General features: G+C 41.4%; 3 protein-coding genes across 5 annotated transcripts; 2 read left to right on the forward strand and 1 right to left on the reverse strand.

Annotated features, from left to right (window-relative positions):
- Nucleotides 1-11,186: 11,186 nt before the first annotated feature.
- Nucleotides 11,187-31,917, reverse strand: LOC130167839 (vascular endothelial zinc finger 1-like). Of its 3 annotated transcripts, XM_056374338.1 has the most exons (7): nt 31,824-31,917; nt 23,903-24,651; nt 22,633-22,702; nt 21,424-21,592; nt 18,806-18,847; nt 17,326-17,391; nt 11,187-17,124 (listed from the first exon to the last, which is right to left on the reverse strand). In XM_056374338.1, exons 1-7 carry the CDS (start codon nt 31,854-31,856, stop codon nt 16,757-16,759), a joined length of 1,497 nt encoding a protein of 498 aa, XP_056230313.1. In that variant the 5' UTR covers nt 31,857-31,917; the 3' UTR covers nt 11,187-16,756. The 3 variants fall into 3 exon arrangements, with proteins under 3 accessions (XP_056230313.1, XP_056230315.1, XP_056230316.1); XM_056374340.1 differs by lacking the exon at nt 17,326-17,391; XM_056374341.1 differs by lacking the exons at nt 17,326-17,391; nt 18,806-18,847.
- A 5,304-nt stretch (nt 31,918-37,221) lies between these two features.
- On the forward strand, nt 37,222-38,754 carry LOC130168029 (gap junction delta-2 protein-like). Its single transcript, XM_056374602.1, has one exon. It carries the CDS (start codon nt 37,222-37,224, stop codon nt 38,326-38,328), a length of 1,107 nt encoding a protein of 368 aa, XP_056230577.1. The 3' UTR covers nt 38,329-38,754.
- A 12,417-nt stretch (nt 38,755-51,171) lies between these two features.
- On the forward strand, nt 51,172-57,127 carry LOC130167647 (RNA-binding protein Musashi homolog 2-like). Its single transcript, XM_056374041.1, has 5 exons — nt 51,172-51,445; nt 52,306-52,346; nt 52,614-52,695; nt 53,206-53,290; nt 56,999-57,127. The coding sequence occupies exons 1-5, from the start codon at nt 51,384-51,386 to the stop codon at nt 57,074-57,076; spliced, it is 348 nt and encodes a 115-aa protein (XP_056230016.1). The 5' UTR covers nt 51,172-51,383; the 3' UTR covers nt 57,077-57,127.
- The last annotated feature ends 14,421 nt before the right edge of the window (nt 57,128-71,548 follow it).

A 71,548-nucleotide genomic window follows, 5' to 3' on the forward strand; every position in this document is an offset into this window, starting at 1 on the left:
TATCCAGCGTCACTGTCAGGAGTAGTGAGACCTCCATGTAGCAAGAGTGAAGGTGGAGCGTGTACGACTGCAGCCCAGACTTTGGTGCCAGTATTATTAAAAATACCATTTAAATACTGATTCAATAATGTTCCAGGAACCGAGGAACCCTGTAGAACCCTAACCCTAACCCCTCTTTGTTTTCAACAGCAGAGATTTAAATTAATCTGACAGGTTAAAAAAAACACAGTTCTACACATAACAGACCAAAAACACTGTCGTGTTGTTCTTAGTAATTTCCTGTTGTGTGTAGAGGCAGCGAGAGAGAGAGCAATAAGAAACCTGCTTAGAGTCTCTGTGGTTTTTAGTTAAAGTTATTGTTTGGATGTTTTATACTTTTATCTTTTAAGGAAAGTAGAGAGAGAGGGAAGAGAGAGAGGGAAGAGAGAGAGTGGAGGAGAGAGAGGGAGGAGAGAGAGGGAGGAGAGAGAGGGAGGAGAGAGAGTGGAAGAGAGAGAGGGAGGAGAGAGAGTGGAAGAGAGAGAGGGAAGAGAGAGAGTGGAAGAGAGAGAGTGGAAGAGAGAGAGTGGAAGACAGAGAGTGGAAGAGAGAGAGTGGAAGAGAGAGAGGGAGGAGAGAGAGAGAAGAGAGAGAGGGAGGAGAGAGAGTGGAAGAGAGAGAGGGGAAGAGAGAGAGGGGAAGACAGAGAGTGGAAGAGAGAGGGAAGAGAGAGAGTGGAAGAGAGAGAGGGAAGAGAGAGAGGGAAGAGAGAGAGGGAAGAGAGAGAGGGAGGAGAGAGTGGAAGAGAGAGAGTGGAAGAGAGAGGAAGAGAGAGAGGGAGGAGAGAGAGGGGAAGAGAGAGAGTGGAAGACAGAGAGTGGAAGAGAGAGAGGGAGAGAGAGTGGAAGAGAGAGAGTGGAAGAAAGAGAGTGGAAGACAGAGAGTGGAAGAGAGAGAGGGAGGAGAGAGAGTGGAAGAGAGAGAGTGGAAGACAGAGAGTGGAAGAGAGAGAGTGGAAGAAGAGAGTGGAAGACAGAGAGTGGAAGAGAGAGAGGGAGGAGAGAGAGTGGAGAGAGAGAGTGGAAGAAAGAGAGTGGAAGAGAGAGAGTGGAAGAGAGAGAGGGAAGAGAGAGAGGGGAAGAGAGAGAGTGGAAGAGAGAGAGTGGAAGAGAGAGAGTGGAAGAGAGAGAGTGGAAGAGAGAGAGGGAAGAGAGAGAGGGAGGAGAGAGAGGGAAGAGAGAGTGGAAGAGAGAGAGAGTGGAAGAGAGAGAGGGAAGAGAGAGAGGGAAGAGAGAGAGTGGAAGAAGAGAGAGAGTGGAAGAGAGAGTAGGGGAAGAGAGAGAGGGAAGAGAGAGAGTGGAAGAGAGAGGGGAAGACAGAGTGGAAGAGAGAGAGAGAGAGTGGAAGAGAGAGAGGGAGAGAGAGAGTGGCAGAGAGAGAGTGGCAGAGAGAGAGGGGAAGAAGAGAGAGAGTGGAAGAGAGAGAGTGGCAGAGAGAGAGGGAAGAGAGAGAGTGGAAGAGAGAGAGTGGAAGAGAGAGAGGGAAGAGAGAGAGGGAAGAGAGAGAGTGGAAGAGAGAGAGAGAGTGGAAGAGAGAGAGTGGAAGAGAGAGAAGGGGAAGAGAGAGAGAGAGGGAAGAGAGAGAGTGGAAGAGAGAGGGAAGAGAGAGAGAGGGAAGAGAGAGAGTGGAAGAGAGAGAGGGAAGAGAGAGAGGGAAGAGAGAGAGTGGAAGAGAGAGAGAGGAAGAGAGAGAGTGGAAGAGAGAGAGTGGAAGAGAGAGAGGGGAAGAGAGAGAGGGGAAGAGAGAGAGTGGAAGAGAGAGGGAAGAGAGAGAGAGGGAAGAGAGAGAGTGGAAGAGAGAGAGGGAAGAGAGAGAGTGGAAGAGAGAGAGGGAAGAGAGAGAGAGGGAAGAGAGAGAGTGGAAGACACATGGAGGGTCAAGAATTAGCAGCAGCTATAAACTCATTGTCCAACACATTAGTGTCGTTCCCTCTTTAAAACTATGCTAAAATAAATCCCTGTGAAATTAAACAATAAACTAAACTAACCAGGAACCTGCTGCTCAGGACTCGTTGCACCCTCGGCCATCAGGACGCTCCTTGGTGGGTTTTTATTTCTGATTTTGAATTAAACCAAATGGAACGTGATGTTCAGTGCTGCAAACTCGGCCCTCATAGTTCTTGGGTCATTAGAAGGTTCTACCTCAGGAGCAGAACCCTTATTGAGGACAGGAAGTAGACTTAAGCTGTGTCCCAGTTCAGGGTCTCGTCCTTCAGAGGCTGCACTTAAATACCGTCACAGCGGAGCGACTACAGCGACTACACTGTCTTCTCTCTTCTTTTCCTGGACCGTGAAGGCTCCAACAGGGGGCTCCTTCGTGGTCCAACATATTCCAAGATTCATTGCGCTGGTAATTAAAATAACATGTCAGCAAACCACACTGACAGACAGCCTGAGGACCACTCTGTTAAACATCAGTATTGTGTTTCAGCTCAGTTCAACAGCTAATGCTTCAACTGTTAAAACCAAGACACTAGACTGTAACGTCGGGAACAGCCGCTGACGCAAAGAGGAAATCCTCTACGACGACTACGAAGGGCCGCGCCTTCGTAGACCACGTCCTCTGTAGGATGTGGCCCCTGAACTGGGACACAGCTTTAGATTCTGGTCCTGAGTTCCTGGAGGGTAGAAAACAGCGACATGTTCCTTCCTCCAACTCTTCGGTGAAGCGGGATGAAATGAAAACTGCAGCCTTTAACTTTCAGCTTTTCTTCCTGCTGTAATTTCCACCTGCTTTTTACTTTTCAAATATGTTTGTTTTTAAGTCAGAAAACCCAACCTGCTGAGCCTCAGACACGTGTCATAACTGGTGTGTGTGTCATGTTCGAACACCTCAGGGTGCCTGCCTCCTCTTCTGTTTGGGCAATATGTATTTGAAAGAGGAGGCACCAGAAGATTAGTAACTTAGGTGTATCACATACATCATGAAGTCCATGATGGTTGTCTGAAAGTCCACTCAGTGGCTTCACCTCCCCTCTGGACTTCTGTACTGTACTTAGTAATGTACTGCTGTGCTGTGTTTGGCGCACCAAATGTTTTTAAAGGTTTAAACTGTATATCAGTAATTATTATTATATCTTTGATTTTTAACAGAAAAGTTACTCGATTATTTTCTCATGTATTTTTTTTATAAGCATTGGGAAATGCACTACAGCATGACGACTCCCGAGCAGATGTCTCTCACTTTGTTACTGGTGGATGCCTCAAATTTCTAATGGACATTTTCATGGTTTGTTAAAGGTGCCTGATTTACTGTCCATCGCCTCAAAATGAAGACTTTACCAAAAAAACTACAGAAGAAGATGGTGGAGTTACATCACTCGACATCACTCAGCTGATAGGGTTAGTGTCCAGGTGTGTTCACACCGAATGGGAAGCCAGTTTTACAGGTGACAGGTGTGCAGGTGAAGCTCAGACATGAGAAGACGTCAAGATGACTGCAGTTCATGGAGGTAGAAAAATAAGAGAGAAATGGAGGAACACACACACACACACACACACATAATACTGGACCTTTGAGTGCTTACACAGTTTAAAGGTTAAAATCTGGCATCTTAAGATAAACTGCTACTTAAATTCATTTTCAGCATCTTAATTCACAGTGAACAAACTGAATGATCTCAGAACGCTGAGTTATGGCCCTCGTCCCTCTGTAGTGGAACTTTATTCAAACGACAGATGTGACAAAAGAAAGTTAAAGAACATGCAAAACTGTGACAAACCAGGAAAGAATAAATTATATAACATGGTTCAGTGGATCAGTACAGAATTATATTATATGCAGCCATGATTTGTATTTCTAAATGTTTTTTGTTTATGTATTTCTAAATTTATTCATTTATTTATTTCTGTATTTCAACATTTATTTATTTATTTCTGCATTAATTAATTCATGTATTCATTTATTTATTTCTGCATTTCAACATTTATCTACGTATTTATTTATGTGATTCTACATTTTTTTGTTTATATATTTCTACATTTATTTATTCATGTATTTCTAAATTTGTTTATTTATTTTTGTATTTCTACATTTATTCATCTATTTATGTATTTTCAGATTTATTTATTTATGCATTTCTACATTTATGTCTTTATTCATTTCTACATTTATTTATTATTTATTTAAGTCGCTAAGTTGGCAACACTGGAAAGGCAAAGCTCCTGTGTATCAGTCAAGGCAGTAGTAGGAGATCCATCTAATCGATCACACTGCTATAACCAATTAGGCTTTAGACTAATGAAGGACCACCCACCTAATTAACATACGGACACAGAAATAAATAAATGTAAGATACCAGTATGTTAAGATGCCAGATTTCAACAGGGTATGGAAATGAAGTTTTGCATATGAACACATAAAATCCTACATTATAACATTGTTTTGGCCACCTGGCTATACTGCTAGCTAACCTACAGCTAGCATCTGTGCACTCCGTGCGGTCACACATGAAATTAGCTTCTGAATTTGTTGTGAACACACCTTTAGTCATCCGACATTCAGTTTTTTAAGATCAGAATATTTAGGTATGTGAGCTGATCGTCATCACACACGAACCCTGAAGGTAAATTAAAGCACAATTATCTCTGAAGCCCGGGTGACAGTGTACTTATGCAGTTTACAGGTTTAATCTTAGTAAAGTTTTAATCTTAGTAATGATGAGAATCACCACTTTCTCTATGCATTTCATACTTCATATCACTATCAGAGAACATGACAGCAAAAGAAGCTTACTCAGTACTTGTGAATAATGCTACTACTGTTTTTATCCAGTCTATCTTAGTAACAACCAGGTGGATGAGCAGGAGCAGGCTGAGGTCCAGACCTGCCGCTCTGTTTCCACGCTGCTGAAGAATGTGCATGAGTTTTTTTGACTGATCTGTTTGAATTATCTTTCATTACCTCTTCTTTTGCTTTGGGTTGGACAATAACTGTGAAACACTGCTGCTGAAATGATGATGATGAAACAGTAATTATGATGATGATGATGAATTGCTAGGAACTGATGATGCATATTAAATTATGTCTACTATAAATGAAAAGAGAGTTGGTTTTGTTTTTAAAGGAGAACTGTCTTTCTTAAAAGACTTCTCACACTTCACACACTTCTGATTCCTACAAACATTTCAACAATAATACATTATTTAAACTGTTTTTCTGCCTTACTATACTATGATGTTTTCTGCCTTATTGTACTAATAAGTTTTTTGATGTTTTTATGACTTTCTATACTATCTTGTTTGATACCTGGCCATACTATGACGTTTTTATAGCCGTTAATGACTTAACATACCATGATGTATTTTTGACATTTTATGCCATACTATACTATGACGTTTTCTGGCATGTTTATGACTTTCTATACCATGATGTTTTTTGGCATTTTTATGCCTTTCTATCCTATCTTGTTTGATACCTGGCCATACTATGACGTTTTTATAGCCGTTAATGACTTAACATACCATGAGGTATTTTTGACATTTTTATGCCTTTCTATACTATCTTGTTTGATACCTGGCCATACTATGACGTTTTTATAGCCGTTAATGACTTAATATACGATGATGTATTTTTGACATTTTATGCCATTTTCTGACGTTTTTTGGCATTTTTATGCCTTTGTATAATATGATGTTTTTTGGAATTTTTATGCCTCATATCCTATCTTGTGTGATCCCTGGACTGTAGCCTCTACACATGGGGCGCCTGCTTAAACCACTACGCAACACGACGCCCCACCATGATGTATTTTTGACATTTTATGCCATACTATACTATGACGTTTTTTGGCATTTTTATGCCTTTCTATACTATGATGTTTTTTGGCATTTTTATGCCTCATATCCTATCTTGTTTGATACCTGGCCATACTATGACGTTTTTATAGCCGTTAATGACTTAATATACCATGATGTATTTTTGACATTTTATGCCATACTATACTATGACGTTTTTTGGCATTTTTATGCCTTTGTATAATATGATGTTTTTTGGCATTTTTATGCCTCATATCCTATCTTGTGTGATCCCTGGACTGTAGCCTCTACACATGGGGCGCCTGCTTAAACCACTACGCAACACGACGCCCCACCATGATGTATTTTTGACATTTTATGCCATACTATACTATGACGTTTTTTTGGCATGTTTATGACTTTCTATACTATGATTTTTTTTGGCATTTTTATGCCTCATATCCTATCTTGTTTGATACCTGGCCATACTATGACGTTTTTATAGCCGTTAATGACTTAATATACCATGATGTATTTTTGACATTTTATGCCATACTATACTATGACGTTTTTTGGCATGTTTATGACTTTCTATACTATGATGTTTTTTGGCATTTTTATGCCTTTCTATACTATCTTGTTTGATACCTGGCCATACTATGACGTTTTTATGCACTTTAATGACTTAATATACCATGATGTATTTTTGACATTTTATGCCATACTATACTATGACGTTTTTTGGCATGTTTATGACTTTCTATACTATGATGTTTTTTGGCATTTTTATGCCTTTCTATACTATCTTGTTTGATACCTGGCCATACTATGACGTTTTTATAGCCGTTAATGACTTAATATACCATGATGTATTTTTGACATTTTATGCCATACTATACTATGACGTTTTTTGGCATGTTTATGACTTTCTATACTATGATGTTTTTTGGCATTTTTATGCCTTTCTATACTATCTTGTTTGATACCTGGCCATACTATGACGTTTTTATAGCCGTTAATGACTTAATATACCATGATGTATTTTTGACATTTTATGCCATACTATACTATGACGTTTTTTGGCATGTTTATGACTTTCTATACTATGATGTTTTTTGGCATTTTTATGCCTTTCTATACTATCTTGTTTGATCCCTGGCCATACTATGACGTTTTTATGCACTTTAATGACTTAATATACCATGATGTTTTTGACATTTTATGCCATACTATACTATGACGTTTTTTGGCATGTTTATGACTTTCTATACTATGATGTTTTTTGGCATTTTTATGCCTTTCTATACTATCTTGTTTGATACCTGGCCATACTATGACGTTTTTATGCACTTTAATGACTTAATATACCATGATGTATTTTTGACATTTTATGCCATACTATACTATGACGTTTTTTGGCATGTTTATGACTTTCTATACTATGATGTTTTTTGGCATTTTTATGCCTTTCTATACTATCTTGTTTGATACCTGGCCATACTATGACGTTTTTATAGCCGTTAATGACTTAATATACCATGATGTATTTTTGACATTTTATGCCATACTATACTATGACGTTTTTTGGCATTTTTATGACTTTCTATACTATGATGTTTTTTGGCATTTTTATGCTTCATATACTATGTTGTTTTATACCTGGCCATACTATGACGTTTTTATGCACTTTAATGACTTAATATACCATGATGTATTTTTGACATTTTATGCCATACTATACTATGACGTTTTTTGGCATGTTTATGACTTTCTATACTATGATGTTTTTTGGCATTTTTATGCCTTTCTATACTATGTTGTTTGATACCTGGCCATACTATGACGTTTTTATGCACTTTAATGACTTAATATACCATGATGTATTTTTGACATTTTATGCCATACTATACTATGACGTTTTTTGGCATTTTTATGCCTTTGTATAATATGATGTTTTTTGGCATTTTTATGCCTTTCTATACTATCTTGTTTGATCCCTGGCCATACTATGACGTTTTTATAGCCGTTAATGACTTAATATACCATGATGTATTTTTGACATTTTATGCCATACTATACTATGACGTTTTTTGGCATGTTTATGACTTTCTATACTATGATGTTTTTCGGCATTTTTATGCCTCCTATACTATCTTGTTTGATACCTGGCCATACTATGACGTTTTTATGCACTTTAATGACTTAATATACCATGATGTATTTTTGACATTTTATGCCATACTATACTATGACGTTTTTTGGCATGTTTATGACTTTCTATACTATGATGTTTTTTGGCATTTTTATGCCTTTCTATACTATCTTGTTTGATACCTGGCCATACTATGACGTTTTTATAGCCGTTAATGACTTAATATACCATGATGTATTTTTGACATTTTATGCCATACTATACTATGACGTTTTTTGGCATGTTTATGACTTTCTATACTATGACGTTTTTTGGCATTTTTATGCCTTTCTATACTATCTTGTTTGATCCCTGGCCATACTATGACTTTTTTATAGCCGTTAATGACTTAATATACCATGATGTATTTTTGACATTTTATGCCATACTATACTATGACGTTTTTTGGCATGTTTATGACTTTCTATACTATGATGTTTTTTGGCATTTTTATGCCTTTGTACAATATGATGTTTTTTGGCATTTTTATGCCTCATATCCTATCTTGTTTGATACCTGGCCATACTATGACGTTTTTATAGCCGTTAATGACTTAATATACCATGATGTATTTTTGACATTTTATGCCATACTATACTATGACGTTTTTTGGCATGTTTATGACTTTCTATACTATGATGTTTTTTGGCATTTTTATGCCTTTGTACAATATGATGTTTTTTGGCATTTTTATGCCTCATATCCTATCTTGTTTGATGCCTGACCATACTATGACATTTTTATGACCTGTAATGACTTAATATACCATGATGTATTTTTGACATTTTATGCCATTTTCTGACGTTTTTTGGCATGTTTATGCCTCATATACTATCTTGCTTGATGCCTGACCATACTGAGACGTTTTTATGACCTTTTATGCCTTAATATACTATGATGTATTTTTGACATTTTATGCCATACTATACTATGACGTTTGTTAGCCTTTTTCAGCCCTACAATACTTAGATTTCTTTTGGTATTTTTATGCCTTTCTATACTATCTTGTTTGATGCCTGACCATACTGAGACGTTTTTATGAGGTTTTATGCCTTAATATACCATGATGTATTTTTGACATTTTATGCCATACTATACTATGACGTTTTTTGGCATTTTTATGCCTTTGTATAATATGACGTTTTTTGGCATGTTTATGACTTTCTATACTATGATGTTTTTTGGCATTTTTATGCCTTTCTGTACTATCTTGTTTGATGCCTGACCATACTATGACATTTTTATGACCTGTAATGACTTAATATACCATGATGTATTTTTGACATTTTATGCCATTTTCTGACGTTTTTTGGCATGTTTATGACTTTCTATAATATGACGTTTTTTGGCATTTTTATGCCTTTGTATAATATGATGTTTTTTGGCATTTTTATGCCTCATATACTATCTTGCTTGATGCCTGACCATACTGAGACGTTTTTATGAGGTTTTATGCCTTAATATACCATGATGTATTTTTGACATTTTATGCCATACTATACTATGACGTTTTTTGGCATTTTTATGCCTTTGTATAATATGATGTTTTTTGGCATTTTTATGCCTCATATCCTATCTTGTTTGATACCTGGCCATAATATGACGTTTTTATGCACTTTAATGACTTAATATACCATGATGTATTTTTGACATTTTATGCCATACTATACTATGACGTTTTTTGGCATGTTTATGACTTTCTATACTATGATGTTTTTTGGCATTTTTATGCCTTTCTATACTATCTTGTGTGATCCCTGGCCATACTATGACGTTTTTATAGCCGTTAATGACTTAATATACCATGATGTATTTTTGACATTTTATGCCATACTATACTATGACGTTTTTTGGCATGTTTATGACTTTCTATACTATGATGTTTTTTGGCATTTTTATGCCTTTCTATACTATCTTGTGTGATCCCTGGCCATACTATGACGTTTTTATAGCCGTTAATGACTTAATATACCATGATGTATTTTTGACATTTTATGCCATACTATACTATGACGTTTTTTGGCATGTTTATGACTTTCTATACTATGATGTTTTTTGGCATTTTTATGCCTTTCTATACTATCTTGTTTGATGCCTGACCATACTATGACATTTTTATGACCTGTAATGACTTAATATACCATGATGTATTTTTGACATTTTATGCCATTTTCTGACGTTTTTCGGCATGTTTATGCCTTTGTATATGATGTTTTTTACCATTTTTATGCCTCATATACTATGTTGTTTGATACCTGGCCATACTATGACGTTTTTATGAGGTTTTATTGCTTAAAATACTATGACGTTTGTTAGCCTTTTTCAGCCCTACAATACTTAGATTTCTTTTGGTATTTTTATACCTTTCTGTATTATCTTGTTTGATGCCTGGCCATACTATGACGTTTTTATGGTCTTTAATGCCTCAATATACTATGATGTATTTTTTTTATTTCATGCCATACTGTGACGCTTTTTGACGTTTTATGCGTTATTATACTGTGACGTTTTTTGACGTATTTATGGCTTATTATACTGTGACGTTATTTGATATTTTATGCCTTAGTATACTATGAGGTTTTTATGCCTCACTAGACTATAACTTATAATGTCTTAGTATACTATTACTATACTTACAACTTAATATACTGACCTTTTTTTGCTTTAATATGATGACGATTTATTCCTTTTATGTTTTACTAGAGTAAGACATTTATGCATTACTATACTGTGACGTTCTATGCCTTAGTATACTTTGACAGTTTTATGCCTCAGTGTAGTACAACGGTTGTTGACATTTTCAAGACTTACTAGACGTTTAATGCCTTTTATGCCTTACTGTAGTATGACTTTTTTTATGCCCTATTACATATATACATACATACAGACATACATATATAAACACATACATTCTCTCTGTATTCATAAATCACACATTTTCAAGTTATGCATGCATGTGTTTACAAATATATATATATATATACACACACACAGTATATTTATATGTATATATTTGTTTGTGTGTGTGTATAAATCTATTTACAATTATGTTTATATACACCTTCATACGGATCAACAATTCAAATAAAGCAGGAAAGTCAAACTTGGAGTTTTAACTTACATTTGGTAATAACGTATAAAATCTCGGTGTAATATTTCAGTGAGCTGATTCTTTGCTCATTCAGATTAATGTTCAACAAAGACACAGTTCACACAGGCCGGAAGGTTTTCCAAGTTTAATAGTTAAAGAATGAAAAAACACCGAAATGTTTTTGTCGTCACATACAGACCATGATTTGGCACAAAATCCCCCACAGTCCACTCCGATAAGCAAAGTCACAGAGGCACTTTCATCATGAGCGGGGCCACCTGTCGCCGAGGAGCCTGGAGACCAGAGACACCCACACACACCGGGACTTCAGCAACCATCGCAGCCTCCAACAGACCTCAACTAAAGCTAAGCAATCAACTGAAACCAGAGGAGACTCCTCTCCTGATGTAGGCGAGTGCAGGGGGGGGGGTGGGGTGGGGGTCAGTCCGGGGATTCAGGTGAGATGGACAGTATTGACTTTCCTCTGTGGCACTCAGCATGGACAGTCCACAATCATGTTTTATTGTTTTCTTTTATTTAGACAAACCCAAATAAAAGGCACATAAAACATTGCGCATTATGTTTACATAATTATTCTCAATGGACATACATTTAAAAAAAATGTAGGAATGTTTTACCTTTCTGCTAATCAGAAAGCCTAGCCTTCGTATATACAAAAATTACCATTGTTAATGTTCTAATACAAAAAGATTTTATAAAAGGTTATTTTTTTCTTGCATGTGTCTGTCATAACTAACATGTCCTCTGAACTAATGGTTTGTACAAAGATATACATTCATTTGCCTTCACATCTGCCAAATTCATCATAATAACTTCACAGAGAAGAAAAAAAATCTTTCATTATTTGGCCAAATAAACGGTTTGTTTTTTACGGAAGAGGATTTCTACGGAACAAGATTAGGGCCATGTGAGATTAATTTTTTTCTTTTTTAGATTTATGACTTTTAACTCAATTTAAAATAAGAATTCTGAGTTTTAAGTCAGAATTCTTGAAAAGAAAAGAAAAATCACATGTGGCCCCAATCTTCTTCTGTAGTTTTTCACATTAGGTTGGAGTCAAATTAAAAACTTAAATGTCACCGATACATTTACACCTCGACTTAAATAAAGATCAATTTATGGTTCAAGGTTGTTCCTGAAGTACAAGATGATAACTTCACAATCATTAGGTTAAAAAAAAATAGAAAGAAAAAGCTAATCACAACAGTTTGGTTGTCAGACTGTGGGGCAAGTCTGAACTGATGAAGGCTTCCTTCACAAAACGATTCCATCACACAGCACATCTGGAGGAGGAAGCATCAACGTGTGGAAAAGTCTTGCAAAGTATTTCAGGCACACTTGTTTACGGCCACTGGAGAAGGACAAATGACACCACACACTTCCTTTCATCCTAATTTTTTTTAGTGTTTTGTTTTCATAAAAGTCACTAGCCTTCTAATAATGGTTGTTGAACTCAAACCTACTCTGGACAAGCTCAGTCATCCACATGCAACATCGGAAAAAAATAGAAAACAAAATATGGGAAATTAATCAATTTCCAAGATCATAATGCCATTCCACATGAGAGCGTTTCCCTTGGTGGACAGTTGGCATGCGTACGACGGGCCGAACATCTGGGCTGCCGACACGTAGACGTGGCCAGGTGAACTGTAACAAACAGCGCTCATTGTCTCATCCCATCAGACTGAAATGCCCTGGTTAAGTACCACTCCTCTGTAGTGTGCACACCCTACAGTTTGCTGCAAGTGCTTCAGAGTTCCTGCACTGAAAAAAGGCCCAACTACAAACAGGCTTCTCTCACTCTCTCTCTCTCTCACACACACACACACACACACACACACAGGACTGTGGGACAGTATGCGAGCCTGGTGCAGGAACTGGGGCTGAGATCACAAAAGAGACGATTGTTAACGTGTTCGCTCCGTTGTTCAGTCGCTCTCTGTGACAAGCACAATTCTCTAATCTGTTCAAGTGGAAGTCCTGGACCCGGTGAGTCCTGGACCCGGTGAGTCCTGGACCCGGTGAGTCCTGGACCCGGTGTGAGTGAAACTTCAGCCTCACACAGAGCTCATGAACATGATTCACTTTGTGCTGCAGTTGAAGAGAAGATGTTACACTGTCACCTTGGTCTTCACAGAAGCCTCAGTGTATTTCAGGTTTATCACTGTTCACAGCAGCTGGAAACCCTGTTGTGATGTCATAATCACACACGCTCAGTGATTGGCCATGTGTGAAAGAACTTCACACACTTCTGTTGCTTTAAGTGCAAACAGCCAGGTGACACCTCTTCAGGTGAGTCTGAAACTGTGAACAGTTGTCCCAGAGTCCTGACTTTGAGACGTCCGTCCACCTTCAGGACAAAATTTATCCATTTGAACCAGTAAAATATTTTGGGTTGATGATGAAACTGTTGGGACGAATCAGAATGTGTCAGAGGACGTCAATGAAGCAGGCCGTCCTTCAATGTGGTCCAGACCACCTCTGAATACAGTCTGAGGGATCAGATCTCAAACACGTCCTCAATGTGTCTCAGGTGCACTCACACCTGAACTTAGAGCTGACCACCTGTGATCAGATCACATGAGACGGATGTTAATACCAGGTCTGAACGGGGCCTGAGACCATGATGGGGTTTAACTGGTACCAGGATTCATTCGACCTCTCAGGCCTCTGAACCAGGACTCGCTGGTCCACAGCTGTGTTTCAGTCCTGATGGGACAGGACTGGTGACGCTGCAGAGGCCGGACAGATTTCCAGTCTGAAGCTTGTATGAAAATAAAACTGTTGCCCACATGGACAGAGGTGTGGGGCTGTAAGATGTAGTGGCAAGGTTACATATAATCTTGTCACTGTGTGTACGTGGTTGCACGTTGTCAACTCCCGTGTTGCTTGGCAACATGAATCATGTTTCTTCCACACACTGACATCTTTGCTCTTTCAGGCACACCTGAGCTCTGAGCGGGAAAACAACACCTCCTTTGTGATCACAGCCTTAGTCTTCCAGTAAAGATAAACTGCCAGGATTTAAAAAAACAAAACAAAAGACAATAAAATAACAGTTACAACTAAACAATGAGCGATGCAAGAGAGACGGACAGAGAAACTGCAGATTACAGCAGGACAAGGCTGGATGATCGTTTCCCTGAAGCTCCTTCCTGCTGCTGACAGGTCTGATCTGTGCAGCTGCGACACTGACACAACTCTGTTCACCAACTGATGAAATCACCAACAGGAGCATCACAACCTCATCAGCACTGTTCTCTACATCATCATGATCATCTGACCTTGGACGAAGGGCTAGAGACCGAAACATTCGACGTGAGGATGATCAATACTTTGTGATGCTAAGTTGCAGGATATTCTTCTTTGCACAACAGAAGTGATACTTTCCACCTGAGACAGATGTCTAAATACCTTCATCGAGAAGAGCGGGAGATGAAATGAGCAGTTCTGGTTTTCACTGCTGCGTTAGGCTTCGTCCACTTTACTACGTTTTCATTTTAAAACGAAAGTGATCTCTGTCCAGATGAGCAGTTCAGCTGCGTATCAGAAACTCTCCATCCAGACTACTGAAGAATGATAGTGAACAACGGCTGCTAGCAAAGACAACAAGGTCAGTGACACTGTCATTCATGTTGTACTCACCACTGGTAGTCCAGGCTGATGAGAGCCAATCAGGAGAGACCATGGGTGTGACCTCATCGTTTACAAAGGTCTCAGTTTCTGTCCAGACTACAACACAACCCCAGAGTTTTCAAAATAAAACACAACCCCACAGCTTTCAAAATAAAACCGGGTCTTGAGAACTCTGGAGGGGTGTGGACGGCAGGAGGAAACGTAGAGTTTTGTTTTAAAATGAAAAGGAAGCCATAGTTTGACACTGGGTTCATCTCTGAGTCGACGGCTCCTTCCTGTGATTTTAATAGTTTCTGGACAGCAGCGATCAGGTCCATTGACCTCTATGAAGCTGCAGCTGATCAGATGACACCTGTCAGCAGACTGTTCTCTGGGACTGTTGATAATCAGACTTGTCCTCTCCTCAGTCTCTGCTCATGTCTCTGTCCTCTCCGGATGGACGGCCACATCAGTGGTGATATAGTTCTTGCATTGCTGCCTGTGCTAAGCAGAGAGCTTCACTCTCCCACAGGTAAAAGGCAATAAAATAGTGTCTCATATTTACAAAGAAATGGTCAGTGTGTAAAATGTTGAACATGGTTTTAAAAGACTATTCTCAGTAACCTTCCTGAGTTTGACTGACAGTGATGGGATCCTACACCTACTAAAGTAAACATCTACCCAGCTCAACATACAACAGGTAACTTTGGGACTGCTCTCGTAGCAGCTACGCTACGCAGCTCTTTGACCTCTACAGGTAAGAAATGTCCTCAGTAATCAAAATTTTTATTCATCTGACTTTTGATAATACTGCCATTTAAAGGGCAAAAACCTGGGGGACATGCTCTCCTCTCAGCTGTACCTTCAACTGTCATGTCCTGATATAAATACATTAAAAAACTTCCAAACAAATGTCACAGATAAACTTGTGTAGAACATCCAGCAGTGAGGAGTGACTGGTTTCCAGCAATTTCAAAATACAGACATGGGGGGGGGTCCACAGTATCACTCACCCTCCCCCAGAATGGAAGCGTTGTTTTTTTTTGTACTTGAACTTTAAAATACATGAACTATTAAATACTGATAAGTCCACTAAAATAACAAGAGGGAAAAAAAGAACATGAAACAAAATTTGCCTCAAGAGGAAGCATCAAGAACAACAAGACGTCCACTGCAGGAGCTGTTGAACGAGCCTCAGGTACAGTCAGGTGTTTGAGCGGGTCACCTGTACGGGACCGACAATGTCCTTCAGTGGCTAAACAGAAGAGAAAGAAAGAAGGGCTCTAAGAGGGTTCGACTCTCCACAGCAGGTGATGCGTTCGCTGCTGCAAGGAGCCGGCTAACCGTCAGCTACCTGTCGTAGTACAACAAACTGCCCAGGTTTGTAGAAAGGGGGAAAGAAAAGGGATAAATACAAAAGAAATACAGGTGAACACGCAGCAGCTGAAAGTGAAGTCACTGCCCAATAATTCAAGCCAAGTCAAAGTGGAAGAATTTGTTGATTTAAAGCTGCGTTATTAGTGAAATAATAATCATGGGTTTTGGGAAAGAAGCAACATTTGAACATGTTATCTTCTACCGTTTAATTATTCAGTCAGACAGGGTCTCCATGCCCCCCACCCCCACCCCGACCCCCCCACACACAGCTCCACTGATGGGTGCTAATTTCATAAGAATTTTTTTGTCCTTCATGGTCTAAACGTTCTTTAAAGGTTTTCAGTTTCTTTCAAAATATAGAATTCAGTGGGAAACACTTAGAAAATCTTTGGTATAAAATGTTTGTTATTTACACAGAATTACTGGATCCCATGAGGTCATGTGACACCAGTCAGGTAATTCAACAGATAATAGATTTGATGAGCTCAGAGTTTATACTTCAAAGCCAGCTGCTGAGAGTGGACGCCAATCACATCTGGAGAAGAGACCCCCCCTTTAGATCATCCAATGGCAGCTTTAATGAGTCCTAACGTTAGTTTAAATGTAACTCGGACTCCACAGCTCTGACCGGCTCGTCTGTTATTGGGCAGTTACGACATCATCAGTGTCACGTGGGCTGAAGCAGCTCTACCAGGGGGGGGAGGAAGGCAGGACTTGGGATAGAAAAGGCATGCTATCCATGGGCCTCATGGCGATGTTGAGGGGCCCGGTGATATTCATGGGCATGGGAGTGGTGATGGCGACCGGGTGGGCGATATTCATGTGCGCCGTCGTGGGGATGTTGACGGAGGCCAGGTTGACGGGGCCAGTGATGGTGACGGGGTGCTGCAGGTTGACGGGCGACGTGATGTTGACCGTGCTGGTGGCGATGTTCATCTGAGCGGCGATCGTGACGGGGTTGCTGGTGATACCGCCGCGGTTCACGGCTGAGGTGATGGCGGCTGCCGAGTTGGTGACGGGCGTCGTGGTGGCCGAGTTGTGCACGCTGTTGGCATCTGTTTAAAAAAAAAAAAAAAAAAAAAAAGACAGGGAAGTGAATTCAGGGCTGGATCACCTGGTGAAAATATACCACCCCTCCAACACAAGGACAGCCCACAGCCCTCTCAGGTCCTGGGCTGTTTATCTGGGTCACTGGAAATGTCAACACGTTATTAATACATGATGTCAACTGTGGGAATATTGTTGAAGAAACCTACCTTTGTGAGAGTTGTCAATTAGGACTTGGAAGGAGTTATTTAAAATCTCTCCTACCGTCAACTCACCTGAGGGGTAAATTCAAAAAGCAGGATCAATAGACTAACCAGCTAACTGTCTGTTTTCATTCAGTTCAAACAGTGACACATTATCAAGGACATCTTCAGCTCTGTGTATGTCTCAGGCTGGATTCACACCACACTGCAGGACCGTCTCAGATCAGTTCAGGGCCAGAACATAAGGCTGGCCGATTCATCCAGTTTCATTTTCCATTATGATTTTGGTTTCTGACGATTATGAAAACAAGATAATCCAGATGAAACGATTATTGTATTCATCTTTAGCAGTTTGCCCATTCAGAGACTCTAATCTAACATGCACTTTTTCAACACAGTTAGCAGGTATAAGCGGGTTTTTAAAACGTGGGTAAAGCCGCTAATAAAAGCCCACCGAGCCCTTTTCCACTGCCAGTCGAGTTTATCTTTCTGTGCGGACGGAGAACACACTTACATAGCACACGCAGAGTGAGCTGCTAGCCGCCATGCTAACAGTTAAAACAGATCTGTCATGTCTCATTCTCCAGGTTGTTGCTCCTGTAAAAGTGTCACAGCCTTTGAGAGACACCTGATCTGTGATTGTGTTTTTAAAACTTATTCTGAAGCTGCAGCTCATTCTTTCATACCTGTGTGCAGTGTAGCCACCGCCATGTTTGTGGTTTAAAAGCACCGTGCTGGACAGGTGACAGGTGTGTCCAGTGTCTGCGCTCTGAAATATCATGTACAACTGGAAAAACTACGTGGACATAACATTTTTAGTTTAGAAATCTGTTTTTATCCTGTTTTTTCTGTTATTGGTGGTTAAATATTAGCTTTACTATCAACAAGCTGCTGCCAGTGTTGATGTGTTGCGTTGCGTGCACACTAGGCTTTCTTAAACATTTAATAAAAAAATATTTTTTATTAGTTTTTTCGTCAAACTGTATTTCAATTTGAAGAAAGTCCACTATTAAAAATACTAAGTTCAATAAATGCGTGGTTTTTCCAAAGTCAATGAGTAATCGAGTTCAATAACTGTGGTTATTACTTTTGGCATAATCGAGCAGCCCTACACACAGGCCCTGTTGGCTCACTGCTGGGAAATCCCAGTCTTTACCAAATATGATATTTTCCTTTGATTAGTAAGTGTGTGATTCATCAATCAGCTCACAGTCAGTCGGATGATGCAGTCTGGCCTTTGGTTTCAGGTCAGGTGGTGTGGATCCAGCCTCAGTGTTATGGTCCAGTCTGTGGTTAATTTCAATCATCTACTGATCCTGCTTCATGAAATTTAACCTTACATTAGCAAAACAGAGAGACCTTTAACTACACCAGTCCTCGGAGAAAAGAAAAAAAAAGGTTTCTGGTACAACGTCAAGAAAAACTGGCCACTTTTGCAGGTTATGATTGAGTGTTAAGGGGTTTCTGCTACGAGCTACTGGATTACCTTTTCGTGGCCCTGAGTGGTTCCACTGCCAGTCACTTATGCCTATTCAGAAATACAGACACATATGGGGTTACAAGAGCACAGGGCAGCAGTGCTGTCATCTGGGAGGCATCTTCAACAGTAGTGGGGTGGGGGTGTTAAATATTAAACATTTATCATGTTTCACTGTTTGAAACCAAAGGCAGAATATCAAACAAATATAATAATCACTTTATGATTAAAAGCATTTGGGACATTTAAAATGTTTCAGTTTAGTAAAAGGATGTTTTCATTAAGCAGCTATCAAGACACAATCTTCAATGACTCTTTGTTTCAGCTTTAAGCTGCGTCTCATTTGGAGACGAGAGATTTGTTTAGTCACTTTTAAAGTGACGTGACACCACATCAAAATGAATTTACATTCACATCAATTATGACATATAATACATGTATCCTTGCGAGGGCCACTGAAGTGATTTATTGCTGCACTTCAATAAAGTTCTTGAATTCACAAAAGATGGATTAGAAAATTAATGGTCACAATCAAAGCAACAGAGTCTGAAATGTTCTGCCTTGAAGTTCTTAGTGTAGAAATGCTGGTTTATACATTTCCTGTCAGGAAACTTCAGGCTCATAAAGCCTCCATCTATTATGATATTAAATTAATTTAATTTATAGTAAATTTACAAATGTTTGGTGTGCAAACACACACACAGGTTTTTTTTTAAAAATGTTTTTAAAGTTTTGTGAGGACTGTGAGTCATCATGTAAAGATGGTGTTCTCTGCTGTGGAAGCTGAAAGATCCATTAAAACATTTGATAATATGAAGAATATAAATCCTCCATCGCGGGGAGCTTGTTTCAGATCATTATTCTAGGCCAACAAAACCAAAAGAAAACTGTTTTATAAGTGATCATGGACAGCCAATCACAGAGGAGCAAGTTTTACTAGGAAACAAGTTTAAGGTTAATAATTGTGAGTGTCATGGCTGTGTGAGCTAAAGGTCAAAAACACTAGATTTCAAACTCTGTTCAGTGAAATGTTGTAAAGGTAACTGTTGACTGGATCTGTGTGTCAGATGAGCTGCAGGCTCTAATGTGCAGCACTGAGACCACGAGCAAGAGCGAACACAGGAGCTGCTCCACAGTTACAGGAAAAAATACTCGTCTCTCTCAAGTCAGGTAGAAACTTTCCATTCTTAGTCTGCAGTATAAATTCAACTCAGAGTGAGACTTCGTACTTTTAAAGGAGTAGAAACTATCATCACACAGACAACACATCAAAACTGACACATTTAAATGAGCAACGTCCTACAAAGAGTAAAAGGTTTGTTCTGAGGACAGAAGCTCAAGTTTAAAATCTGATGGAAATGATCATTAGCTAGTTTCCTGGAGCTTCAGTTAATGAACAAACTGTTGTTGTAGTTAAAGTGACTGATGACATTCATGTCTTTTTATTCTCACTCATCTTTGATCATCGTGTTTGTTCAACCTCATTCAGAGGAAAAATAAAGCAGTGGTGTTAATGATATAATAATGACATATGATTAGGGATGTAACGATGCATCGCGAGACAGTTAAAAATCGATGCAAATCAGCTGAGATGAAAAATGAATCGAGATGCCCTTTTTAAACAGCAGAGGGCGGTGGCAAGTTGGCACCGTCATGTCTCTCATTCCGTCTGAACCAATACCTGACAGTGACGTATGACGTCCAACACGTGAAATCAAAAGTAGATTAGGCCCTCTGCTGTTTAAAAAGGGCATCGAGATTCTCAGCTGATTTGCATCGATTTTTAACTGTCTCGCGATGCATCGTTACATCCCTACATATGATACACGATCCTCCAATTCAACTTGTATTTCGACTCGTGATTAAAAAGGTCTGAGAAGACCAGGTGAGTGTTTCCCATACACTGATTTATTTGTGGTGGCTGCCACAACATCAACAATGACCTCCACATATTGATCTTCTATTTATTTTTGTTATTATTTCAAATGGGTAAAATCTAACTTCATTATAGAGCTGCAGACAGCTCATTGCTTCAGTCAGCCCCTCCTTACCTCTCTCCCTCTCACCTGTCTCACACAGGGGAGCTGCAGGGGACTGGGCACTAAGATAATATATATATATAGAGTTTATATAATACCTTATATATGATATTATTTCATCATTCATTTAAATATCACTGTAGGTAAGTAGTGTGGCATCATGGGAGTTGTTGTCTTCCGCACCACTGCAGTCAGTTTCTCCTGGATTCCTTCAGGTTTTCAACCCTCCAAACAGACCCAGGGATTAATTAACATTATTGATAACCCCATTACCTATAGGTATCAGTATTAAAATTTCTACTATAGCAACTGACAATCAACAGTACGTGTGATAACACCATTGCCTATGGGTATAACTTATTTGTACTGTTTACGATTAGTTATCAACAGTATATACAGCTGTTCATGGTCTCTCTCCTCCCCCACCCCCCCACCCTCCTCTCAAACCCAGCCAGTCAAGCAGACCCCCCACCCCCCCACCCTCAGCATGGTTCTGTTGGAGGTTTCTTCCTGTCGCCAAGTGCTGCTCTTTGTGGAGCTGCTGGTTGTTGAAGTGAAAACGTGGCTGTGATGTGAGGAGCCACCTACCTTTGTTGTTACATGGGTTGCTGAAGCTGGCCTGGCCGTGCGTCTTGAGGTGACTTGTGATGTAGGCGGCGCTCAGCATCTTGCCACAGATGTTGCAGGTCACTTTGCCTTCGTGCCTGATCATGTGGGAGCGCAGACGGTCTTTGGTAGCGAAGGCAGAGGTGCAGGCCTGAGAGAGGGAGAAACAGTCAACACCTGAGGAACAGAAACCTGTGACTGGGATTCTTACATCAACACGTTGGAAGGAAAAAAATATTTATCAATGCTTTGTGATACGAAGACATGGGAACAGAGCGGTGACACAATAACATGGAGATAGGTGTGAAATGCTCGTCCTCTCTATGTTCAAGCTCTGGTTTAATCCGTTCAATCCTTAGACCCACATTAAGACTTTTCAGTTTTTTCATTCCTTTGTGTTTTGCCTTGTAAAGTTGCTTTTTTTGCACATATTCTGAATCAGCTCAACCTCAGCTAATTATCTGTCACTCCGTAAAGACTTCTGTACAGTGTAACAGAAACAGACCTTGAATCTTTCCTTATTTTATAGATAAAAGCTGTAAACCATAAAACAAAAGAAAACTCACGTGTTTGGATTGTTCTAGAGGTGATCTGAAGTTTCCATCTTCATCTGATCATGAGTTATTCTTTCCTTTGGAGCAGTATTCATGAAAAATGTCTCTAAATATGTGACTGGTCTCGTCTTCTGTCTGTGTCTACAATAAACTCAAACAAACGTCTCCTCACTCTGAGCTCACAGTAAAACAGCACTGCTCCCATTAGTCTGGGTTTATAACAACTGACAGCCAAGCCTCTGAGTCAGGCGCTCTGATTGGCTGCGACAGCTCCCAGTGGAGCCAATAGGAATGTCAGTCATGCGACTCTAGACGTCAGTAGCAAAGATGGCGGATGAGAATCAATCGATAAACGGTGAGGCTGTCCAGTTTACGGACTGAAGGCGGAGACTCAGACAAACAGGTGCTTGGTAGAAAGAGCTGATTCTATAGTTTCACATGAAGAAACAACATGTCTGTGACCCTGGACTGACTGGAGCCACTACAGCACATTTACCTTGTTGTTTTAAAGCAGAGGGAACTCATTCAAGAAGTAACGTGCAGTTACCAGCAGTAACTCACTGGCCAGCTGTTCAAGTATAGAGTCCGCACACAGAAGGAACATGAAGGCAACACTGAGAGGAGTCATGGCTCTTACCGTTACTTGGCACTTGAATGGCCTCTCTGAGGAATGGACATGCTTGACGTGACAGCTTAGGTGATCAGGTCTGTGAGGGAGAGATGAAGACCAGGAAGAAAATGTTAATCCTTCATCTTCAGCTCTGCAAGCAGGATCGCTCCATCCACATGACTGATTACTGCAGAGCGTTTTACAGCGACACACATCTCAGACGTGATACTGATCAGAGCCGGTCTGGGAGGGGCAGGGACTCGTTTCCACATAATTACCGATTAACATTCAACAATAAAAATCAAAGTCATACATTTTAGTGCAGTTTTACAGCTAATTGTGTAAATTTCCAACCACAATAATCACAAAAAGGTACAAACTTTATTATAAATGAACGAACACACCCACGTACATTATGCATCCCAAATATTACATTAGCTACACCAAACTCTCTGTAGCTAAGTTAAGTTAAATTAAAATACAACTAAGACAAACAAGATACTTATCAGAGCAAAAAACAGATAAAATAAAACTTTACTCAGGTCAGCTCCAGTTTAACAGATGTCCTGAGCTCCATCCCAAAGATCAATACCAGGTCTGATCGTTAAAGTTAATAAAACTCTACAGTGTTTTATCCACCTCAGTCCGCCACTGTTCCTTTATGACAGCGCTGTGAGTGTATCACTCACCTGAGAGTAAGTTTCATTGTGTGAATGTGAAAAATGATTGGTGCATACAGGTGCAAGTGTCTCTTAGTCTTGATATCCAGACAAAACAACCTTTTTCTTTTAGCACCTTTACTGGTTAAAATGATAAATGTCAAACGGCAGATAGTGTTAGCTGTTGCACCTTAATATAAATTTGTCAAAATTAAACTGGTTTAATTTTTAATTTCTTAATTGAATTATCCATTTTTAATGTTTCTTTTATTTCTGTTAAGCACATTGGATGGCCTCTGTGTATGATAATGTGCTGGACACATAAATTTAAAGTGCTTTCTGGAAGCTGGTGTCTGTCTCCAGCCAAAGATCTTTTGTGAGGGAAGATGCTCCCCTCTGTAAAATCAATGCACAACAGAATAAATCATCTTCTCTCAAGGAATCACATTCTCCAGTTAAACTATCATATCAGGCTCCAATAAAACTTCAACTTTGTTTATTTAAGAGACAAGAAACTTGATTGGGACATCCTTATTTTTTATGCTCGGATGTCTTAAGATATTTTTCATGATTTATCAAAATCAACGATGACTGTTTTCATGCACCTTTCATAAAGTTCAGGATTAATGTCCACGTACCTGGAGAAGCCCTTTCCACAGACAGAACAGATGTAAGGCTTGTGAACTCCGCCGTCGTGGGAGCGGACGTGGTATGTCATGCGGTCCTTCCTCTTGAACCTCTGCTGGCAGATGGGACACTCAAACGGCTTCTCGTCAGAGTGCGACAGCTTGTGGCGGTTGAGGTGATACACATCTCTGAAGGCTTTACCACACATGTCGCAGCCGTGGTTCTTCTTCACCGGCTTGGGGGGCTTCTTGGGGAGACTCTGCTGCTGTTGGTGCTGCATTGGAGTCATGATACTCGTGCCCGTGGATGTTGACGTGGTGGCTGTAGTCAGGATACCAGCTACAGTCGTGATGTACGAGGGGTTTGCACTATTCTCACGTGGTACAGTGGATATGAGCGGCACCATGGTGGGGGCTGTTTGTGTCTTCTTAGGCCGCGAGACCATCTTGATGCCGGTGTGGCAGGACTCATGCCGCCGCAGGTGGTAGCTGTCTCGGAACGCCTTGTTGCAGTAGCCGCAGATGAAGGGCGTCTTTGATTTAGGCTCCTTTTTGACCACGGCGACAGGAGGCCCGCCGCCTCCCCCTACCCCACTGGCCACATTGTCTTTAAGAAGTTCTGCGGCGCTGACGGGGGGTTTCTGGTCCAAGGGAATGGGCAGCACCGGTTTCTGATCAGGTGGCTCCGTCCCAGAATTGAGCAAAGGCAAGAGGCTGTTCCCGGCGACCTGGTGCTGGTGATGCAGCGCCTCATTGGCCTGCTGCAATGAGAGAGCGACAGGAACACCATGTGAACACACATCCTGAAACCACATATGAAGCCAAGGACTGACAGAGTGTTGAATCCTGGATCTCAGGATATATATAACTTATATCACCGGATCCCAACCTGTGGGCTGGGACCCACTGGTGAGCCACAAAGGTATTTTGCATGTGGACCGTCAAATCATTTGCCAGTAGGCTGCAATTTTGGTGAAAAATAAAAATACAAATGTTTAAATGATTTAAAACTTTCCTCTTTTAAATTTCTTGGCGTTTTAAGGCCAATCACTGTGAGCATCATAGGAAGTTTTATGTTGTTGCTGCTGGACCGCATCGTTTATTTGTTTGCTATCAAAGTGAATAGTTGGTTAGCAACAGGAGGACTTAAAAGGACAGACGGTGAATCAACACGTGATCTCTACCTGTCAAATAAAACAGTTATCATTGTTACCATTGTTATCATTAAAATAAAAAGTGCTGTGAGGCATTACTTCTATTTATTTCTAGATTTGGTATTATATCTGGACTGCTTTCATTTTAATACCCCACTTTTATTAGTTTTTTTTCTCACTTCCAAAAATCGATGACTTCACACAACCCCACGTCTAATAACCACAATTATCACATGCAGGACATTCAAATAATCCAAAAAGCACATTTAGATATCTTGGTTTCCTCCCGTCTCTACAAATGTACAAAACACTATTTACAAAATAAACTTTATTTTCATGATGCTGAGCTATGAACCTGTTATACGGATTTAAACCGCTGTGAATGAGGGCGACTTTAGGCTGTGCAGCTTCAGCAATGAGGGAAATGTAAATATCTGACTGGACAAAAAATACAGTATGTCAAATACAAGGTCCATACTGCGATATGCTATTCAATCCAAATGTTGAATAATATGCCCCCGAGATAACCCCACATGAGGAATGTAGTAACCCTTCAGAAGAGCTAATGTTGAGCTGGACTGTATTAAAGGTGAAGGGAACCTAATACATCTTTGTGTTCAGAAAATAAAGCTGAACACCACAAGTTTCACTATGGTAGGATTTGTTGGGGTCAAATTATGTATTGCATTTAATTGGATTCTACATATTCGTAATAAACCAGTAATTCTGTACATCATAACAATTTAAAACTTTAACATAATCTTTATGTGACAGTAACATGGGTCTCAACACATAGGAAGCAGTTCACATTCAGTGTACGTTCAATAAACCCAAACAGTTGGAGGGAGGGTGGAGGAGCAGGTGTTCTGTGGGGACACATAAAATTATAAAATCCTGCATCTGAAAACCCAAAACAACAAAAATTATGTCAAGAATAAAAGAACTGAAAAATGTTCCTCTCTAATAAATGAAGCAATGACAGGCACAGAAAATGCAACCCCAACAGCAGTTTAAAAAAAACACACTGTGTAGGGAGGACATCTTAAGTCTGCAGCTGCTGGCAGGCATTGTCCGATTGGTCATGGCAGATCCCCAGTGGGACGGGACGAACAGAAGGTGGGGGCTTGTATGAATATTTTGGCCGGAGAGAAAAGCTGAGATTCACATTGTAACCAGCAACTTTACAACTAGTCGGCCCGGAGCCTGGCGATTGAGACGGCCTTGTTCTCTTCTGTAATCACCATTGGGCAGGGTTAAAGACCTGACCCATGGCTTTTCAGGTTCAGCCAAGCATCCCAACCCAGTCAGCCGGGGGGGGGGTGTGGTCTGAGGGGGCCAGGATCCCAAGTGCTGCTTTTTTCCCCCACTGTGTTCTTTTATGGATGACACAAATCCAAGCGCTGATGCACTTATGGCCCACGGAAGAGGGGGCTTGGGGGTGGGGGGGCGGCGGCTTGGGGGTGGGGGGGGTACGTTCAGCTGCCGACCACGTCCCTTCTTAGTGCGGGCGACCACAGTTTGTGTTTTAGCGCGGCGCAGAGAGCTGGGGGCCGTCACAGGTTGTCGACTCGCTTTTATATCCGCCACACTGTAGCAGCGCTCAGACAAGAATCATTACTGCAATTAGCATTTCTGCTAGCATACGTGTATGAAGGTCTGAGGCTCTTTCTGAGCCAAGACAAGGGAGAACGGCCCGCTGCTCTATCACGCTGCTCTGATGATTTTGATACAAATGTGCTGTGAAGGCTGAGGTCCCCTCCAAGATAATACCACTCAAAGAGTTAGGAGCGTGGAAATTAACGAGAAACAGAACAAATGAAACTACTCTCCTCGTTTGTTTTCTATCTCACTGCAAGGCGGGGTGATACGCTCGAGAGTTAGGACCACGTTGAGGAAAACAAAAATCTCAAATTTTGAGAATAAAATCATATTACTAAATAAAAGTCATATTACATGAATAAAGTTGTAATTTAGAGAATAAAGTTGTAGTTTTACAAGAAAAAAGTCATAATATTATTAGAATAAAGTCATAATTTTGAGAATAAAGTCATATTTCAATAATATTTATTAAATTTCAATAAGAAAACCATCATAAAGTTGAAGAAGGTTCTGTGTTGTTTTAGAAGGAAACATCAGAAGCTTTAAAATGAGGTTTACTAATAAGGAGCTCCTTCATCTTTTGACTCATCATCATCATCATAAACTGAGTCTATTCTAGTTTTAGACAAACAGCAGCTGCCACTAACTGTCCTTTCACCCTTTTGATTGGTTGATGTTAATACTCCTAAAAATTATGTTTTTTTCTGTCAAAGATTTTACATTTTTAATACTTGTAATATCACTTTATTATTACTATAAAGTTATGACTTTATTGTTGAAATTTCAGGTTTCTTTTTTCCTCAGTGTCCCTTATACTGTTGTAGAGTGAGGATTCACCACCACAGACTGTTATGTCCACAGAGTGATGCCGTTATATATATATATATAAACTTATATATATGTAAACTTATATACTATATATATATATATATATAGCCTTTCAGTTGTCTCTACACAAACATCACATGACAACAGTTATCTTTGTTTTTTTTGTGCTTCCTTGAGAAATCCTGCTCAGCTCTTAATTACACGGCCACAGATGTTTCTTATAATCAGGGAACAAGAAGGAAATCATCACAGCTCTACAAAAATATCTTGTTAATTACAACATGGCAGGAGTTTAGATATAAATAGAAACATTTGTGGGGCAGTACCGCAGTTTAACAGCAACACCAACCACTTCAAACCTCCATCAAAACAATGTGAAGTTCATTAGAACGCTGCCTCATTAGATGCTTCATCACATGAGGTGAACCCAGTGGACCTGAAGTAATACGTCTCCTGTTAGTCTCCTTCATACCAGCTCCAGGTATTCTGGTCGTGTCCACCATGAAACTCAAGTGTCACTGACACTGAGCACCAACAGCTAAATCTCTTTAGCAGCGGTACAAGTGTGACAAGTACCATGGTAACTGAAGCTCGGGCTGTATCAACAGTCTGAAGTGTGAAATCACAACATTTCAATTTCAGAGTTTTAAAATACTTTAATGGCCAAAGGGTTGATTCTGTCTTAACAGTCCTACTCTTACTTGATACTTACTTACTATGATAAACGTTTTCACATCGCTCGATATTGATAATCGTTTTTGATAAAGACCAGGGGCTAATTGCACAAAACACCTTTATGTTTCTACTTAACTATGACACTTAGGGTTTAATTTCTCCTTAGCTGAGGGAGTTACTCAAAGGGTGTTGCTCAGAATCTCTTAAATGTTTCCTTAGTTAAGAAAAGTAGTTAAGGCGTTTTGCAGCAGTAACAGAGATTTTACAGCGCTAAAATTCTAGTGTTTCCATGGAGACCATTAATTCGCTGCCATTAGCACTTGTGATATCTGCGATGACTTTTGGGAACATTAAAGAAGAGCGCTGCTGCTGCGTCATCCTCATGTTGTTGTGACAGTTACACTTCAGACCGTCAGAGGAACCTTTAGTTTCCCCTCAGTTTGGTCTCGAAGGTTTAACTGACTTTAAGTGATTCCTTACGACTAAGACAAGGAGAAAACCTTAAATACTTAAGTGAACACTTTAAGGAAATCTTAACTTCAGGGGTTTTGTGTAACTGGCCCCAGGAGAAAAGTAGTACACTGCTGTCTGGGTTGTGTCCCTGTAGCGTTTGGATATTTTGTCATACGGTGTTGTTGCTGAGCGTTTGTCCATCAAGGAGTCGGTGGGCTGCTTCTTCAGATGTAGCAGATGTTGTGTAATCCAAGAGGTGAAGGTGGTGAAGGTGATAAAATAAGTTTGTTGTTTTCCCGCTCTTGGTTGGGACACTTTTCCTGCAGCTGTGCTCTGATATCAGTCAGGCTTGAAGAAACCAGAAAACTGCCACTCTGAGCTGACCTGTCCTCTTCATATTCACTCTCTCCACAACCGAACAACCAACTGTTAAATGATTGGCTGCTTCTCGTAGCAAGCTCCCTTAACGAGAGACATGATTGGCTGTTTATGTTCATGCAACCATGAGACTATCGAACTTTACATTACTTTACATTTAACTAAGGTTTTATTGCCCAAACCAACAGAAGCCTTTCCAAAACTCAAAGAAACTCTCCTGGTTAAATGAGTACCACCAAGTTACAGCTGCACAATTAATCAAAATATAATCTAAATCTTAATATGGCCAAGTGCAAATATCCAAATCACAGAAGCTGCAATTATTTTAATAAAATGTAAAATGTGCCAGATTGTTTTGCACTGTAAGTGTTGTGGTGCTACAGAGACGCCCCGGCCTACAAATCATATTCTCTAGACGTAAAGGAACAAGTTTAAAATCACATCATCATTGTTTTTGTATTTTGCTGAAAATTGCAATATCTGCCAAAATAATCACAATAGGAATTTGTTGCATGTCGTGAAACAAGTGTTAACCAAGATAATAGAGTTATCATCGAGTCTTTGTGTATTGCAACAGAAATGACAAGCGAAGTGATAAATGCATGAAATTAAAAAGTCAACCAAACCAACAACAAGCTGCAACATTAGTGACAAAGTCAAATCACAAAAGATCAACAAGAAAAAACGGGGCTGCAGCACAGGAGGCATCACAGTTTGGTGTTTGAACATAGCACATTAAACTTCTGTCGCACTGTTTCACGATTTCCTCAAAATCACTCCTCACTGCTGACGTCTCCCAGAGAACAGCAGTCTGATCCCACAACCTCACGACTCACCTGCAGGCTCCTCAGAGCTCTGCAGTGAGAAATATCCAATCACAGAGCTTTACGCTCACCTGACACCAGGAAAACGAGGCTAAGTTTTACACAGCTCATTGAATAAATTCTCTAAAGTCTTTTTAATTAATACAGTGAATCCTGCAACACTTCTGGATCAGTTCAGAGACTCGGGTTTCTCACTGCAGGAAAGAAAATCTGGTAGAGCTCTGATTACACATCTCTAACTGTGACCCCCTGCAGAGGCAGTGCTGACGACGTTCACAGAGACTCTAGTATCTAATATTCACTTCCATAAAACGCATCAAAGTGATCGATTTATTAGGGACGAACATGACACTGCAGCCCATTAATATCAAGAACCACCTCTTGTTTCTGTGTTCGTATTTATGTCAACAATAACATAAACCCTTAATATGAGGATTTATTGTAACTCCTCTGTATATCCACTCTCCAAATAATGACTGTCATTAATTGGCCCCTCAGATCGTGGGACATGGGCCTCCTCACCGTCCCTCGCACTAACCTTAAACACAGAGGTGATTGTGCTTCCCCTGAAATAACCTGCCCACGTCAATCAGATCTGTTCCATCCATCTGTGTTGATTGTGTTTTTCTTGAGCTTTGCTGTTTATTTTTTAAACGTTCTCTATAAACACATTTGATTCTATTTGATTAACATGATTTAATTCCTGACAACTTTCATAGAGCAGGAGAAACTACTCTTACTGTTGAGCTATATACTCTACACGCTTAATATCATACTGTGTAACAGACTGGAGACAAACGGTTGATTATAGAGCAAGAGATACTGTTGTATTTCCCAAACGCTTCTAAATTATACTCCATTGTAAATGCACTGACTGCACTCTGCAGCTACTGTACATCAGGAGCAAAAATCCATCAATACAAATGGTCATTGAAGCTAATTTACAGACTGTATTATGAATTATTTCAGATTTTCTACCAAACTCTGAGTTTAGTGGATTAACAACAGTTCAGGCCTTTATCTTCAGTGAATCTCAGCTCCAAGAAAACTTCACACAGTGTTACCTGCACACCTTCACGAGACAGGTTAATAATGGGACAAGATAACGGAAAGTGTCTTCTCTTCTCACGGGTTAGAAAAGTTCATAAAACAAATTGCACGCGCTACGTTATGTTTTTCAAAACAAAAGGCCACATTAAAACTTACGTTACTTAAGTTACGTGGTGTCTGGCGTAAAGAAGTTTAACTGTGGAGTCAGTGTTGATACGAGGTTTATTTTAGGATAGTTTACTGTTGGTATCTGCGGCCTCTGGTTTGTGGTTAAACTGTAAAGTTTAGATTCTTAACGTGTGGTTTAATCGCCGCTGTCCGCGTGCTAGGCAGCCTTCAGTTTACAGCGTTAGCTAACTTAACTAGCGTTAGCTAACTTAACTAGCGTTAGCTAAAATAACGTTAACGTTATTACATTTCTCTCGTTCGGGTGCCTTGATTAGCAGAATCAAGTTTGGTGCTCTCAATAAATCACTGCCGACAAATGATCGTTATCTGTGCAGACGAGAAAAGTACCCCGGTTAGCTAACACGTTAGCCAATTAGCTTAGCATACCTACATGCAATAGCAATAGCGCGACCTTCTAGTTAACTTGCTAACGCGCGCATCAACAGCAGTGGCTACAGAGATTAGCTCCACGGTGGTTTTAGTGCGACCTGAGACAAACCCCACACACCGCGACACGAAACTGAGTTCGGGTAATTTAACCGCCACCACGGAGGCGGCCTCGGAGAACCTCCGGAGCCCAGACACAGCCGGAGGTCTCGGGTTCGATAAAGCTGCTTAGCAGTTTTGCTACAGCAACCCACACAGCGGAGCTAGCGACGCTAGGCTAACGCTAACACCTTTGTTTTGCTTGGCTAACTCTTATTCATTTCAGAAAGTGATATGAAATATTTGGCTAACAACAATTACGGCATTTGGAAAACGTTCATGCAGTTTCTCAGACTATTGTTCCGCCGTGCCACTTACCTGAAATAGAAACGTACTCCAGCTCGGTTCCATTGCAACACTTAGGCTAAAATCTGCAGGAAACCTACAAGGAATCTACAACAAAGCAGCTGAACATGGCAGCTACAACTTCCTGTAACCCCCGGGGCTGAACCAAGTCCACACCACTTTTTTTAGGACGTCTGGCCTTCACACGAAATGTTACCTCAAATATTCCCCGTTCAATTTTAAAGAGAAACTGCGTTTTGTTTCTGTAAGTTTCGATATAAATAAGTATAATAAATGACGTCACATGTTTTCATAAAAAATAACAATTGATGATGTAAACAGAAAAATCTTTCACTGAGATAATCTCATTATTCACTAAAATATAGTTCTCAGTGATTCTGTTGAAAGAAATACTCTGAGATGAAACTTTACAAATATGTGCTTCATCTTCAAACGTGTGGAAGCAAACTTTAGACACTCAGGTGAACAGGTAACAGCCTTAGGTTTAACTTCATCTATAGTGTTCATGTTTATGAATAATAAAATAATAATAAACTTTTTTGTAGAGCACCTTTCATACAACATGAAAAGACAAAACAAACATAACATGTTAAAAACATTCATGTAAAATGAGAAGGAATAAATAATAAAATAATGACAGAAATTAAAAAATATAAATAAATAAGGTAAAAGTTGTTTACATAGAATACATAAAATCAAGTAAGAAAGTTTTTCCTTAAGACGGAAATATTTCCTTTGTGGTCTTTTCTATTCTTCAGTGTCACTTTAAAGGTCCTTGATGTGAAAAAGTGAGAAGTCTGAACCAGATTTCTCAACAATACATCTAAAAGTTGTTGAGATAATAACTTTGTTTATAGAGCACTTTTCATACAAGAGATGAAGCTCAAAGTGTTTTACAATAACAAAAATAAGATAAAAAAATGTAAATGAAAATAAAATCAGAAACCAGTAAGAATAGTTAAATATGAGAGAATTCATCAAAAGTCTAGTTAAATAAATCTACCTAGAAGTAGGAGATCTGAGAGCTGGTGAATGAGTCACACCACAGAGAATCTGAAGTGTAGAGCTTTAAAAACAAGTAAAAACATCTATTCTTGTTCTTTACTTGTCTGTTCTAGATAACAGTAAATAAGAGCCACAACTGTCAACCTTATGGTGGCGCTAGAGGAAAAGTCCAGGGATCATCCTGGGCATCGTGCTGCTAACATGCTGCTAACGTGCTGCTAACGTGCTGCTAACATGCTGCTAACATGCTGCTAACGTGCTGCTAACGTGCTGCTAACATGCTGCTAACATGCTGCTAACGTGCTGCTAACATGCTGCTAACGATACGCCCATATGCAGCTCACTGATGAACACGTGTCGGTTTGTTTACCTCACACAGACAGTAAAAATCCCAGTTTGTGGTGAAACATTTTCTTGGTGAGCAGCAGCTCAGTTCAGTCACTGCAGTTTCCTGAGGTCTCACCGTCATCATGTCCACCCTCTGCAGAGACTCAAACCTAAAGCTGTCCTCGCTGTCTGTCTCAGAGACACTTCAGCTGGACTTGTTCATCAGCTTGTTGTTCATGTCGAACTCTTCCTTTAAACCCATAATGAAAACAAGTCGACTCAAACTCATGAAGCTCGAAGAAAAGATCAGTGAAACATTTCTTCATCCCGGTCAGCAGACCTTACTCCATCATTTATTTATTTATACTCATTATAATATACTAACTGTGCAATTCTGACATAACAGTACAAACCAGTGCAATATTTCAATACTTCTATTCTCTGTGCAATTATTCTACTGTTGTTTTCAACTGTGCTATACATCATATACTGTTGCATTTATATTTATATTGTATATTTTAGCTATCAACTATTTCTTACATATATCATATGTTTTAGTTGTCATATATCATTGCATAAGGCCATATATTTACATTTTTACATTTTACGTTTACATTTTTATCTTTATCTTTACAAACTTATTTCTTATTCTCTATTCTTTGCTCCCATACAGAAATGTAATATATGACATGTATGTGCCTATATCAAGAGAGATGTGGCCATATACAGTATGTTAACTATATGGTGATATATTATTATCACAAATGCACATTCTCTGGATATATGAAGATGTAAGTTAATAACATATATGAAATACCCACAGTAAAATATATATATGTCCATTTATTAAAATATCGATTGTGATGAATTTTTATATGGTAGGACCATACATATTATCTGTTTAATTTAGGCTATATATTCAAGTTTATTAACAACTCTATATGCTTATATATATGTTTTTGAACTTAATTACTCATTCTTTTTAAACATTTTAACTTCACATTCTGGGAAAGTGTTTCAGAGTTTTATATAATATCATATACTGACAGGTTTTAGATGGATATATATTTATGTAACATCTGTTAGTATAAATATATAAACATCTATATTATAGACATCTATATCAATGTATGAAATTGTTCCAATTAGTAATTAAATTTTTCCATATTTGTTTTTATTTTCTACGTACATATACTGTGTTTCATATATGAAGATTCAACATATGTACATATATCACATTTGCCTATGGGATCCAGCCTTTCACTGCTTCATCTGCATAAACAACAACTGGATTCCAGCCCAGAGTGAACTGCACCGTGTGTCAGTGGAGCTCTGATCCAGAGTCCCGTGCTGCAGCTGATGGATCAGGATCCTAAAAACCAACACAGACCTGGAGGGGCTTTACTCAGATTGTTTCTGGATTGCTGGAAGCGTTCTTTATATTCATACAGACTGACGCTGTCCTGATCTACACCATCGGGACGTCCATACTCATGGATGAAACTGAAAGTGTTCAGGCTCCAGGTGAATCCTGCTGTCGCTGCTCTGATGTTTGAGGCTTCATCTGGAAAGCGAAGGAAGAGCAGAACGATTTATTCCTCTCTAACTTCTGCTTTTCAAGCACCTAAATACAGAAGTTTTGCATGAAGCTGCATTGTCTCCTCTTTCCAGCTGGTTCCATTTGCTTTTTGTGTGACTGTTCGCGGCTGTTCAGAAAAGGAACCCCCCCCCCCTCCATTGTGTTTTGAAATCTTTGTTGCACTGTACATTGCCAGCCTTTGTAGCCACACAGCACAATGACAGTTTCAGATGGACTGGGTCAATCTGTGTGGTCAGTGTGTTGTCCCTCACCACGCTCGCCAGGACTCAGATCATCAACGCTCTGAGATTAAAAATAGCCATGAACGCTGCGTGGCGAAGCCTCTGTGCTCAGGATTCATTCTGGAAAACTGAGGGTTAAATTCAGGTGAGTTCAAACTGGAATCTGTCATTTTCTACTTTCTCCTCAAGGTTTATACTGTTCAATACAAAGGAGGAGTTCATGTGTCTGAGAGCGAAGAAGTCTAACTCACACACGTATACGTGCACTGTGGCGTCATGTCCTCAATAATCTGTCTAATAATAATCTGAAGTGTAGATACACTTTATGATTTAGAGTCTGATACATGTCATGAACATGTTTGATCAGTTACATCTAAACATTTAAAGGCTGAAAAATACAGAAATACAAAAATAAATCAGGTTAACTTTGGATTCACAGTTATGTCACTATGTAAATAAGGTACTAACAATAATGTGACGGGTTCCTGTTGATGCTTCAATGAAAGAACAATGGAAGAAGAAGAAGAATAAATAGAAAACAGGAGAAACAACTGGACATTTTAGAGGAAAGGAAAAAAACCTTATATGTTTTTACATAAATATGTTTTAAATATTGGTTACAACTAAAGTCATGACAAAGTATGTGTTGTATGATATTACACAGGCTGCTCAACTATTTCCTCTTTAATTAAACTTTAAAAATAGTATTAATACCATCACTGCATTAGGGTTTTCTTACTGTTTACGTCCATGTATCAGTGACTGAAGGAAACTCTATAATCTAAACTGTGTAAAAGTATTTTAGATTCTGTTTTATTACTTATTATATTTCCTTTTTATGCTGCTGTGTCAAATTTGAATTTCCTCAGCAGGGGATCAATAAAGGTTCATCTCATCTCGTCTAATCTCATCTCATCCTATCTCATCTCATCTCAATTTATCTTATTTCATCTCATTTCATTGCATCTTATTTCATCTGATCTCTTCTCATCTTCTCTCATCTCATCTCATTTAATCTCATCTTGTCTTATTTCGTCTCATCTTATTTTATTTCATCTCATTTTATTTCATCTCATCTCGTCTAATCTCATCTCATCTCAATTTATCTTATTTCATTGCATCTGTTCTCATCTTCTCTCATCTCAGCTTCTCTTATTTCATCTAATCTTCTTTTATTTCATCTCATCTTATTTCATCTCATCTTCTCTCATCTCATTTTATTTCATCTCATCTTATTTCATCTCATCTCATCTTCTCTCATCTCATCTCATCTCATTTCGTCTCATCTTATTTTATTTCATCTCCTTTCATTTCATCTCATCTTCCCTTATTTCATCTCATTTTATTTCAACTCATCTTCTCTCATCTCATCTCATTTCATCTCATCTTGTTTTATTTCGTCTCATCTTATTTTATTTCATCTCATCTCCCCTTATTTCCTCTCATTTTATTTCATTTCATCTCATCTTTTCTTATTTCATCTCATCTCATCTTATCTCTTCTCATCTTCTCTCATCCAATCTTCTCTCATCTCATCTCATCTTATCTCTGGATCCCTGGATCAGGTGCTGATCAGTCTCTCTCAGAGTCGCTTCTCAAAGAGTTTATCCAGGTTCCTGAAACCAGGCCATGATGTTTAACCCTCTGAGGTCAACAGATGTTTCTATTAGCATCTTTGTGATAACAAAGCGTAGAAATATGGTTTCAATGTTGTTAGAATCTGTAGACTCTCCACTTTCTTTTTCATATTCTTGCAAGATTGTACGTGAGTAAGTGAAGTGACAAGCAACAATTTTCATTTAAGGCATTTATCATACATTTATCTACTATTTTGCTCACATGTTGCACTATTTTTATGAACGTAAGACTTTGGTGAACACATTTCAATTCATCCACAAAGTTTGTTTTCACAAGAGATTTGAAGAATTTAAAAAACCGGGCTGCAGTTTTCAGCTTTTGAGCCAAATGATCTTTTTGCTCGGTGTAAGAAGCCTCGTTATAGAAAGAGCTGAAGTTGTTCTGAAAACTGAATTAAACACTTTGGTATTATTCATGTGCACAACCTTTAAGAAATAATGTAGAAATCAAGAATACACCCTCAGAGGGTTAAACATGTTCACTGACCCGAACGCTCACCAGTGGTTCTATGACTAAGAGCCGAGCCACTCCTGGGGTGTGTAGAGTCATTGTTGGGGCTGGGGGCGTAAAATGATGAGAAAGCACTGACACTGTCTTCTGCTCTCTCTAAGGTTACATCATGGGTGACTGGTCCATACTGGGCCGCTTCCTTTCCGAGGTTCAGAACCACTCCACAGTGATCGGAAAGATCTGGCTCACCATGCTGCTCATCTTCCGGATCCTGCTGGTGGCGCTGGTGGGCGACGCCGTCTACAGCGACGAGCAGTCCAAGTTCACCTGTAACACCCAGCAGCCTGGCTGCAGCAACGTCTGCTACGACACCTTCGCTCCCGTCTCACACCTGCGTTTCTGGGTCTTTCAGATCGTGCTGGTCTCCACCCCGTCCATCTTCTACATCGTCTTTGTTCTGCACAAGATCGCCAAGGACGAGAAGCTGGACAGCCAGAGAGCACAGGTGGTGGCCCAGAGGCCCCCCAGGCAGAGATGCAGCCACGTGGGGAAGGACGGTATGGAGGCCCTGAGGGTGAGCATGCCCCCCTACTGTCCTCACTACAGTGAGGAGTGGGGGGTGGGGGAGAGGGAGGGGGTAGAAGAAAGCTACCTGAGGGAGGATTACGGCGAGTTAGGAGAGGACCCCACCGAGCAGTCCAACCAGGTTCTGCTCATCTACATCCTCCATGTGCTCCTGCGATCCGTCATGGAGATCACCTTCCTGGTGGGTCAGTACTTCCTGTTTGGGTTCGAGGTGCCTCACCTGTACCGCTGCGAGACCTACCCCTGCCCGACCCGAACCGACTGCTTCGTGTCTCGAGCCACAGAGAAAACCATCTTCCTGAACTTCATGTTCAGCATCAGCCTCGGCTGTTTCGTGCTCAACATCGCGGAGCTCCACTACCTGGGCTGGGTTTACATCTTCCGCATCCTGTGCTCGGCCTGCTCCACCTGCTGCAGTCAGGAGAGGGACACCGTCAAACTCTACTCCAACCACAACCCCCTGCTGCTGCAGCTCCGGCACTCTCTGAGGAGCCAGCTGGTCCTGCAGACCCCGGGGGCCATGGCTCCAGAGAAGACTGGAGGTCTGCTCACGCACGCCCCCGCCATCTCCTTTGAGACGGACTCCACGGTGGAGTGCACCTCCAAGAGAAACCCAGAGAGCAGAGACAAGGTGAAGGTGAAGCTGGCCAACATGGCCCGGCTGGGACGGACTAAGAAGTCCTGGCTGTGAGAGACACGTTTCTGTGAGGCCGTCATATCTGTGACACACAGTTATACAGAGTCAGGTTCATGAGCTGTCGTGGTAACAAACGTGTCACCTGAGAGTCTTAATGCAACGTAGCAGTGAGGGCTACTGTAACCGCAGCAACAGGATAGAGCTGGTCGTCAGTGGATGTGGAGGTCGGAGCGGTGGATGATTTTCATCAGAACCTTTAACCTCGTGTTTTAGTTGCAGAGAACTTCACAGTTCAGGTATCAACACTTTTGTCTTCAACATAATCTGACGACACGTCGTACAAACTCGTTCTTCTCCAGTGTGACACAGACTTTACTCTGTAACCATCTCAAAGCTCCACGTTTCTTCTTCTGTGTTTTATTTGAAGTGTTGATCCATCAGAAGATATAAAAACCATCTCAGTGTAGTTTCACATCTCCTCTCTCAGGCTTCTCTCTGCAGCTCTAGTAACAACAGGTCAGTGAGCCAATCAGAAGAGAGGAGGCTCTGAGCCTCTCTTCTGATTGGCTGACTGTTTTCTGAGTGATCCAATAAAAATACAGCAGATTTCAGGTAAAAACACTCAGAGAAACCAAATCCTGCAAGGTTTGGATGGTGGGTCCAGGTGGGCGGGGCTTGGTGACTGCTTTGTTGTGACATCACAAAGTTCCAGAAGTCCTGACGGCTGGTTTTAAGGCTCAGTTTCTGAATACAGGCTGTGTGCATTTCTCTGTGGACTGAGGCTTTGATACTTTCACAGTATTAATATAGAAGCTAGAGCTGATCTATAATCACACTACACATGGACACACACCTTTACACTGGAGGAGCTTTAACCAGACTGAAGTTGTGCTGGACATTAATGAGCAAACAAATATTTTCTATTGGTATTTTTGAGTTTTACTGCCTCTGGGAAAAAGCCATATTAACGACTCTGACAACAGCCTTCACATCCTCCTGCTGCTCAGCTTTACATGTCAGCACAATAACGTATATATAGATGGAAGCATTATAACCATAAATACTGTGACAACCTTGGTTGAGTAATGTGTGACGAAGTTTAGCTTTGCACTGTGAACATACTGGAGGTGACTGAGCTGCTGATGATACCAGCTCTCAGTCAAACCTGCTGCAGTCAGAACTTCCTGTGCATGAAGTCCAAACACTAAAGAGACTGGGAGCTACAGGGCTGTTAGCCTGTTAGCTTGTTAGCTTGTAAGCCAGTGGATATTACTGCTGATTCCTGCTGCCCTGTGGACTTTGGAGAGACTAGCTGTTGCAACTTTTAGTGGCTGTTAATGTTAATAATTATTTTTCATTTTGATTGAAATACCTGTCTTCAGGTTGTTTTTTACTTCTGCCACAGTCGTGATACAACATTTGAGTTTTGTTTATTTATTATTTTTATATTGTAGTTACTAGTATTGTTTATAAAATACTCATGTAGCGCCAACACAATTATCACAGGAAGTTACACAAAAACACTTGATTTCTAAAGTTTTTGTGAATATCAGTGGTTCTCAAACTATTCCACATTAAGGATTAATTATGATTCAAAAATATAAAAAGATGAGATAAGATAAAAGATATTATTAGAGAAAGTGTTTGGAACCCACGACCAAAATATTCATACACTCTGTCATTGTGTTACTGACGGATTCAATTATAGTGAAAATAGATTATTTCCCTTTTTGTTGGGGAAGCTGTTGATGAAGACCACGAAATGCAGTTAAAGGCCCTGAAGTAAGTGGACCTTGAGTGAAGAATCTATTTTCAAATCACATGTTGTTTCACCTCCATCCACAGGTTCAAAGTTTTACAGTCGTGGACGAATTCCTACATTTCTTAGAAGCAATGCATTGTGGGACAAAAGTGTGCACAAGCAGCACATTCAAAAATCAAATGGAGTCTGTTTGTTTTTGTCAAAGTTCCCATCATGAACTCACTGAACACAAACAGAAATGATGTGTACAGTTGAACAGACATGGTTCATTAGCTTCAGGATTCACGACCTGATTGGCTGAACAATTTTTATTACATCATTTTGGGATTTGGGAGGTTATGAGGTCACAAGACTGAAGTCCAGGTGAAGTCACACGTCACTGGGGTGACAGTCAACGTCAAACTGGAAGTTGTTCATTTTCAAGTCAACAGTTATCAGGTTTATGAGTTTATGAGTCGTTAGTCTGATTGAAACCCTTTGGAAATGTGTTTGTGAATTTGCATTAAAGTCAAATATGTTTGAAAACACTGATTCTAAATCTTTGTCCTGTGTCAGTTTCTACTTTTAGTTCCCTGATATTTGAATTCTCTGACAAACAGAGAACTTTTGTCCAGCAGGAATTCAGCAGTTTTGTAATGAAGCTGCTGTTTGTTCATGATCAGCTCATTAAAGTCAGCTGATGTCATCAAATCAAACACACATAGATGTGAATATTGTAGTTCTGATGCTGTGACACAGTCAGTCCTGTGGGTGGTGCTGTGGTGCTGACCTTTGTTTTCTATGTTGTTCCAGCTTAAAGTTTCTCCAGTGATTTTTAAAACTGTTTATATGATAAAACATGTCAAACAGATTGAACTGTTTCAACATGAAAAGTCATCTCTGGAGACAGAAACAGATTATTCTAATCATTAACTGGTTGTATCTACTATTCTTCAATATATATGTGCATGTTGTGGTGCAGTCCAGCAGATGGCAGCTTCAGTCAGCAGGAGACAAACTGCAGCTTCAACATGATTCATGCAGCACAAACAACAGATGTTACTGAAGCACATGGAAAGTTCATGTCTCAGAAAAAAGACGGAAAGAATCTGATTTACATAAAAACATTGTTTGATATATAAATAGTGATATATCACCAGATGTGTACTTTAGAGAGAGTGTGACACGTGATCAGGAGCTGCTATTCATACACACTCACTGTTAACCTGTGTGTGTGTGTGTGTGTGTGTGTGTGTGTGTGTGTGTGCCAGCTGTTAGATGAAGCTCTGCTTTGATGTGCAGAGCCGCGGCTCTTTGATGGAAGTTCATTACAATGAGAACTAACAGCTTTTGTTTAAGGGGCTCCTTGATGTTCCTGCTCCATGAAGGAAAAACATGATACACTTTGATTTGGGCTAAATGTCCCTGTGTGTGTGTGTGTGTGTGTGTGTGTGTGTGTGTGTGTGTGTGTGTGTGTATGTGTGTGTGTGTGTGTGTGTGTGTGTGTGTGTGTGTGTGTGTGTGTGTGTGTGTGTGTGTGCAATGTAAAAAAAAAATTGTAAAAAAAAAACAGTCAAATGATTGTCAGCAGCAGCTGCCAAACAAAAACCGTAAAATTAAAGTAAATTATCCTAATTCAAATAAAGTGTAAAAACAATAAATTTACAGAAAGTTTCATTAATATTTCTACAGAGAAAAACTGTTATTTTACAGATTTTTCCTAAATGATTCTGATCAAACTCCTTCAATAAAGTGACGCCACTAAAGTTTCTGCAGAGAAACTTTTTCCTAATAATAAAATTAAGTGTCAATCAATTAAATATTAACACAAGCTTAATATTGTAAAGTAAACCTTTTGTTTTGAAGACAAAGTAAAAAATACTGTGTAAAACATTAAAATCATCTCAAACTTCAACAGTATTTGTGTCAACATTGAACCTTTAAGTGTAAAGTAATGTTAAAACCTGTAGAAGCTCAATCTAAATACAATATTTACTGATTCAGATCAATTTTCTTACATTTCTCATAAAATATAATAAACTGAAGAAATGCAAATTAAACAGTTAAGTCTCTGTATGTCGTCTTTCAACTAAAGTGGGGTTGGAAACTTAATTACAAATAACATACGCACCACTATTGACTTTAACACTTTTATTTAATATATTCAGATGTAAATTTACAATATCAACCAATTATTCACAAATAGTTCTTCAGAGCCCCGGGATGATCTGAAGAACTAAAACTGGCATTTCTCCATTGGTCTATCTGCCTGTTAAGGTTCCTATAATGAGGAGGTGATGATGTCACCTCTGAAAGAGGGGGGGCTGTGGAGCTGAGGGGGGGGGGGGGCGGTGGAGCTGAGGGGGGGGGGGGTCTGTTGTTTTTTAGCTTCAGTTTGATCTTGTTTTCCACAGTATTCTCCATATAGTTCTGACAACACATGTGGACAAACATTAAACTATCTTTTATGTCAGAATCCAACTATACAGTGTATTAATAAGTCAAATCACAACAAACCACAAAGATCAATGAATCTTTACCAGAAGTGACGGAGCAGATGAAGAAGAATCCACCTTCAAACTGCCAGTAATCAGCTGGATCCTTGGAGCATCTGGGGGAAGAAATAACAGGAGACACTAAGATTCACTGTCAAGTCCTTAAAAAATATGATTCAATTATTTTTTGTTTCCCATTACTTTAATAAAACTTAAACAAATGTTATTTAAATGATCTGTACTGACAAAGAATGCTCTGACCTTCTGCTGTTGCTTTCTAATGTTCCACCGGACTAAACATCAAACACCTGAAGCTCATCTTCAGACTCGCTGTGCAGACACCTGTGTAGGAGATACTGACAATGTGCCTGAAAATAATGTAGAAATATTCTGTCATTTACTGAAGACCAGTTTTCTGTTGGTCAATTTAAACATCTGGCTATTTAAACAATGTGTGAACTGGATGGAAAAATGAACAACTGCATCATTCTGAAACTGTTGTGTTCAGGATACAATTGAAACAATCCTCCTGTTGGTCACAAAGCAGCTGCTGGTCCGGCTTCACAGAACATCTCAGACATGCTGTTAGTTCACAATCCCAGCAGATCACACGCTGGAAATCTCCATGTGCCGGGAGCATTTTCAAAGTGTAGTGAGATGCTTTCAGCATCTGTGCACCTGAAACAGTTTACCTGCTGATCTTAGACTCGCCCCATCAATGTGTTCTTTAAAACCAAACTAAAGACCTACATTTCTTAAATGCTGGAGGACGGTGCTTTTAAACCAGAGACACTTCATTCTGTTCCCCATCACCTGGTGATCTACTGTCACTCCTGGTTCTTCATCATCATGATCTCACAGGTGATGTGCTGCTGTGGGTCCTTGGCTTTGTTAAATACAGACACACCAACAAATATCCAGTTAAATCTCAGAGCTGTAACTTTGAATATTTGACATGTTTCTTACTAATAACTTCCATGCTGTTGTGATCAGTAACTGCACACCTTACTTCTTGGGGAGGGTTGTAGTACAGTGACGTCATCGACCCTCCACACATCAATGTTCACATTCACTTCAGATCAAACCAGAGATATTTAACACCAGTGAGTAAATCAATCAGTTTATATCAGGTGTAAATATGTGTGTTTGGAAGAGTGCTACCTGCAAGGCTGAAGGAAGGCCTGAGGTTGTTGATACTAAAAACCCCACAATGCATCACTGCATCTCGCCCGGCAGTTCTTGATCTCAGCAGACTGGAAAGAGACAGAGTAGGTCATGTTTATCAAATTACTTTACTGTACTTATTTCATAACTAGTTAAGGAACACCACATTAGAGATGAAGATAGCACCTATAATCAGAGCCGTATGTTACTTATTAGGATTTTTAAAAAAGGCAAACAGTATGATGAACTGTATATATTATGTTACTGTATAGAAGCTCAGAGAACTTGACATACACTTGGATTCATTCATTCATGGTGTGTTGCTTGGTATTAACTGAAGAACACATTAATTAATCAGGGACAGAATCAGCCTAAATTGACTAACAGCAACAGGGATCAACAGATTTTTCAGGGCTGATTCTGATTATTAATAATCAAAGAAACAGAAATATTCAGAACCGGTGCCAACACAAAACTACTGCTACATAAAGACACTCGCCATGGCTTTAAGTTCCTATTATTTTATATTATTTTGTCCAACCCATTTATATCAACAAAGATAGGCTAAATAACAGAAACACCTCTGTATAAACACTATAATCTTCATGAAGGACTGTTGTATTAGACTGTATCAGTTTTAGCTGGATGTTCCTAATAAACTGTCAACTGAGTGCACATTAATAATTATCAGCTGTGTGCACATTAATAATTATCAGCTTTGTGCACAGGCTGCAAAGAGCCTGACTGGAATGAACTGATTGCTCTTGGTGCTGTTTTCACCTTGGAACTGATACTGGCTCCTTGGCAGCCTAAAGATGTTGTTTAATACTTTTATCATATATTATTATTATCATCCCCATATAAGATGTTTTACCCTCCTCTTCCCCTTTTAAAAATGTGCCGCAGTAACACGTTTACTCAGAGTACATCACCTTTCATCACCAGCAGTGAGGGACCGTTTACGTGCTGACGTCACTGCAGCGTCTCCTCGCCAGTCTCTGGAGTTTCTGTTACCGGTAGAGTTAGTTTGATGACTTATTTAGGTTTAGGGTTAGGGTTAGTTTGATGACTTATTTAGCCTCCTGGTTATGCAATAAATTAAATCAGTAAATTTGAAAACTCTTTGGCACAAGCACAATTTGTTTTCACATGCACAAACTTGAATTTCTCCTGCAGATTTATTTTCCAAGTTTACAAAAGTTGATTTAAAACTACAAATTATGGAATTATTTGTAAACATCACTTTATAAGCTCAAAATCATTTTGAGCCTAATTTGAACCGGGGGCTAAGTCATGGAGACGAGGCCCGCACTCGGGCTGGGAGCTAGACGCCGTTCCCGTTAGCATTAGCATTTTTTTCTTTTTTGTCTTGTTTATCTGGGACCAACAGAAGGTGATAAGTAAAATAACAAGTGTGTGTGGGGGCTGTTTCCTCTGGCTCCAAAAAACCAAGATGGTGACGTCCATTAAGCCAAACTCAAGGCTTCAAAACGACAGTTCACAAGCCAATGGGTGACGTCACGACAGTTTGCCACTTGACACAGACACGGTGCAGTAAACAGAACACCATGTGTTAGTGTTTGACTTTATTGAACAAGGTTCCCTGAGCTGATGGAATCTGGTGCCACAGCAAATGAATTGGTGATTGTCACATTTGTCCTGTTTTCTTTTATGGTAAATGATGCACAAACACACGGACTAATAAAGTCCAGGCAGGAAGAAGCTCCTGAGTTCAGCTTCAACCCTGGTTCTTTCCTGCAGTGTTGCATCTTCTACTTGTGTTTCCTGCAGGACTCTGATCACTAGAACAAAGACAAGACATGACTGACTGTAGGTCTGTGTGTGTGTGTGTGTGTGTGTGTGTGTGTGTGTGTGTGTTAAACCATTTCCTGCTTTCCTCCCAGTGCATGCTGGGATACATTACAGTACTTCAAACTTTTTTGTTTGAATGTTTGATGTGATGAAAAAAAGAATCACAAAGTTTGAATGTAGAAGTCACATAAATGTAAAACTAATAAGATTCACCCTGAAATTACAGAGAAGATCTTTAAATTATTCATATGGACATTAACCTTTATAATAACAAGCTACATTTTTAATTACTGATAATGTCATTTTACATAGATTTGTATGTAATTTAAGAAAGCAGAAAAATACTGTATAAATAATACAGTTATTTATCTTTTACAGAAATGGAAATACATGTAATTCATTATTATTGGCATGATGCTTAAAATACAAGTTTAGCTGTTAATTCACAGATCATTTCTGTCATTTTACAGACTTTTGTTCACAATTTTAAAAAACAGAAATTTAGTTATTTTCCATAAAATAAGGATTTTTTTACAGTGTGTGTCATCAGGCAGCTCTGCAGCACACTCACCTGCAGCCAGACATTAATAAAACTATTGTTTCTATTAGTGACATGAGCAGACTGACACAACTCAGCTGTCAATCATCCTACTCCTCTAAAGTTAGGAACCTTAAAATGTGCAACTTCATCCCACTTTGCTCTAGAACAATGAACGTGGCTCTGATGCTGCAAGGCCATAAAATATTTGTGTAATTTCTTACACTAAAATGAGAGTTTCACATTTAAAGCTTTATATCCAATTCAACATCTGGACGAGAACTCTGCACAGCTGTAGATTATGGATTAGTGAGGGAACTTAGTGGCTCAAAGTCACGTCAGCTTTATAACTTCAGTCGCCTGACTCAATTAAAAAGAGGGATGCAATTCCTTTATTCCACATTTTCATTTATCACTTCTGACATGTAATCAATATTTTACTGGAAATCACATCTGTTGATTCTTCACAAAAATGAATCTGTGGATTCTCTGTGATTTCTATCTTTAGGACGGATCATTCAGACTGAACTGTCCTTGGGCCCAGGAGTAACACGTGACATTAAGCCTTTCATTTAGTCAAACCTGTTTCAAATGAATGAACTGTATGTTAATGAAGGTTGTGATTATTATTTATTAGTAACTTGAACTTCATGCACAGCTGCTGTTTAGCTTCACTTACCACTTGATGCTGGTTTACTCCGTGTCCATGAGAATGTGAATACTTGTGTAAATGTGTCTTAATAAAACAGCATGTTATATAATCTGATTCCATCCTGCATCTAAGTGAAGGGCTGGCTCGGGGAAAACAGCAGGAAATTAACAAACCGTTCATTTGTTAGCCATTCAGCCTGATGGCCGTCCGGCCCGGCGGCGTGCTTCAGGCCTGGTTCTGGGTTGTTGGACTCAGAAAACCAGGCGGACCGCACTTCAGCCAGATCTCTGGGCCCAGACCGGGCCGAGTCTTTGCCAGAATAATCTGAATAACAGCAGAAGAAAAGTAAACGCAGAAACCTTTCGTACCTGTGACAGTTTCAGAAATCAGACGAACAAGAGTCGATGCGTGGAGGGAAAAACCAGAGGTGCGCACATCTGTCTGCTTTAATGGTCTGGGCACACACGGGCATTTCGGCCGATAGGCACCAACTTTGCTGTAAATACGTAAGACAAAAAGCAGGAAGGTCGCAGTTGGCCCATACCTGGTTCTGAGAACAGTCCATGGTCCAAACACTCTGAAACCCCCCCAGGCTTTATATGCTGCGGCACGAAGAAATCAACTGCCCGGTGCCGGAGGAAGTCCGACAGTCGGAGGCTTCACAGACACTGTGAAAGACAAAGTGTTTCTGTTAATATATGTAGAAATACAGGGCAGAAAACTGCATGTAAAACTCAAAGGTTCCCACAGTGTGTGCCACTGACATTAGCATTAGCATTAGCAAGCCACTAGCTGGCATTGTACATTCATGAATGAATTAAACAATTTCAACATAAGAATAATAAATAAGAAAATGTAAAACAACCTGCGTGAATACTTTGTAAATGCTTGGTATGTCTGATCAGGTGCTTCCAGCCGGGGAGTTTCTCTGGGGTCAGGTGTCATGTGTTCTGTCTGCACTTGTATTCATGCCTGATAACTCCTTTTGGTAGAAAAATGGTAAAATATCATTAAATGCATATTTACAGTGACCTCTTTTATGATGAGTTCAATTTATTCTTTCTGAATAAACATCTTTTCTAAAATATAACACTGAGTCTAACATCTCAACATTAACAATGTTATTTTCTGTGTTAATATTTATCTTTATTTTAAGCTCTCTACATGTGAGTCCACCTCCCTCACTGTTATCATGGTCCTACAGGGATATTAAAGGACACTACAGAGACCTTCCCTCTCCAGCAGCAGCAATTCTTTATTTGGATCCCTATTAGCTTCATGTCCATGTGCAAGAGGTGGTTAACTTGAAATTACAGTTCATGATGTTACATGACTGGAGGCTGAAACCCTTAAAATTCATTAATATTCAACAACAACAGTGTAGGAGAACTGTGCTGAGAAAACAGTTTGTCAGTCACTTTAAACAAAGATAAAACAGCCAAATAAAAACCTCTGACCTAATGCACCTGAGAAAGAACTGGCAACAGACATGGGTCGTCACAGCTGAACAAATTACTGGTGAGAAAATCAATTAAAAACAGACTGGAGAGCAAACAGGATCCAAGCAGCCTACAGCATTCAGACCCAGAGGCTCAGGGACCTGAGGCGATGCTGAACGCAGCTTTAACAGGTGGTTTAACACGTTTGCACTCCAACAGGTTCAGAGGCCCTCAGACCTGATCCAGCACTGGACCGGAGGGAGGAGGGATCCAATCACAGACTCAGAGTCTGGGTGATGCAGTGAAGTATCTCTAATAAATCAGACTTACAGGTGGATGAGTTTTCAAGCGGGCAGGTGAGCTGGCAGGAGCAGGAGCCTCAGGCTGACTGCTGGGGGGGCTGGACGGAGGCGGGGCAGGAGAGTCAGCTGATTGTTATGGGTGTGTTCATAAATTTAATCTGAAATGTCAGAGTGTCGTTGTCGTTCAGAAATTGGTTTGAAACTGGTTTCAGTTTCAGATCACTCAGAGCAGGTGGGAGATGGGGGGGGGGCAGATTTAGTGATTTGGGGGCTGCAGGCAAAATGACTGCACCATAAAAATACTGTCAAGGTAAAAGTCCTGTAGTAAATCATCGCGTATTACATTTGTTTTACATTTCTATCATCACAAAATGAGACTATGATTAAGAATATTAATATATACAATACATAAAGCAATGTTCATTCTGTTCTGTTTGTTCTTAATTCTTTTTCCCCTCTTAAAAGTAATCGATAAGAACGTCGTTAAAACACTGGCTCTATGAGCAGTAACAGCAAGAGGCGCAGTGTCGTTAAAACCTTAACGATACGGCTGCTCGCTTAATTGTGTCTCCTCGTCTGGTATCAACACAGACAGGCAGGAAACAAACACAGACCCACAACAGGCTGATGACGTGAAGTAACTTTTAATGGAAAATAACAGGCTCACAGGCTGACAGGTGGGCGAGCAGGAAGGAACAGGTAACAGGTGACAACTCAGGTAGCTGAGTGTGGAACAAAACTCAGGTGAATGCAAATGTGGAAGAGGTGAGCAGGTGGATATAAAGACAGAGAGAAAGTCTGGGGACATCTGGTGGATGGACGGAGAATGGCAGGTGTGAGGAGACGAAGGGGAGAACATGGCTTCAGGGAAGTGAGCAGGAGCTGGAGACGGGGGCTGATGGGAACAGGGAAGCTTTAACTCATGTTCTCTCTAAGCTCAAAGGCAAAACGCCAATGAATCAATAATCAAATCCCATCATACATTTCAAGTTCACCTGAACTATCGAAGCGAAGTGCAGCTCGCAGATACAGCTGTACTGGTACACAAGCATGTGACAACCACCAGCTAGACACTGTATAACATCACTACATGCTTTCAAAAAATGCTCCTTTGTGCAGGTTAATTATTACAACCCACATTTACTTTACAGCGACCTCTAGTGGTCACGTGAGACAGCATCAGGCTTTTAGCAAATGTACAGTGGAAATAAAATAAGAACATTTGAGTAAAGTACCTCAAATTGATACTTGCTACGTTACCTTGCTAGCATGTTCAGACAGCTATCCCAATTATCTTTATTTTGATGGGAAACCTACGAATATAATGATTATGACCCTGTATCTGTTAGAAGCAGCCCTGCCCACCAACAGTGATGTCACAGTATGTGGGGGGGGGGGGGGGGGGGTTTGAAACATTTATATATCCTTTTTACCAATTATTGTAAATAGGACAATATATTTCCCATATTCATCCCTGGAAGAATCTTGAGACACCATTTCAGACACCCCTAAAGTGGACCGTACCATTTCTTAAACTTGACCAGTTGTCTGCTGCCTCGCTCCAGCTGTGGCTCCGCCCTCAAGTCTCTGCTACAGATGCTTTAGGTTGATGACGCTAATGTTAGCTAGCTTCTAACTTTAGCCCTATGTTTACAGTTTAGCTAACTACTGTTCCAGTGTTAGCTTGTCATTTCATGACCGATATAAAACGTCATATATGAGCTAATGTTACAAACACTGGAGCTCAGTCATGAGCAGTGAGACAGTGGAGGATCAACGACTTCACATCAATATAGAGTTTATCATTTCATGTTCCTAGTCTTTGTGTGTCTGTGTGGTTCAGTCTTTTACCTGTTGTCTCTTTGAACAATATTAAAACACCTGTGTGCTGAAGGCTCAGTGATTGTATTAGCAGTGGTGGAAAGTGATTAAGTACATTTACTCTAAGTACTGTACTCAAGTGCAATATTGAGGTACTTGTACGTTTCCATGTGATGCTACTTTATATTTCCACTCGTACATTTCAGAGGGGAATGCTGTACTTTCTACTGCACTACAGCTTTAGTTAAATAAGTAACGTGCTGCAAGGACTGTAACGCTTCGGTTCACTGACACACACTGTTCTGGGTTCCTCTCATGCTGGAGAAAAGGTTGAACAGCAGGCCGCCTGGACATGATCAGGGCTTTGGATACGAAGCTCTTCACATTTTCTTTAAATCTGATTCCAGTCCCAAACTTTATAGAAGTCATTTACAGTTTTTAGAAAATGTTCTGTGCACTGAAGCAACCAAGTTTTGCAAATTCAATTAAAATGGACATTGATATTTATAATCCATATTTTAAAAGAATGCATGATCATTTATTGCATTGGTAATAAATATTTACATTTGATTTGACCTGTGGCGATTCAGGGACGAGTCGAAACGCCTGTAATCTTACAGATGTCTCTAACAGAACAGTGAACGTCTCTTTTTCTGTTTTCATTTGGTGTCCAACACAAGAGTCTTAAATAGATTAAGATTCTGTATGTAGCATATAATATATAGAGTATAATGTAGAATAATGCCATTTTATTTTAGACAGAAAAAATAATGTTGCATGAATTGTGTATCCCTGCTGTATACATCCCTCAGCTTAATTAACTGTGTCAGTGTAATCACATTTAAGTTGCATTGCAGGCATCAGCGTTCAGGCGAGTGGCTCATCCCTTGATGCTACATGTCATTTAATTGATAATCTGACAGAATGCACGGGTCTATTAGCAGTGGTTGTGGGCGGGTTGTGGAAAGCTGACGTCAGTGTAGGTGGTCGGTGACGGCGGGGGAGGGGCCACAGAGCGAACTGATCCCACGTGTGACGGAGTGCTGCTTTCCCGGCTCACTGACACTGACACTGGAGCTCCGCTCTGTCTGCCGACCCTCCTGTCTGTGTGTGTCCGTTAGTCGCTGCCTGCACCTGGGTCAGATATGGAAGGCGACGGGAGCCAAGCCACGTCTGGAAGCCCGACTGATCCGCAGCACGACCCGGGGTAAGGTTACAGCCTGTCGGTATAAACACTGCGTTTGTCACACATGACTTGTTGTTGTTTAAACTGCATATTTTCAGATTGAATTCACACTGACAGTTCCGCCGCCTTCCGGGTCCGGTCAACTACACCTTTGTTTGCTTACATTTCCAAACGGGCCTGCCCCCTTTTCGCAGCCTGGCCGGGTCCGATATGAGCCGTTATTGCGCGTATGGAAGCACCACGCCAAACGTCGTTCAGAAACCTTGGAGTTTAACACTGCCGCACCTGCGGACAAATGTACACGGCTCTAAAGGGAGTGTTTAAGACCTTTTTTATATCTAAGGCTTTCTCTGGTAAAATCGGCATGTTGTTTTTCCCGCTCAGCCGCACTTTATCTAAATAAAACAAACATTTTGCACCTGGTTCCCGCTGCTCCTCACCACCCACTGCGCTGTGTTTTGATGGCGGAAGGAGAGCGTTCTGTCTCGGCCGAACCGATTTAAAAAGTTGAGCTAAGCCGTTATTAGCACGGCACGGTTTATGACACGGAAGCCGAATTGAAGACCGTGTTCGTACCAACAGTTGACAGCCGGAAGTTTTGCTGTACGCGGCGTGTAGCTCTGCCAAGGAGCCGGCAGGCTTTAACTGCCAGACGGTTTGAAGGGAATCTGGCACGACCGTTGGTCCACAGCGGAGAGAGGGGGGGACGTTTCGCGGCTGCTGCTGGCTCAGCTCTGCAAACTGCTGTCGGACTGCCTCGCCGCTGCGTTGCCTCTATTTTAGTCTTTACTTCTCTCCAGTCGGTGAAGTAGTTAGCTAAACATCAAAATGGCCGATGTGGAATCTGGACTGACTTCTGTCGCCTTCTGTTCCTTTGGCAGGAAAATGTTTATCGGCGGGCTCAGCTGGCAAACTTCACCAGGTAAGAGCAGCGTCCAGATCCGTGTGTGTGTGTGTGTGTGTGTGTGTGTGTGTGTTTCCCTGTATGTGTGTGTGTGTGTGTGTGTGTGTGTGTTTCCCTGTGTGTGTGCGCGCGCGCGTGTGCCTGCGCAAGGTTATTTTGATTTCAAGTCCTCCATTCGACCCCTGTGCACCACAGTGACATTCACTGCTGACAACACACATTCATCTTCTTATTTCCTGCTGAAATAAAGAAGCCGTGACCCTCCGTGTCTCCCTCTCTCCACAGACAGCCTTAGAGATTATTTCAGTAAATTCGGGGAGATCAGAGAATGTATGGTGATGAGAGACCCGACGACAAAACGCTCCAGGTAAACAAACACAAACAAGATAATGGCGGGAAATGAGCATGTCCTGCTGTGTGGAGTGATATTGTTATTTACAGTGCGCTGCTAATGAATGACAGGGTGATGCAGTTTGACATTGACTCAGAGCTGGGGAGAGAATTCCCTCTGCTGCCTCATTTATTATGATGTAATGTGTTTAAAAAAGGTCAGTGAGTTTAAATCAATGGGGAAAGTAATTTAAAGGGAATTTAAAGTCAATGCAATGAATTGAGATAATATTCATTTACACATTGCTCTTTAATTATCATGACTAATATGAATTAGATTGATACATAGATATAAAGATACTTTATTAAAATAAATGATAATATATAATAATAAATAATATGTGTATATAAAAACAGAAAAATGTATAAGAAATATACGTGCATGGCCGTGCAGTGAAGATGCTCTTTGTGATGATTGAAGCGTAAAGTGTGACTCGTGATAATGGGATGTTAAGGTGTGTGTTGTTGTTGTGCCGTGTCTCCACAGGGGCTTCGGCTTCGTCACTTTTGCAGATGCTGCCAGCGTCGATAAAGTCTTAGCACAGCCGCACCACGAGTTAGACTCTAAAATGGTACGTTCACCTTTTTTTATTCTGTCTGTGTGTTATGTTCACAAACACCTGATGGTCACAGAGCACAGAGGGAAACACACACACACACACACACACACACACACACACACACTTTATCCAGCTGGGTTTTGATTTAGTTTGCGTTCTTGTGATTTGAGGTAATTTTATTTGACTTATTTACAGGAAATCAAACCAAATTTGTTCTCGGTCTCGAGACGTTTGTTCTGCTTCCTCAGATCTGTCTCGTCTTCTCTGTTACAGTCTCTTTCAGCCTTTCGTCTTAGTGTGTCTGGCTGCTGTCTCGTGTCTTTAAATGTCTTTAAATGGCGGCTGTGGCTCAGGAGATAGAGCCGGTGGTTCGATCCCCGGTTGTCATAGTGTCCTTGGGCAAGATACTGAACTCCAAACTGCCTCTGGTGGCTGATCCATCAGTGTGTGAATGGGTGAATTTGTGTGTTATATAAGTGCAGTCCATTTACCATTATTTATATATATATATATATATATATATATATATATATATATATATATTAATATCACATGACAGAAGGACAAAGGTGTTTGAGGACAGAGTGATGGACAGATGCAGGACGTGTCGTATGTACGGAGCTCGTTAATCTACAGGAAATGAAGCTAATTGATGCTCGTCAAACATTCTTCTGATTAATATTTAATCCGGTGAGAGCTGGTTTTAATATGAAACACTTCACTGAAACAAAAGTGACATCATCAGTTCATCCTCTTCATCCTCGTCTTCGTGCAGATGTGACTCTTCCTCTGGTTTCATGTTGTTTTTACAACCCTCTGAGGTCAAAGGGCGTTTTCTCCATTTCTCCATTATTTCTTAAATCCACCTTTTAAAGGTTGTTGCACGTGACGTAACACAGGTGTTTCCATCACTGGGTTAGTGATGCGTGGAGATAAAGTCTGTAGGTTCATAACAACAGTGGAAGATACACTTCTGAGATCACTGACACCTCGTTGTCTGTCACTCAGGCTGAGAGTCATTTATGATCTCACAAGAATATATAAGAGGAAGTGGAGAGTGTGTGTGTGTGTGTGTGTGTGTGTGTGTGTGTGTGTGTGTGTGTGTGTGTGTTTTTTATCACAGACATTCAGAGAAACATCCACCAACCCTCACAGGGTTAATTCATATATCTACGTAATTATTCCTGTTTGTTGTTTGTGAAATGTTGAATATGAAGTGACTGTGTGAGTCTGTATCTTGGTCACATCTTATGACACAGGAAGGGAGTCCACCCCCCCCGACCCCCCCCCCCCCCCCCCCCCCCCCCCCCCCCCCCCCATGGTTCATTTGTAGCTGAGCACAGAGGACTGAGGTAATTTGTGAGTGTGAGCAGAGCTGGTTGAACAAAGTAGGTCAGCCTGGGTGACTGTGGAGAAAGCCTTTGGCAGCTGATGCACTCAGGTGCTCAGGTATTGAAATAAGCTCCATGATAATAATAAACTTTTATTCTTCCCCTGTAGAATGTAAACAGGAAACAGAAAACACACTAGATATAGAGAAAAGATATGGATCTAACACATCTGTTCTTTCAGTCTTTTATTTGTTGTTTCTGTCATGAATTATATATATATTTATTTATTTATATATATATATAGTGATTTCAGTATGAAAAATGTTTTTTTCATATTCACAGAATAAATTATAAAAATGATATGTGATTTTTTTGTTCCTTTACATCTGGAGAGTCTGATCTATAGGTCGGGGTGTTTCTGTAGCTGATGCTAACAATGCTAATGCTAACAATGCTAATGCTAACAATGCACAGCAATGTCAAGCCTTAATGGTTCTTTACAAGTGTTTTTTCTTTTTTGATAGAGCTTATTATATATTAACTTTGCTATAACAAGCTGCTGCCAGGGTTGGTGTGTCATGGTTGATCCTATTTATTTTGACCAAATTTATTTTTATTAATTTTTATATCATATATATATAATTGTATATATTTAGATATTTTATTTATTATTTCATGTATTTATCAAATTCTTTAAATTTATTCTTTTATTTGTTTTTCTGTTGAATTGTATTTAAAGTTGAGGAAAATCCACTGTTTAAAAGAAGGTTTATTTGTAAAGTTCAGTAGATGCTGGTGAATAATCCTGTTTAATAAACCTGATCTCAGTATTGATCCCAATAATGTGGATTATGATTTTTGATGGAGCAGCAGGTTTTACAGAATCCTGCTGTGTGACTTCATGTTTCCTCTCTGACCTGCTCTGTGTTTTAACAGTCAGCTGCTCATGAAGCTGTAGAGTGACAGGTGAACAGGTGAACAGGGGAACAGGTGAACAGGTGAACAGGTGAACAGGTGAACAGGTGAACAGGGGAACAGGGGAACAGGTGAACAGGTGAACAGGTGAACAGGTGAACAGGTGAACAGGGGAACAGGGGAACAGGGGAACAGGTGAACAGGGGAACAGGTGAACAGGGGAACAGGTGAACAGGGGAACAGGTGAACAGGTGAACAGGGTGGAGTCCTGTTGGAGGAGGTGAAGCTATAGACTGAACACAGACCAAAGGTTTCTGTTAGAGCTCAGACTCTGTGTCTATTTCAGTCAGCAACACTGTCAGCCTGTTCTCCTACACACACACACACACACACACACATACTTAGCTAATGCTCTTTCCTCCCTGCAGATATGTGCAGAGAAAAGACAGCAGTCCTTTTAGAGGAGGAGGATGATGAAGGTGATGCACTCGGCCTCGTTAGCTCAGTCATGTGTTCAGTCTACCAGGTCCAGGACCAGGACCAGGTCCAGCACCGGGACCAGGTCCAGGACCAGGTCCAGGACCACGTCTTGGCTCAGTGCTGATTCAGTACTTTGTGTTTAGACCATGTTTCCAGAACTTTGTTGAATCTTTGATTGTGGAGTGAATCAGTTTCAGGTCTTTTCTTTTTATTCCTCCGCCCGGCGACAGTCAGAGCGGCAGCCATTTTGTTTTCAGGTCGTCCGTCCGTCCCGTTCTCGTGGACACGATATCTCAGAAACACCTCCACGGAACGTCTTCAAATGTGGCACAAACGTTCACCTGAACTCAAGGATGAACTGAGTAGATTTTGGTGGCCAAAGGTCAAGGTCACGGTGACCTCACAAACACTTTTTAGCCATTACTCAAGACTTCACACATGCTTCATATTGTAGCTGACTCTGGATTCACAGGAAGTGACCTCACAGCAGTGTGAGGGAGGAGGCAGATGACCAGGAGGAGGTGACGATGGCGTGTGGAGGTTGTAGATTGTGGAGCAGCAGGAGTCTGAACTCTTCTGCTGTGAAACACTTGAGTTCAACAAGCAGGCTGAACGCCACATTAATTGGCTCTTTGTGTGTGTAATTTGTTAACCCCCCCCCCCCACCCCCCCCCCCCACCCCCCCCACCACCTAAGAAGAGATTAGATTTGATGTGGAATCGTTCTGTGATTGGGCTGAGGTAAATTGCTAGTAGCTCTAGATGTTATTACAGTGATTAACTAAAAAGAAGTGTGGGACACATGCACACACACACACACACACACACACACACACACCACACACACACACACACGCACACACACACACGCACACACACACACACACACACACACATATACACACACATGCACACACGCGCACAGGACTGATCCAGTACCTGTACACGTTCATGTCTCTGTTCTCTGACTGATACTCGTCTTCTTCCTCCTGCAGATCGACCCTAAAGTTGCCTTTCCACGCCGCGCTCAGCCCAAGGTAAGAAGACTCTTCTCCTCCACCGCAGGTCACTGAGGTCGGACTGAGCTGCCTCCATCTCACACACACACACACACACACACACACACACACACACACACACACACACACTGAAACACACTGTTTGGTCCTGGAGCTCAGACTCACTGTGATGACTGTAGATGTGTGTGTGCTGCGGGTTTCCCTAAGGATTCTGGGTGATTGATTGTTGCTGTGTATCACACACAGGAAGCTGTTGTGTTGTTGGTAGTTCGAGTCTCTTTAAGGACAGATGTTACTGTGTGAGGGACCTGGGCCAGCTGCACAAAACACCTGAAGTTAAGATTTCCTTAAAATAAAAACACTGTTAAGTCTTCTCCGTAAGGTTTCCTTTAAATGTTCCCTTAAGTATTTAAGGTTTCCTTTAAATGTTCCCTTAAGTATTTAAGGTTTCCTTTAAATGTTCCCTTAAGTATTTAAAGTTTCCTTTAAATGTTCCCTTAAGTATTTAAGGTTTCCTTTAAATGTTCCCTTAAGTATTTAAGGTTTCCTTTAAATGTTCCCTTAAGTATTTAAGGTTTCCTTTAAATGTTCCCTTAAGTATTTAAGGTTTCCTTTAAATGTTCCCTTAAGTATTTAAGGTTTCCTTTAAATGTTCTCTTAAGTATTTAAAGTTTCCTTTAAATGTTCCCTTAAGTATTTAAGGTTTCCTTTAAATGTTCCCTTAAGTATTTAAGGTTTCCTTTAAATGTTCTCTTAAGTATTTAAGGTTTCCTTTAAATGTTCCCTTAAGTATTTAAGGTTTCCTGCTGATCGTAGTCTGATACTTAAGGAATCACTTAAAGTCAGTTCAGACCTTAGAGGCCGAACTAAGGAAACGTTTCTGAGAGTTGATGTTGATCAGTGAAGAGGATGAACGTCCCAACAAGAGTTTGACCCTGATGGAGCTTTCACCAGAGGAACTGATTTATTGATTTCTCTCTATAGATCTGATCAGCATCAGTTTGTGATCTGATCACATGATGCTCTGTGGTTTGATGCTTCAGGATCTTTACGGTCGAGTATTGGTGAAGTATTTCATGTCGATCGATCAGCTGTGAGCCGTGTCGTTCACCGACAGTGAGTTTTCTTTTGTTTTTCGTCTCTTCCTCCTCTGACATTTTTGGTTTTCTTTCTTTCTTTTCTTTTTACATTTTTTTCTTCTGTCCACTTTGTGAGTCGATACAGGTGAGAGGTTTACAGGTATCACAAGAGCTAATGGCAGCAAACAAATGGTCTCCATGGAAACTGTAGAAGTTTACTGCTGTAAAATCTCCTCCATTGCTGCAAATGCCTTAAAGTTTTTCCTTAACTAAGGAAAGTTATTCTGTGCAACAATCTTAAGCTCCCTCAGCTAAGGGGAAATTCCACCTTAAGTGTCAGACTTAAATAGAAACAGGTGTTCTGTGCGACTGGTTCCTGGTTCCTGCTGTTTTCTCTGTTTGAGTCGGAGCTGATGGTTGTTGGTGACGGAGGTGAAGCCTGGAGACACAGATACAGAGCTCCAGAGTCCACATCTGGACGGAGCTTTGGTTTCTCTACGCTGTGTGAGGCATGATGGGTAGTGGCGAGTTGACAGTCCTGAGAGCTGCAGACAGACAGGTGGAGGAGCTGAGAGCTGCAGACAGACAGGTGGAGGAGCTGAGAGCTGCAGACAGACAGGTGGAGGAAGACTGAAGGTTAAACAGACCTGCAGGTTTGTTCTGGACTTGATCCTGAAGGTTAGAAAACAGGAAGGATGCTTTTTAACGATCTGTCCAGACTAACACACCTGAAAACACACGTCACATGACCATCCACCTACACTGAGCCTGTGCGAATCGGTGTAAACAGGAAGTAGATTGTCTCCTCTGCAGTAAATCTTCTGAACGATGATCAGCACAAATAATAAGTTCCCTCTAGTGCTGAACAACAGCTGCAAAGACAACAAGGTCAGTGACACTGTCATTCATTATCATGTTGTATTCACCACTGGTAGTCCAGGCTGATGACAGCCAATCAGGAGAGACCCTGGCTGTGACCTCATCATTTACAAAGGTCTCACTTTCTGTCCAGACTACAATACAACCCCAGAGTTTTCAAAATAAAACACAACCCCAGAGTTTTCAAAATAAAACACAACCCCAGAATTTTCAGAATAAAAGAGGTCCAGCAGAGTTTCTGAAAGTCTCAGTTTTAGACTCTGGAGTGGACAGAAGAGGAAACGTAGAAGAAGAGATTTAAAACGACAATATAATAAAGTGTGTGTGTAGGATCCTGCTGTTATTTAGATCATATATATCAACACATTGTGGTTTGTTTGTTTCGTCCACTGAGAGCAGCTCGGGACTTGTGGCGGGAGGTCAGGGTGTCTGTGGTGCTGAAAACATTGTCTGTCTCTAACTGCTGAAGAACTGACTTTTATTGTGACATGTGGCTAAAACTTGATCTACTGATGATCAATTATAACTGGATCTGATGCTGATCCAATGATTGGTGGGATCATTGATCACAGAGCGATTTCTCAGATGGTAAAAGTCAAGTCTGATGAGATTGTGAAAGATCGAGTCATCGTCAGAAATCTCTGTTCAAGGACCTGAAGGTTCAGGACACCGACCACTGAGCAGCAGAGAGAGCGGCTGGACTCTCTGTGTCTCTGTCTCTGTCTCTGTGTCTCTGTCTCTGTCTGTGTCTCTGTGTCTCTGTGTCTGTGTCTCTGTGTCTGTGTCTCTGTGTCTGTGTCTCTGCGTCTGTCTCTGTCTCTGTCTCTGTGTCTCTGTCTCTGCGTCTCTGTCTCTGTGTCTCTGTCTCTGTGTCTCTGTCTCTGTGTCTCTGTGTCTGTGTCTCTGTCTGTGTCTCTGTCTGTGTCTCTGTCTCTGTCTCTGTCTCTGTGTCTCTGTCTCTGTCTCTGTCTCTGTGTCTGCGTCTGTGTCTCTGTGTCTCTGTCTCTGTCTCTGTGTCTGCGTCTGTGTCTCTGTGTCTCTGTGTCTCTGTCTCTGTCTCTGTGTCTCTGTGTCTGTGTCTCTGTCTCTGTCTCTGTCTCTGTGTCTCTGTGTCTGTGTCTCTGTCTCTGTGTCTCTGTCTCTGTGTCTCTGTCTCTCTGTCTCTGTGTCTCTGTCTCTGCGTCTCTGTCTCTGTCTCTGTGTCTGTGTCTCTGTCTCTGTGTCTCTGTCTGTGTCTCTGTCTCTGTCTCTGTCTCTGTGTCTCTGTCTGTGTCTCTGTCTCTGCGTCTCTGTCTCTGCGTCTCTGTCTCTCTGTCTCTGTGTCTCTGTGTCTCTGTCTCTGTGTCTCTGTCTCTGCGTCTGTGTGTCTGTCTCTGCGTCTGTCTCTGTGTCTGTGTCTCTGCGTCTCTGCGTCTGTCTCTCTGTCTCTGTCTCTGCTCTCTGTCTCTGCGTCTGTCTCTCTGTCTCTGTGTCTCTGTCTCTGCGTCTGTCTCTCTGTCTCTGCGTCTGTCTCTCTGTCTCTGTGTCTGTGTCTCTGTCTCTCTGTCTCTGTGTCTCTGTCTCTGCGTCTGTCTCTCTGTCTCTGTGTCTCTGTCTCTGCGTCTCTGTCTCTCTGTCTCTGCGTCTGTCTCTCTGTCTCTGCATCTGTCTCTCTGTCTCTGCGTCTGTCTCTCTGTCTGTGTCTCTGCGTCTCTCTGTCTCTGCGTCTCTGTCTCTGCGTCTGTCTCTCTGTCTCTGCGTCTCTCTGTCTCTGCGTCTCTCTGTCTCTGTGTCTCTGTCTCTGCGTCTGTCTCTCTGTCTCTGCGTCTCTCTGTCTCTGCGTCAGTCTCTCTGTCTCTGTCTCTGTGTCTGTGTCTCTGCGTCTCTCTGTCTCTGCGTCTCTGTCTCTCTGTCTCTGCGTCTCTGTCTCTGCGTCTCTCTGTCTTTGTCTCTGTCTCTCTGTCTCTGTGTCTCTGCGTCTCTCTGTCTCCGTGTCTCTGTCTCTGCGTCTGTCTCTCTGTCTCTGCGTCTGTCTCTCTGTCTCTGTGTCTCTGTCTCTGCGTCTGTCTCTCTGTCTCTGCGTCTCTCTGTCTCTGCGTCTCTGTCTCTGCGTCTCTCTGTCTCTGCGTCTGTCTCTCTGTCTCTGTGTCTCTGTCTCTGCGTCTGTCTCTCTGTCTCTGCGTCTCTCTGTCTCTGTGTCTCTGTCTCTGCGTCTGTCTCTCTGTCTCTGTGTCTCTCTGTCTCTGCGTCTCTGTCTCTGCGTCTCTGTGTCTCTGTGTCTCTGTCTCTGTGTCTCTGCGTCTCTGTCTCTGCGTCTCTCTGTCTCTGTGTCTCTGTGTCTCTGTGTCTCTGTGTCTCTGTCTCTGCGTCTCTGTCTCTGCGTCTCTGTCACCTTTGACCTTTGACCACTGATGTTACTGTGACATGAATGTCTCTCACTAAAACTAATGAACGGAATTAAGATTAAAGATTAATGTTGATTGTAAATAAATCACTGATCATTAATCAACCACCTGACAGTGTGAACTCTGACTGGACTACTTCCTGTTTTAAAGAGGCCCAGCGCTCGTCCTCAGTCCTGTTCAGTGTCCCACAGAGCTGTCCCGCTTCACTGATCCCATGCGGCTGCATGGTGGTTTCGGGGGGGGGGGGGGGGGGGGGGTTGGTCGGCCCAGTAGTCCCTCTCATTGAGTGACAGTAATGAGGAGAGCAGTTGAACAAATGTCCCTTCTTCTTCTGTGCCCACACACTTCCTCGTCAGAGCAAGCAGACAGCCGGGGTGACCCCCTCTTTTTTGGGGGGGGGGGCTGCAGGTATGGATCATCTGACAGGAAGCTGCTGGACTCTTATTAGCAGAGGGAAGCTACAGATCTCAGGGTTTGTGAATTCATGTTTAACAGTGAGTTTGAGCGTGTAACGCTCTGTATTACAACGCCCGGAAACAGGAAGTGATTTACACACAGTGTTTTCAGTTGTGTCTGACAGAACAGAAACTTTTAATTGAATGAATCCAGCTGTGTCCAGCTGTGTCCAGCTGTGTCCACAGGCCATGTGTACTGGTGGTACCTGTAAACTACTTCAAGGCTCCTGTTAACGCTTTTATTTGATTAGCGATGAATCATAATTGACATTATCTCACAGGTCGAGACCTCATCTCGTCCATCTAATCACATCACTGCTTTTCACTTTTTCAAGGGTTTCAGAAATAAGAGGCGGGGTGGGGCGGGGGGTCTCTGGATAACTGGAGTGAACGACATGGCGGGTACTGTCCCCTCTGCTCTTAAAATCAGCTGGTGTGTGTGTGTGTGTGTGTGTGTGTGTGTGTGTGTGTGTGTGTGTGTGTGTGTGTGTGTGTGTGTGTGTGTGTTGCAAGCATTGGTTATATGTGCTTACATGAAACTGACATATTAATGTAACACTACAAATAATAATGATAATTTACTAAAACAAGTCAAATATCATCTTGACAGTTGCAAAGACATGATCAATCAGCGATGATGATCAATCACAGTCCTAGTCCTAGCTGCAAAAATAAAAGAGCTGTCCTGTGTTTTCTCCTGAAGCTCTCTCTCTCTCTCTCTGTCTCTCTCTCTGTCTCTCTCTCTCTCTCTCTCTGTCTCTCTCTCTCTGTGTCTCTCTCTCTGTCTCTCTCGGCTGCCGCTCAGAGCCGCGGCGTCTGATTGGTCGGTAGCAGCACGTGTGATGGACGGCCTCTCTCAGATATGCAGACTCACTCTCTCAGTGGCTGCAGCTCTTCCTGCTGCATGATAAATCTGATGCTAAATTTAGAGCCAGTCTTTCTCCAGCAGTGAGGGATTACTGGAGGAGAGAGAGGGGAGAGAGGCAGTGGCGTGCTCGCTCGCTCACTCTGCCAGGCCCACTAAGAGCTCCCAGACCGTTTGTGTCTGTGTCTCAGCTGCAGCCTGAACACACGGGGCCCGACGACGTGAAGGGCCCCGGAGCCTATGGTTGGCAGAACAGCACAGACTCATATCACATCATCAACACTCTAATCTGGATAACTCAGTTATCCATGCACCAAAACTAGGACCCTGAAGGCAGCAGGACTCATGTTGATGAATCTGCAGAGTCCAGAGTCAGTGAACGCAGCCTGGTTCTTTGTTTACGTCAGTGAATCAAGAGTAAACAACACGAAGCTCCTACACATGAGACTGATGATGCAGCAGCTCTACAGGAGCAGATGGACGTTACTGTGGTGTCCCACAGGGATCAGCACCAGCTCCTCAATAGTTCATCTGTAGGGTTAGTTTGTTTTTTTATTTATATATTCTATTAGTGACAGAACAACAACAAGTGTGACACGATGGGTACACACACTGGACAGACATGACAACAAAAACAATAAACATGTAGAGATATAGACATGAACAGAATTTGATGTGTATGGTATGTGTCGGCGCCCGTATACATTCCAACGTGTTGCCGTAGCGATGGAAATCAAAGATTGTTACACAACATTAACTCTGACAACAGCTCCTTCACGTCTTCAGGTAACTGAGGTTGATACAACATGTCTCTTATAATGAACTGAGAGCTGTTGATATTTGATTTAGAGACTATTTAATATGAGATGAGTTTGTGACTTCAGCACCACGGACAGCGTCATGGTTTCATCAATAACAGAGGGTTGAGCTTAACAACAGCTGTGGTAACAAAGGGGTTAAAACTCTGTCAAGTTATCATGTAATTAACAAACTCATAATCCATAAAACTACTGACGGTGTAACTGAATATAAATGAAATGAGTCAGATGATAAAAGCGTATAATTACCTGCTCTTTAACTCTTGAACGCATCACAGGTAAACTAGTCTGTCTCCTGTAGCAGACAGTCGAGCTGCGACAGCAGGAAGTGTCGACAGAATCTACGTCATCACATCACGTGGCCGGTCTTTCATCAAACCACTTGTGTTCTTGCTCCTCCCAGGGGTCGCTTCCATGCTCCCCGCTTCCTGTTTGGAGCTCAAGAAGTCGACAGTGTTCAGGTCATTGAACGCCACATTTTGCAAGAGCCAAGATTAAAAACCTACGACAATATTAAACGTGTTTGATTTTATCTGAACGTCAAGGTGAAAAACAGACAAACGATCCAGATGATGGGAGCAAAACTCTCACTTGTAAAGTGGTTTGGTGTGAGAGGAATCCCCCCAGTGTTTAACCTGCAGCTTAGAGACTTGGTATTGGTTTGGTATTGACGAGGGGCGGAGCCTGTTCACATGTACAGCTCTCTGGGTCACGTCTGGATGAGTTGATAGTTACAGTGTGAAAGCAGCTGAAGAGAAGCAGTGATGTAGATCTAAAGATTTATGTTGACCCTTGTTGTTTCGGGTCAAACTTTTCCTTTAACACACTGCAGAGTCCAGATCCAGATCCAGCTGTGCCCCCCTCAGGACAAAGTGAACCCTGCTGAGGGCTGTTTTCTCAGCTGCCCACCGGTCTGGAGCCATCAGGCTGTTTGTTCCGCTCAGATCAGTGTGTTCACATTCATACACTTCATCTTCATACTCACTCTTTTAAATTTGTTTTGTGAATCTAAGGCAGCAGGATGTGCAAAAACAATCATTGAAATTATTTTGGAATGATCGTTTCTGTTTTTTATTTTTATAAAAAAAAAAAAAGATAAAAATGACGAGGATGTCAGTTCTGCGTGATTTGGATGTTGCACTTGGCCGTATTGTGATTCAGATCATATTTGGATTAATTGTGCAGCTCTATGTGAAACGTTTTTAAACCAGTCCCCCCACCCCCAAGCACTGAAGATGAGCAGTTTAATCAGGAACCTCAGGTGTGTGAGGGAAGGTCTCTGATTGGTCGGCTGTGTCTGGGTGGACAGACCTGTGTGAGCACTGATGTGTTCCTCTAATCTGTACATCTGTCAGTTGGTGAGTGTCAGAGCTGCAGCTCATAAAAGCAGCTGGATATTAAAGTGTTCGCAGGTTATTACCTTCATATGTGTTTCCTAAACTGGATCCATGGAGGGCTGCAGTATAATATCCTGCATCATATCCTGATATGTTTTCATAAAATATTTCTTTTCTTCTTTCTCTATAGATCGTCCTCACACCAGCGTCTGTTTCTATTACTGTTACTTCTCCTTTGCACCTGTCGGTCTCTGCTGGTGTTCAGTGTCTTTACACTTAGTTACAAAAAAACCAAAACATTTTATTTATAGGCCTTTGAAAGCACTTAAGGACACCTTACAACACTCAGCTAGAGATAAAATAAAAAGAACAAAGTATGAAATAACAAATAAATTCCAATGCATATAATGCATAAAATAAAGATGATTTAATCGGAGGCTGGAGTTAAACAGAATGGGCGTGTTTGAACAGGTGTGTTTTAAGGTGGGATTGTAAGATGGGGAGAGAGTCGGGTTAACACGGTCTGGTGCATGCAGGTCTAAAGTTTCCATTAACGTTTCCATCATCACGAAATCCGCCTGTAGTGATGTGTTCAAAACCATGTTGTTAAAGTTTGTTACCCAAGAATGTTAAATAAGTTCATGTGATCAAATACAGCAAGGTTAATTCTGTTAATTCTGTTTTCTCTTACAAAATAACAAAAAGGATCTATAAGAGAACCGTTAGAGTACAGTATCGATAAGAGAACCGTTAAAGTACCGTATCGATAAGAGAACCGTTAGAGTACCGTATCGATAAGAGAACCGTTAAAGTACCGTATCGATAAGAGAACCGTTAGAGTACCGTATCGGTAAGAGAACCGTTAGAGTACCGTATCGATAAGAGAACCGTTAAAGTACCGTATCGATAAGAGAACCGTTAAAGTACCGTATCGATAAGAGAACCGTTAAAGTACCGTATCGATAAGAGAACCGTTAGAGTACCGTATCGGTAAGAGAACCGTTAAAGTACAGTATCGTAAGAGAACCGTTAGAGTACCGTATCGGTAAGTAGTATTGATGAAAGCAGTTGTATCGTTAAAGTCTTAAGGATCTCTAATGAAGGAGCAACGAGAACCGGTGATGCTGGTTCTGAATGAAGAAGGGTTCTCATGAGGTTCTTCGTACTGAGCCTTGATGATGTCTTGCAGTAGAGCCAATAATAAGCTGTCCAACAGGAAATGTCTCTGATTGTCCTCAGGTGACACGTGTCTGTCTTTGGTCTCTGGCCCGTCCTGTCCTCTCAGAGCCGGCGGGGGGCTCTCCATGTCGAGAGCTCTGTAATCGGCCTCAGTCAGAGCAGCTGGAGGGCAGAGCGAGGATCTTTAGCTCTCTCTCTCTCCGTCTCCATCAAAGACAACAAAAGCAATTAAAGTCGTCGGCCTCAGGAGGAGCGGCTGGAAAATGACTGCTGGCAACAAAAGGTTTTACCCACAGCGCCGGGGCTCGTAGGAGTAAATGTCACGTCCCCGCGGAGGGCTGGGGTTATGGCTCTGGGTTGCTATGGCGCTGCCTCCCAGCCTCCAGCTCTGTCCTCACTGACTCCAGCTCACTCTGTCTTTATGTGACTTTGGAAACGTTTACCTGAACGTCATGAGAAATCTTTACTCACATGGTGGAACTGAAAACAAGCAGGAGCTGTGCTGTCCTCAGCCACCAGGACAGGACATGTCCCACCTCATCACACCTCACCAGCTGATTCTGATCGGGGTCTGTCGAGGGTCTCATGTTGTGTTGATTAATAGCTGCTGCTTTACAGCTGTGTGATCAAACCAAGCATCAACCTCCAGGACTGAAAAACACTGAAGAAGAACCATAGGCTGCAGTTCCTCTAATGGCCACTAGAGTCAGTCCCCATAGACTCCCATGTTAAAATGTCCAACTTTACAGCAGAAATAAACATGTTTACAGCCTGGTACAGAAACCTGGTCTCTGGATGAACTGGTCTCTGGATGAACTGGTCTCTGGATGTGAACTGGTCTCTGGATGTGAACTGGTCTCTGGATGTGAACTGGTCTCTGGATGAACTGGTCTCTGGATGAACTGGTCTCTGGATGTGAACTGGTCTCTGGATGTGAACTGGTCTCTGGATGAACTGGTCTCTGGATGAACTGGTCTCTGGATGTGAACTGGTCTCTGGATGAACTGGTCTCTGGATGAACTGGTCTCTGGATGTGAACTGGTCTCTGGATGTGAATATTAAAACTGCTTAATATATTTATTTATTTGTAGGTAAAAGAGTGTTTCAGGCTCAAACACCACAGACCCCTCAGCTGTCTGACCCCCCCCCCCCCCCCAGTAAGTCTGGGACAGTGTCTCCTTGTGGTCGTGTCTCTGAGCTGGTTAGAGAGGGATGCTGCTGTGCTCTGCAGCAGGTGTGTTTGTTTTACTGCACAGCACTGTCCCTATTGTTTCTACAGCTGACACGGGTGGGTGGGTACCTCGGTGGGGAGGTGAAGTTATCGACAGCCCCCCCCCCACTCTGGGGGCCTTTTGATTCTGGTCCTTTTACTCCAATTTAAAGCAACGATAATCAATGTTTTTAAAAAGACAGGAAGAGATGAAGCTACAGATGATCATCAGCTGATTCTGCTGCTCCTCTCAGCTGAGCTTCACACTGAGTCCATAAAGTTTCTAGATTTAGATATTTAATTCAACCTGACCATGTTAGCCGTTAGGCAGCTAGCCTAGCCCGCTAATTGCTAACAGCTGGATACAGCAGTGCTGGTTCTGCTCCGCAGCCTCGGTGAGTTTGCCGTAGCTGTACATGAACCAGTTCTCCACCTGAGCAGAACCAGAACCGCTGTCACCAGCTGCAGTCCAAGACGCTGAAGTTACAGTCCGTCTGCAGGACCAGAGACCTGCTGCAAGAAATTTCAAATTGAAATACTTACATATGAATTAAGCAAAAAGTGAAATTGGTTTGTTAACCTTAAGAGAGGATTGTGGGTAAAGATCAACGGTGTGAAGAAGCGTCAAAGCGGCATAAAGATATCGCAAAATCACAACTTCCTGTCAGGATTTTCAGAATGAAATCAGAGTAGAAACAGGAAGCCGAGATTTATTTAAGTTGAGCATTGAGTTGAAGTGACAGGCAACAATATGCACAACTAGTCATGTGATCACATGAGTTCAACCTAACCTGTGGCGAGACTGATTCAGATTGTGAATCAAGATTCTGCTCAAAGAGATTGTCATGTGATCTTTTGGCCAGATCGCCCCCACCTCAGTGTTTGTGTCCAGTCTGTAAAGGCCTCTGTCCTCCCCCTGCTCACTCAGACTCAGACTCAGACTCAGACTCAGACTCAGCTGCTGAACACAGTGGAGCAGCAGATGTTTCCTTAGGAGCTGGTGGAGACCAAACACAGAGCTAAAAGAGAGAGAGGGAACACAAACACCACAACACACAGATCATCATGAACAGCTGGATGTGGAGAGAAACAGCTGTTTGATCACAAGTTCAACATCATCACCTTTAAAGATGATGATGTGTCAGTGTTTCTTCTCCCAGTGGCTAAAACATCAGTTTTGATCAGTTTTTCAGCTCAATTAATTAAAGACTTTATAATAAAATGTTCATTATTAATGACCATTTTGCAACAGGAAGTAACAGCAGATAATTATTCAAACTCGAGAGAAGGAGTCTGTTTGTGTGGCATCAGTGCATCAGTGCATGCGGACCACAGTGACCTGGTTCATCTCTCCACCTGCTTCTTCTGTTTGTTCTGAGGAAACAGTACAAGACCACACAGCTGATGTATGTGGTTCTGCCAGTACCATGAAGTATGCTCAGTGCTTCTGTGTGTGTGTGTGTGTGTGTGTGTGTGTGTGTGTGTGACAGTGTTTGAGCAGGCGGGCCCACAGTGCTCTCTGTGATCAGGCCGACTTTATCTCCCATCATGTGCAGCTTAGACAAACAGCTCAGCGCTCTGTAGGAGCAATCAGGAAAAGCCCCGGGTTCCCCGACTGCAGATCGCTGCCAATAACACTGAGCTGCTGCTCAACACATCCACAAATCACTTGGCTTCTCCGTCTGGCATGTCTCGCCCTCAGACTGACTGAAGTGTTCAGTGCTTCTTCTGCAGGGGAATGACAGCTGCAGTTTTATTTCACATGACGCTACATGGATGTGTTCAGCACGCTGAGCTCTGTTCACCTGAGAGCAGACTGAGAGTGTTCATGAGACACTAACTGACTGATCAGAGTTTCATCTTCCATCATCTCTTTGAGTCTGTTCCAGCTGCTTCATGCTAATCAAAGCAGCGCAGATATCCCTCCACTGGCCCACGTCCTCCAGCTCCTCCTGGGGGCTATATATTTCCCCCAGGGTGTGTTGAGGGTCTCATGACTGTAGATTAGGGCTAGAGCGCAGACTGACAGGTGGACAGCTCTGACTCCTCCCTCAGTCCAGAGACATGCAGGTTGATTGGCCTGTAGGTGTGAAAGGTCTCTGTGGCAGCCCTTTGAAAGACTAGTGACCTGTCCAGGTGTAACCTCCCATAACCCAGTGCCCCCCCCCCCCATGTCTAATGAATGAATGAATGCAGCAGAGTGGCCGCATGATTACAGTGACTGACGAGGCAAACGCACATCAGGAGAGACAAGCTGCAGATTCAGAAACATGTAGGAAAATACAAAAGAAAAACATGAACAACAAACAGTAAACACGCTGCAAACCAGACAACACAACGTCAGAGCTGCAGGCCTCCAGAGGGAGCTCTGAGTGGAACACCCACAGACTGGTTACAAGCTAATGCTAACGTTTCCTACACCATCTGTTGCTCTTATATGATATATCAAAAGAGCACAAACCTTTTTTGTGTCGCCTCTTCTTTCTTCCCTCATCCTCTCTCGTTTGGTCAAAGGTCGAAGCTCAAGCTTCAAGCTCAAGGAGTTCTACTTAGAGCCTTGACCTCTGACGTTGTGTTGTTTGGAGATGCAGCATGTTTTCTGTCGTTTCATTTGCAATTTGTTTCTGTCATTGTATTTGTTTCGTATTTGTTTTGTGTTTCTGAATCTGCGGCTGGTTTCTCCTGATGGAAGTGTTCTGGGCCGCTGAAGCGTGTTTGCTCTGTTCAGCCTCCGTACATAATTCCTCTGTTGGTGAAGAGATTTCAGACGCTGCTAGATGATCTGACTCTGAGGTGTTGAGTTTTCAGACAGGAAGTGGTCTGGTCTGATCCCTGCCTGTATTCCTCAGTGTGAATCATCAGCGCTGAGAGCATGAGGGATGTTGCTCTGTCGTCTGCTGCAGCACCATCATCATTAAACACAAGCACATTCAGATTGCCTCTGTCTGCTCCTATTGCTTCAGCTCATAATAAACAGACAGGCGTCTACATTTTTCCCTCCACCCTCTGTTAGTCATGACACCATCATCCCAGCAGTGGATCACTCTGTGTGTTTACAGGGAGTTTCTCTGTCAGGGTTTCTGGGTAAAACGAGGTGCAGTTGTTCCAGCGGGGCAGGCTCTGCTGACACTAAGTCTTCCCTCTGTGGTTTAATATTTTCTCTCTGCTTTAAAAGAAGCCGGCAGTTAAAACATGGACAGGAGAGTTTAACAGCCAGTGATCAATGACTGTTCTCCTCTGTCCAGTTACAGCTCTCATCATCTCATCTGTCTCCGTGTGTCACTGAGTGATTTGTGCTGAGACACAAACACTCATCTGTCAGGACATAACTCAGCCTGCACCTTCGATTATCGGACCAATCGCTCTGTGTTAAAATACCTGAAGGATTTCTGCAGGTTCCTCTGTGGATCCACTTCATCACTGAGGAGAAGGGCTTCATGCTGAGAGGAGTCTGAGTCTCACAGTTGTAACTAAAAAATGCATTTCCTGCGGAAAATGCTTGTGAATGCTGAGAGCTGAATGAGATTGCAGAAGCAATGCTGAAGTAGCTTAAGCAATAGCTGGAGATTAAAAGCAGATCTTGTGAGCTGAAAGCTGAATGGCATGAAATGGTTGAAAAAGGCCTGATTTGTTGAAGCAAAGCGTAAAAAAACTACAAAACTACAAAAAAAACTATAAAACTACAAAATGTACAAAACATAAAGAAAAAGTTCTGAAATGATGATAAAACGGTAAAAAAAGTACAGTGCTTTGAATTGTAGACGCTGAAATGTTAAACTGGAGCAGCTGACGTCCATTAGCTGCAAAGGCTGAGAACTGAAACATGTTGTAAGAATAAAAAGCCTTAAAACTGAAAGAAGAAATCATCGTTTATGTCAGAAAGAAACAGCAGAAAGTCTCATTTTTAACAGTTACATGAAGTGAATGAGGAAACACTGCAGAAAGAGGCTTGTGTTACTCAGATATCGTGTCCACGAGAATGAGACGGACGGACAGCCTAAAAACAAAATGGCTGCTGCTCTGACTGTCGCCAGTGCAGAGGAATAAAACCCACAGACTTCAGGACCAGGGAACTGCAGCAGCTGGTTTTAGGACTCATTCCTGCTGGACTCAGATCTGTTAAAACTGGTGATGTGAAGAGGACATGCAGGACTACTCTGTGTTACAGGTATTAGAGGATATTTGTTTTAATGAGCTTGTAAACTAACAGAGAAGTCAAGGAAAGAAGCTGTTTGTGCAGTAACTCTGTTGTTGTATCTTCCATGTGTCTGTGTTCTCCCTCTGAGAGCGGGAGCTAACGATCAGGATTCGTTTCCCAGA

The sequence above is a fragment of the Seriola aureovittata genome, chromosome 4 (assembly GCF_021018895.1).
Source record: "Seriola aureovittata isolate HTS-2021-v1 ecotype China chromosome 4, ASM2101889v1, whole genome shotgun sequence".
Taxonomy (NCBI): Eukaryota; Metazoa; Chordata; class Actinopteri; order Carangiformes; family Carangidae; genus Seriola; species Seriola aureovittata.

Coding starts and splice junctions, on each gene's coding strand:
- LOC130167839 (XM_056374338.1), bottom strand. CDS start 31,856: ATGGAACCGAGCTGGAGTACGTTTCTATTTCAG. Junction 24,652..31,823: donor GGAGTACGTTTCTATTTCAG/GTAAGTGGCACG, acceptor CTCTCATTGCAG/CAGGCCAATGAGGCGCTGCA. Junction 17,125..17,325: donor AATTGACAACTCTCACAAAG/GTAGGTTTCTTC, acceptor TTTTTTAAACAG/ATGCCAACAGCGTGCACAAC.
- LOC130167647 (XM_056374041.1), top strand. CDS start 51,384: ATGGAAGGCGACGGGAGCCAAGCCACGTCTGGAAGCCCGACTGATCCG. Junction 52,696..53,205: donor CCGACGACAAAACGCTCCAG/GTAAACAAACAC, acceptor GTGTCTCCACAG/GGGCTTCGGCTTCGTCACTT. Junction 53,291..56,998: donor ACGAGTTAGACTCTAAAATG/GTACGTTCACCT, acceptor TTCCTCCTGCAG/ATCGACCCTAAAGTTGCCTT.
- LOC130168029 (XM_056374602.1), top strand. CDS start 37,222: ATGGGTGACTGGTCCATACTGGGCCGCTTCCTTTCCGAGGTTCAGAAC.